Source organism: Halichoeres trimaculatus, unplaced genomic scaffold (assembly GCF_033239565.1).
Source record: "Halichoeres trimaculatus isolate MK-OKI-2021-1 unplaced genomic scaffold, fHalTri1.1 fHalTri1_scaffold_23, whole genome shotgun sequence".
Classification (NCBI taxonomy): domain Eukaryota; kingdom Metazoa; phylum Chordata; class Actinopteri; order Labriformes; family Labridae; genus Halichoeres; species Halichoeres trimaculatus.
Window position 1 is genome coordinate 9,957,473 of NW_027437201.1, and position 60,948 is coordinate 10,018,420.

At 40.7% G+C, this 60,948-nt stretch overlaps 7 protein-coding genes across 7 annotated transcripts in view; 4 read left to right on the plus strand and 3 right to left on the minus strand.

The window, feature by feature from the left end:
- The window catches only part of mta3 (metastasis associated 1 family, member 3), a 40,696-nt gene extending 32,186 nt beyond the window's left edge, over window positions 1-8,510 (minus strand). The window contains exons 1-2 of the mRNA XM_074662982.1: window positions 8,215-8,510; window positions 3,091-3,158 (exon numbers count right to left, since the gene is read on the minus strand). Coding sequence (XP_074519083.1) covers window positions 3,091-3,158; window positions 8,215-8,242 — 96 coding nt within the window. The 5' untranslated portion in view covers window positions 8,243-8,510. The remainder of the gene's footprint in view (window positions 1-3,090; window positions 3,159-8,214) is intronic.
- A 1,800-nt stretch (window positions 8,511-10,310) lies between these two features.
- kcng3 (potassium voltage-gated channel, subfamily G, member 3) lies at window positions 10,311-14,028 on the plus strand. The gene is made up of 2 exons (XM_074662579.1): window positions 10,311-11,120; window positions 12,605-14,028. Exons 1-2 carry the CDS (start codon window positions 10,495-10,497, stop codon window positions 13,248-13,250), a joined length of 1,272 nt encoding a protein of 423 aa, XP_074518680.1. The 5' UTR covers window positions 10,311-10,494; the 3' UTR covers window positions 13,251-14,028.
- Window positions 14,029-20,574: 6,546 nt separating this feature from the next.
- On the plus strand, window positions 20,575-25,583 carry cox7a2l (cytochrome c oxidase subunit 7A2 like). Its single transcript, XM_074662580.1, has 3 exons — window positions 20,575-20,733; window positions 24,775-24,909; window positions 25,248-25,583. Exons 1-3 carry the CDS (start codon window positions 20,662-20,664, stop codon window positions 25,386-25,388), a joined length of 348 nt encoding a protein of 115 aa, XP_074518681.1. The 5' UTR covers window positions 20,575-20,661; the 3' UTR covers window positions 25,389-25,583.
- Window positions 25,584-35,918: 10,335 nt separating this feature from the next.
- On the minus strand, window positions 35,919-39,658 carry pigf (phosphatidylinositol glycan anchor biosynthesis, class F). Its single transcript, XM_074663970.1, has 5 exons — window positions 39,268-39,658; window positions 38,646-38,737; window positions 37,424-37,540; window positions 37,210-37,318; window positions 35,919-36,294 (listed from the first exon to the last, which is right to left on the minus strand). The coding sequence occupies exons 1-5, from the start codon at window positions 39,493-39,495 to the stop codon at window positions 36,181-36,183; spliced, it is 660 nt and encodes a 219-aa protein (XP_074520071.1). The 5' UTR covers window positions 39,496-39,658; the 3' UTR covers window positions 35,919-36,180.
- Window positions 39,659-40,312: 654 nt separating this feature from the next.
- Window positions 40,313-43,982, plus strand: cript (cysteine-rich PDZ-binding protein). Its single transcript, XM_074663971.1, has 5 exons — window positions 40,313-40,465; window positions 40,643-40,708; window positions 40,920-40,974; window positions 41,087-41,190; window positions 43,294-43,982. Exons 1-5 carry the CDS (start codon window positions 40,450-40,452, stop codon window positions 43,356-43,358), a joined length of 306 nt encoding a protein of 101 aa, XP_074520072.1. The 5' UTR covers window positions 40,313-40,449; the 3' UTR covers window positions 43,359-43,982.
- Window positions 43,983-46,019: 2,037 nt separating this feature from the next.
- gch2 (GTP cyclohydrolase 2) lies at window positions 46,020-49,967 on the minus strand. The gene is made up of 6 exons (XM_074663561.1): window positions 49,569-49,967; window positions 48,738-48,847; window positions 48,464-48,519; window positions 47,941-47,972; window positions 47,748-47,832; window positions 46,020-46,527 (listed from the first exon to the last, which is right to left on the minus strand). Exons 1-6 carry the CDS (start codon window positions 49,846-49,848, stop codon window positions 46,398-46,400), a joined length of 693 nt encoding a protein of 230 aa, XP_074519662.1. The 5' UTR covers window positions 49,849-49,967; the 3' UTR covers window positions 46,020-46,397.
- Window positions 49,968-52,386: 2,419 nt separating this feature from the next.
- msh2 (mutS homolog 2 (E. coli)) lies at window positions 52,387-60,524 on the plus strand. The gene is made up of 15 exons (XM_074662843.1): window positions 52,387-52,633; window positions 52,801-52,949; window positions 53,171-53,455; window positions 53,627-53,773; window positions 54,014-54,297; window positions 54,385-54,584; window positions 54,804-54,913; window positions 55,026-55,149; window positions 55,250-55,400; window positions 55,489-55,586; window positions 55,821-56,066; window positions 58,435-58,639; window positions 58,722-58,969; window positions 59,122-59,297; window positions 59,826-60,524. The coding sequence occupies exons 1-15, from the start codon at window positions 52,426-52,428 to the stop codon at window positions 60,000-60,002; spliced, it is 2,808 nt and encodes a 935-aa protein (XP_074518944.1). The 5' UTR covers window positions 52,387-52,425; the 3' UTR covers window positions 60,003-60,524.
- Window positions 60,525-60,948: the final 424 nt, after the last annotated feature.

The following is a 60,948-nucleotide window of genomic DNA, read 5'->3' on the forward strand; positions in this document are numbered from 1 at the left end:
TTTCCTTTGGTGGTTTGATATAAATTACTTAACATTCTTGCTCCTGGTGAATTTCCTGAATTTATCTTTCTGCTCCTCCCATCTTCGATCCAACCTCACTTAAAAATTCTTTAAGAGGGCTGCCAGAAGAAATTCTGCCTTTTTTTTACCTTTATAGGTTGCTCTCCCCTATGAGGCTAGTCCTCAACCTGGCTGCCCAGGTAAAAATTTGACCTGCAACCTTGTCCCTGAATGTCGATCCTTGCTGTCATCCTACATCCTGTTTCCTACTCTAACTAAAAAAGCAACGTTTCCTTATGGTAGAAAACGAAGATTTCTGATGATAATGTGTATAAACAACAAGGCCCAAATTAATTACACATATGCAATGGGCTTCATCAGAAAGCAAAAAAGCTTTTTACAGGAGCAGCATGACTGATTTAACTTTGCGGAGTTTCATCCCAAACAGCTCTCTTAAGTAGGGATGCACGATATTATCGGCACAATATCGGTATCGGTTGATAAAAACTTAAAAACATGTTTATCGGCAGATATGAAAATTTCTGCCGATATGCACAGCCGAAAAGGTGCTATTCAGTTAGGATTATTATTATTTTCCATCTGAAAAATAAGCTCCTTCAATAAAATGTAGCACTTCATTTATTTTCACTGCAGAGCTCTGTGTCTGTCACCAGGTTGTTACAGTAGCTCTAAAATAATCAAATGCAACTTGGTTATGTTTAAAAATGCATTGTACATTTAAAGTTCATGTGATCTAAATAAATTATTTTTCTGTATTTCAATACTGAATGTCTTGAGTTTAAAAAATAATACATTTCTTATTTATGGTAAAATCAAATGTTTTTTGTCTTGTTTTATGTGTGTTTCTTAAACAAATAAGACCGTCACAATAAGAGTAACATATAAATTCCAGAACAGGAAAGACTTAGCTTTCTTTACAGTGAAAAAAACAAACAAACCTGTGGTTATCGGTATCAGTATCGGTATCGGCCAAAAGGGGTTCCGATATATCGGCATATCGGATATCGGCAAAAATCAAATATCGTGCATCCCTAGTTTTAAGCCCTGTTTCCACCAAGTGGTCTGGTTTGGATCAGTATAGTTTGGTAAGGGATGGCTCGGTGAAGCCTGATCCTGCTGTGTTTCCCCGTGGTAGGCAGCAAGTAAGCAAGATGCCAATAGCCAAGTCAGCTACGTAATAGCGTGATGCCATAGCAGTGCGACACAGTGTACCCTACTAATAAATCCAAAAAAGAAGAAAAATGCACGGTAAGTGACGATTCTTCGACTTATCACCCATCTGCAGTATTTCTAGCTCCACCTTCTGGGGTCAGATAAGTATGTCTGGCTACTCAACGGAAGGGTACCAAAAAGTGGGACGGTACGGGTTGGTAATTTGGGGACCTGTCCCAGTTTTGGTCAGTGGAAACGCTACAAAAAGTGCGCCATACTGAGACAAACCAAATTGAACCTTTGGTGGACACAGAGCTTAAGAGTTTCTAGAAAGAAGAGAATAAAAAGGCCTGAAGCAGCCTCTACTCCAGTCTTGGGTGAAGCTAAGAAACACAGCAGAGAGCAGGTAAAGGAGCATAGGGAAAAGAACCAGTTCCACCATTGCACCTCCTTAGTACCATCAAACTGCATCCCAAAACGCCATGATAATGACGTCCCATTGCGTGATTGCAAATCGCATTACAGCATCCCAAACACAGCAGGAGCACCATGTAAGAACACACACACACACACACACACACACAGATATGCACAAATACACAATGCCACCTTCTTCCTCAGAAGGAGGATCAGAGCCACAAGCTATTTACCCCCCTGTGCGTGACTGCTGTAAATGAGGCGTAACAGGGGCGCCTTGAAATGGCAGGATGTGAGTGTGAGCTGGTGAGACTTCTCATAGGTAGCCTAACCTGTCCCACAAAGCCTCGTCTCCAGTCACATGGATATGCTCGATGCTAATGCTACTCGCGTTAGCTCTACCTCTGACACCTGGACATTGAGTGTTGGTTCTGTCGATGTGTTGAGCCACACGGTCATCCATACGTCTGTATCTTTCTTTTTACATTAGCACATTGGATATCAGCAAAAATCTTCAGAGCTTCATCTCAGCATTTTAACAGCATAAACTAAAAGATTTCAGGACTTTGTTCTCATGAATGCGTATTTTCTCGTAGTAGTTCCTGTAACCAAACAACCTGTAGAGTAGGCCCCCTGCTGCTCCATTACTCCAGCACACACATTCCTCGTGTACATCAGTGCAGCGTTTTGCTCTTTGGTGTAAAAGGAGATTAAATCTGAAAAGCTGTTGGAACATCAGAACACTCGTCTGGCTGGAGAGATGGATTTCGTTTTAAAAAACGACCTTTCAAATGAACACTTAGAGCCTCAGCCTCTTCATGCTAGCCTTACTTGTTGCACAGATTGCTCTTTTTCATTGCATCATACTGTGGGTAGCTTGTGTTATTCCCCTCGCCTCCATTTAGCTCTTATTAAAAATACAATGTCTCCTACCTGAAGTTTTTAATACAAGGCCTCAAATGTGTTTTTGTCCTGGACTGATGCTGACCTGATCTGACATTGATCCGCCCACATCATCTGATAATAAAATGCATTTATCTGAGTGCTAATGGAAACCAGGGAGAGCTCCTCTCCTTGTATTTAAACATGTTGGTTTCTGTCTGTTCTGAGGTGAACGCGCTCAGGGATGATTTAAAACAGGTGACTCCAACGCTGTTCAAATATTGGCAGAAAACACATGAGACCAGGTCCAGGTTTTCAGAGCTGGTATTAAGTGATCTCTAGTCATAAGCTATCTGAGCTCCTGAAAAGTCCATTACAATAATGAATCCCGCCCACACACACACACACACACTCACACACACACTTAAAGGTGTGTCCAACGGCAGTTTGGTGGAGACAAGGGAACACCTGTCACGTTTCATCAAATTACAAACACATCCAGTCCCAAGCATCAGTGCAGAGAGAGGCGAGTGGGGGGAGGAGCAGAGAGGAATCCAAGCTATTTGACCTGAGGCGTAAAAAAGGTATAAACACACAAAGTGACAAACAGCTCGGTACCTTGTTGAGTTCTTCTATCCGGCGGATCAGGTAAGGGTTACTGGAGGAGTTCTCGAAAAATACATAATCTGCAAACAGAAACACAGAGTGTATCAGATCAGAGTGACGTTTTACAGGAATAACAAAAATCACCACAAAATAGCTGTACTCAACCACAACCATCTTTGTTAATGTTTTCTTTCACTTGAAGGTCCCCCCTGAACTCTCTGGCACTGCAGAAGTCTGTGTGCCTTTCTACAATCCCCCAAGTGCCGCACAGGTGCTTTCTTGTGCTATTTGTACGATTCAATTTAATTTTGATTCTTTAGGTTGCCATTCAATCTGATACTGATTTAATTCAATATAGATTTCATTATTTTGATGTCGATTCAGTGAGGAATAGAAATACACAAATAACAAGAGTTTCCATTCATAATTTGTAAACATTTATTTTCATGCCCAAGTTACCTTGTGTGGTATGTCACCTCACATTTTTGAATAATAAAACAACCCAAACATAGTAGTGAAGCAAAGTGGAGCAACAGATGCACATTTTGTTGTAAGACAGTCAGCAGATACAGTAGATTCAGCAGCACAAGCACAACAAGGTAGTCTATGATGATCGTAACTAAGGAACTGTTGTCGTGCTGTATGCGCTCGCGCAAAGTGGAGTGTGACGTCAGCGTTTCCACTGAAAACGCCGGCTTACTGTTTACACGGCAACGGTGTCGGCAGCGTTTCAGGAATATCCCACTCTGGAGGCAGTTTACAAAAGTTTGTGTTTTAGGTCGCCTGCAAAGCCGAAACGCAACAAAACTTTTGTGATTCACCCCAAAACCGTTGTTGTGTATACGGCCCTTGAATTGGGCGGGAAAATGTTGCGATGCATCAGTTAATCAGTATTTTTACCCACCCATGGTAACAATATTATATTTTGGAAGTTTTTTGTTGTATAACAGCAAAATGCAAATTAAACAAATCAAAGAGTACTTTTTTACGATGAGATACTAGTGAAACAAACTTGATTTCTCGTTATGATTAAAGGAATATTTTACTATTCTAAAACCTCGACTCTTCATTTTACTATCTGGCCATCAGTCCTGAAAGAGTGCTTAAGATTAGAGCTGAAATGATTCCTCGAATGATTCAAGGTACTCGATTACAAAATATACTTGAGTAATTTCCTCCGCCTCGAGGAATCGTTTAATTTTAAAAAAGATCAAAGAGTGGTTTTTCAAATAGAGCTGAGGCCATATTAAGAGAGTTTTCAGACCCATCAAGCCACCTCTTATACAAAATAGCAACTAGCAACAACAGCTTCTTTTCTGGAGTTTGGAGACTAATGGGTCATTCTACGAAACTGGTGCCATTTGGGTCTGCAACATTTGATGAGATGTACAAGGCACAAAAAATGTGTCAAAGTGTGTTTACAAATTTTGGAGCTACCAAAGCAAGTGCTGTTATTGACATGCTGTATCAGAAAATTATATTTCTTAAAGAGAAAAATTTTCATTTGAAAAATAACTGCCCTTTAACTAAACAAAAATGTATTTTATCCGATTACTCGATTAATCAATGGGATTTTCAGAAGAATACTCGAATACTAAAATATTCGATAGCTGCAGCCCTACTTAAGATGCTCCGAAATGGTGAGCTAGCCTGAAAAACATAAATTTAACATGGAAAAGCAAACCCAAATCACCATTTCCCTCTTTACGTTGAGCCTCAACAGAATACACAGACACATCTGGTGATTGAGTTAAGGTGATGAGAGATTAGCTTAAAAACTGTAAAAATAGATTAATAATGAGGTAATAATCTAACCAGGTGGGGTTTTCTTGATAGCTGGGCGTTGTGTTTATTTTGCTTGCATGTCACATCAATGAAAGGACAAATATAGTAGATTCTGCTCACCCAAATAACTATTCATCTCATTTCTTGTCGATAAGTTGTTCTGACAAGATTAATAAGTGACTACACATTCTTTTAGCAACTTTGTTTTTTCCCTTCAAAATCTGAACAGAGCAGAAACTAAACAATGTTAAGTGTAAGTTTTGGATGGGGGGGGTGTTAAAATTAGTACTTAACTGTAATCAGTCTATTCATTCCCACCTTCTTTGAGATTTGTGTGTGTGTGTGTGTGTGTGTGTGTGTATGTTTATATTTACATTCAACCACATTCCCATTCCCTACTAACAGCAACATAAAAGCAAAAAAGGGAAGAGATAAATTAATTTGTTCCTCATAGCTCAGTGAACCCAACACTATGAGCATTTATGTCTGTTATGAAAGTCCCAACAATCAGCAATTGTAACGTCAAGAGGATGAGGTTCAGAAATGTTACTGCAGAGCATGAACTGGGACGTTATAAAGGTTTACTGTAACAGATGAGCACAGTTATGTGTGTGCTGCTTTCTATTTAAAGTCTGCCATGCAGTCAGCTTGGTTTTGTCAGATAAATAAATAGGACAGGGATATTTGTAATCCATAGTTTTCAGCTGGTCGTCAGCAAAATCAGCATTAACACTGATTCACCCACACTGAGGATCCAGAAAGAAGTCTGGTTCACCACAGCCTGGGAAGAAGATACAGTAGCTGAATACTCCTGGTCATGACTGATGTGATTGACAGCTGCCTCAAATCGTGTAATAACCATGTGCTATAAACAGCTATGGAAAAAGGTTAATTTGTAAAAGTCAAACGCACCAAACCAGGTTATAATTAAGTTTCTTTCTGCTCAAGGATTCAAGATATGTTTATCCTGCAGGGTGTAAAGACATCCACTCCAAAATTACAAGGTTTCACCCAGCAGTTTGAGAATAGTCAGAAACCCTAAGCTGACATGTACGATTCATACATTTAATGAACCAAATTTTTCTGGTTCTTTCAAAACCACACCATGACCAGACCACAACATGCCATGCTGCCAGTTCCCACACTAATGAGACAAGTTAGGAACGTTTTCTTCTACTTTTTTTTGCTTTTCATCTTCGTGGATATAAGTCATGATTCTGTAATGTGAACTCCAGGTAGGGCTGGACGATTTCAAGAAAAGATTGCATTGCGTTTTTTCTGGCAGATATTGTGATTTCAATTCGATTCACAATTTTCTTCAAATCAAGCTTTGGGATATTCACATGTAGGGCTGAACGATTTTAGGAAAAGATCTAATTTTTCGGGCAGATATTGCAATTCACGATTTTTTAATCATCAATAGCGATGATAAATAATCTGTTTTCATCAACTTCTACTCCTAAACAGAGGCTTTGTGTTGTTGACCTGCTCACCAGCACTTTTATCATATAGATTGTCAACAAATTTATAAAACAGAATGTGTATAATACTTGACACAACAGATCCTGAGTCAGTCAGGAGCGCTGCAAAAAACTGCTGCTTTGGCGATCTCAAAATTGCATTGTCTAAAATTGCGATTTCGATCTGAAAATGATAAATTGTTTAGCCCTCACTCCAGGTATGGAGAACTGAAATCATCATATCTCTTGGAGAACATGTATGGCTGTTTAAGGCTTCTATACAAAATGTGTTATTTGACATTAATTTAGGAAAATCTTGCAAATTTTATTAAAGCGCTATAAAGACAATCCTAAAAAGCTAGTCTTTACTTTTGTTACAAAGCACTTTTATTTGAACCATGAAATAGAGAAAGCTTTGTAAACTCAACTCGTACCCTTGTTTATTACCAGCCTATATAACTGCTACAGTGCTTGAAGATATTGGTTGCATTAGTGAGTCGTGGTTACTTCCTGCCAGTGCTCATATACCAACTCCTACCTCACCAAACAAAGCGAACATAACCTGGCTCCTCATTTTATTGATAGACTCTCAAATTTGGGTTGGAATTAACATTATGTCAAGCAGTTTAACCTGTGTTTTGACCCATGCTCTATCACTCTCCTGTTTAGCTTTCTTATGCTCTGACGTCCTTTTTCTCTTTGTCGTTTTAGCTCCAGTGTCACTACAAAATTAATCCTAGAAATCTCTTTCTTCTTGAAAATCAACTGATCAAACTTCTCACTGCAAAACTTTGCTGGATAGGGCATTGTTGTCACAGGGCCGTCCACAAATACTGAGAAATAGCTTCCAGAAGTAACACACTTTGACAGCTACAATCTCCTTTTAAATCGTGGATTTTGAGCAGGGAAATGTATAAAACGAGACTTTTTAAAGTCCTCTCAGGACTTTTATGGTCTGAGTGGTAGAAGCTGGAGTTTACAGAGAGTACTTGAAGGCAGCAGGAAAACTATAGTTGAGGTGACCATATGGACACCAGAGTGAAATACACCACAACAAAACTGATAGCTTTTACAAAAATATCACTAGGTAAAAGATTTTGTTTCTTGTTACTGTGGCTAGTCGAGCATTTGTGCAGTTTAAGCTCATTTGAGGTCTGGTCTCGCTGTAGATCTGAAGTGTGTGTTAATAGAGGTGTTAATCCAACCTGACGCAACGACGCCATGAATCGAGACTATTATTTGGTGTGAATTCCATCAGACTGCTAACAACTTAGCCAGCCAGAAGAGGCAATCGGCTTATAAGTGACATTTGAGGTGAATTTTAGTAAACAAAATGACAACAGCAGGCGTCTAGGGTAATCAGATGTGCCGAGAGGAGCGCTACAGCTGCAATAATGCTAATGAGTGAGGCCATTTCTGTTGCTAACGTTAGCTAAATAAGGACTCGTACTAATGGCTGCATGCCAGAAGAGGCAAATACAAAGGCAGCCTCAGACTGCCCGTGGTAACGTTTTAGCTTCCTTTAAACACATGTCTAGCCGAGAAGTCATGCAGCGTGTCAGTTTCCAGTCTCCCAGGACTCAGTTAGCGAAAACAAAAGCCCAACAAAGGTGAAGACGAAAGAAAAATGTTTACATTGTGAGCTAGCTATTTAGCAAGCTGGCGGCTAGCTGCTGTGGCCACGACAGACGCGAGGCCTGACCCATTTTGAATCCCTAAATACTTAAAAATTATCACCTCCCTGCTCCAACTTGATGCACCTCAGCCAGTGTAGCACAATCGTATCAATATATAAGATGCAAACAAACTACAATAACGCTTCACAAACCTCCTGGGATGCAAAAGCAGAGGGGTTTCAGTTTGATAAAAAGATCCACACTGACATACATACCTCCGACCCGGTACATATTGGCCGCCATTTCTGCCCTCCCGGAGTGTAAACCATAAACTAAGAGGAATAGAATAAATTAATAAAAACAATAAAACTCAGTCTCCTCAGAGGTAAAAGGTGCGATAAATTACAGTCGTCGAGACTCCGGCTGCGGGATATTTTTTGCTAATCAACCCCCCCTCCTCCTCGGATCCACTGTTCCCTTTACAATACAGTGAACTCACGGCAGCCAAAAGAAGTCGGATCAACCCGAAAAACCACTGCTGACGTCGAGCGGCCGAGCACGCGCAGACAGGCGCGCGCAAGTACGCACACGCTCAGATGCGAACACCGTTACCTGGAAAACACCAGGAAATAAGTTTATTTGAGTAAAACAATAAAATAGTCATGCATACGAATACTGCTGAATATATCACGTTTATTTGTACTCTGTGGATCCAAGCTGTACCATCTTTTCCGGGCAGGTTTACTATGAACGATTAAGTCAGAAAACAGAACGAGGAAGGGATATCGCTTCATGTTTTACAATTAAAAACGTGCCAATGGCAAGGTATGAGTACTTGCAAACTAAATTTACTTCATAAGTATATTCAGGTTTTCTGTTGTTAATGATGTTGTATTTGTTTGTTTGTTTTTTAGACAGTTTTTCTAATTCCAACCAAAACAAAAACCTGCCAGTGGCGTATATGGACTTTTTAAAGGGCAGGGGCTTTAAGATGAAAAGGGCACATTCAGTGCCTTCTTGATATTGGAGAGGGCACTTACTTCCACTGTTTTCAGGGGCACTTTAGCACATGGTTTTTGTTTTTTGTATGCCACCCAAGAGGGTAGTTTATCATGTTTTAACCAGCCAGGAAGACACTGAAGTGCACATCTTGGCTCACAAGAGAGCACTTTAGCAAGTGTTTTTGTTCACAACCAGGCACTAAAGTGTGTATTTATGGTCACTAAAGGGCACTGTGTGTTTTTTGCTCACAAACAGGCACTTTTACAAGGTTTTTGCCTGAAAAGTGGGCAAAGTTGGTACCATAGACTGTATAATAACTGAATGTTGTTGATATTTAAAGCAAACTGGCTGGCGCGGCCATGTTTGAAGTGAGGCGGGCCTTGAGTCTCCTGTCAGTCACGTGAGCTGAGATGTGTTCCTGATTGAGCAAACTCCAAAATCCTGATATTTTCTAAATTGTGTGCTGAAAAGTGAAATTAACGATTCAGTCAGAAGATTTTTTTTTGTACCAGGCTATAAATATGTCTATTTATGCGGTGAAAACGTCTTTTTGTATATGACTTCTGGTACTTTGGGGGCCAACCTTAAGCTAACAACCGAGAAACAGCAGATAGTAGCACTTCTGCATGGTGTCATATTTTTAAATCAAAGGTTGCCACTTGGTTGGCACACATTTAGGCTCACAAGGCACGTAACACACATTTTGGCACCCTTGAGGGCACTCTAGCGTGTGTTCTGTCCACCGAGAGCGCGCTTTAGACAAAGTTTTTCATTAATTGGGCACACTTCTGAAACCAGCATATGTTACATACCTCAATTCCTTAAATTTATTCTTAGTTTTTATGAAGAAATTGTGTTTTATGTACAGTGTGACTTAACTTTTTAAACAAGTTGACACAAAATTATTATTTCAACATGTGTTTAATCATCTGGGACAGCAGATTAGGTTTATCTGGACAAATCGTTACTGAGGATCTCTGCCTGGACTCCTATCATTACAAAATAATGTGTTAAACTGAGTGTTTCTTGCCCTGCTTTCAACACTTCTCTGTACCCCTTCACTTAGACAAATTGGACAACAAAACACAAAACTAAACCAAAATTATTAATTGACAGTGATTTTATTCATCGTTGTTGATCATTTTAATTGTTCTTTCCTTCTTTTGGGGGAAGTAATGAACTGTATATTTTCTCTATACTGTTTTCCGGAGGCATCACTTCAGGGGGCAAATGTGCGTAAATTCTTTTGATGAGTTTTTGTCTCCCCGTTCATGTCTCCGTGCGCGCACCCATGTGACATCATTGATGGGATTGGCTCCCCTGACTGGGGTGGAGAGCCTCCTCTACAGGCTACAGAGGGAGAAGAAGCAGAGTAAGGGACAGAGGGGATAGTTTCCACCAGCCACGGAGCTCAGCGCAGGAACACCTAAACCCAGAAAGAACCACGCCCCGGGGGACACGGGAGACTGTGGTACCCGAGCTCTCCAAACTTCTGATATGGAAGGGGGAGTGGACGGAGAAGAGGAGTTTTAAGTTTGGTTACAGGTGTCAAGATGAAGTTCGGGGAGAGCATCTGCGTGCTCAATGTAGGGGGGACCCGGTACGCTTTCACCCGTGAAGTGATCAGGGATTTCCCTCTCCGGCGCGTCAGCCGACTTCATGCATGCGCAACCGAGAAAGAGGTTCTTGAGCTGTGCGACGATTACGACCGGGACCGGAATGAGTTTTTCTTCGACCGTCACGCGCAGGCTTTTGTATTCATCATGCTGTACGTGCGCTCCGGGAAACTCCGCTTTGTGCCCGGAGTGTGTGAGCTGTCTTTCTACACAGAGATGCTCTACTGGGGACTGGAGAGTGCGCACTTGGACTCCTGCTGCCAGAAACGCCTGGATGACAGGATGTCCGAGATAGGAATGGACTCTTTGTCTGAGGGAGACATCCAGGTGTCAGGGGACGAGCCCCAGGGCCAGACAGAGCCGGTGCAACGGACTGAGCTCACAGGGCGCGCGAAATGGCTCGAGATGATGCGCAAAGCATTCGAGGAGCCAAACTCTTCTTTTGTTGCGCAGCTTTTGGCTTCGGTGTCCGTGATTTTTGTGATCGTTTCTATGATCATGCTGTGCGCAAGCACTCTGCCGGACTGGGATACAGCCAAGAAAACTACTGTGGAAGAGCACAGGTAGGAGAAAGTCACGGTCCAGTCGAGTTTAAAGGAATACAATTGACTGTTCTTTGAAAATACAGCGCGTAAAACCAGAAGTGCCTTCGGAATATGAGCTCCACCATCATGTTGAGGAACCGTTTCTGTCATGATCAGCGCTGTATGAATAATTAATACATACATACGCACAGGAGAAAGCCTGCATGTGTTCGAGGCAACGGTCAAACTCATTCTCACAATCCATTTATCACCCAGAAGGTTCATGAGAGGCAGAGGCATGAACCCAATCACAGCCTTTGACTCCTGAAAGATGTTATCACCTTTTTTCTCTAACTTTGAAAGCGTCAGAAAGCAACAGTTATTCAAAAATACTTTCAAATCACTAAAACAGAAGACGTGTGCAGCTGTCGGTACTTTGTCCTCTTTTGCCTTTGTGCCTTTTTGTCAAAAAATAAAGAAAAGGACAATGAGAAAGTTAAAGGCAGCGCTGAACATTAGGATCCTCTCATGTGAGACAACACAAAGAAAGCCAATCAATAACTAATCAATATTATCTACTGAAGTGAATGTTAATTATTAATCAGGCTTTGCTCTGTCACCCCAGACCCTTCCCCTTACTCGTCTTTATTAATATGAATGTCTTTTTTTGGCACTGCTGGTGATTGCCCTGCAGGCTGGAAGGACAAACACAGCAGATAATGGCCAGGTTCATTATATTCCTGTGGGCAATAAGCTGAAAGGGGAAGGTTTACTGATGGGTAGTATATCAGTGTAAGCAAACACAAGTAATTTAGCTACTCAGAGGGATCACCTTTTATGAGTTAGTGTTTGGAGAGATATTCCAGCTCTATTTTTTAACAATGTGGAGAAAAGGTGAAAAGTCCACCTCTTCTTTCAGTTTTTTTTTTATTCTCCAGGGTGCCTGCAGGCGGCCCCTCTCTATATAAGGCCAGATTATGTTCACTCAGGCTGGATCAACATAGTTCTGGATCTGTTGCAATGGTTGGGTAATAAGCTGGAAGTCGAGCTGATGGTCAGGGTCAAAAGGATTCCAATCTGATTTAATGACAGTGGATGATACAGTTCAGAAAGCAGCTCTGTAATTTGGTTTGGCCTAATTGTGCTGATGTGTTCCCCTCGCTGGTATTTGAGTGACCTGAGTGCTTCTATTCAAAATACAAGCATCTCTCTCAGTTGCCTCTGCTGTGCTAATCAAGGGGTAATCCTGGGTTTGTTTGTGTCACAGTCTCGCTGTGGAGCATTTGGATCCATCCCTCTGTGCAGTTTTTCACTGTTTTATTTTACTCCACGTCTCTGTTGATACATATTTATCTCCTGGATAGGGCCAGAAGTCGTCCCTATTTAAAACAGTTTATTTCATAGCAGCCCTGCTTTGCTTCCTCCCCCCTCACATGTCCTGATTGTCAAACAGCTCTTTATTCATATCTCTCCTCAGCCATTTCCTGTTTACAGCCTCTTCCTCTCGTTTTTCTCCTCTGTAGGATAGTGGAAGCCGTGTGCATCGGCTGGTTCACAGCAGAGTGCATCGTGCGCTTTCTGGTGGCCAGAGACAAGTGGGACTTCCTCCGCCGGCCGCTGAACATCATTGATGTCATCGCCATCACCCCTTACTATGTCACCATGGCGCTGGCCCGGGCTGGGATGCCTGGCGCGGGTCTCGGGGTCGCTGGGGTGATCCTCCGGGTGTTGAGGATGATGCGTGTGTTTTGGCTCATGAAGCTGGCCAGGCACTTCCTCGGCCTGCAGACACTGGGGCTGACACTGACACGCTGTTACCGGGAGATGGTGATGCTGATGGTGTTTGTGTGCGTTGCCATGGCGATATACAGTGCCCTGGCTCAGCTGCTGGAGCACGGCTTGGACTTGGGAGCACAGAATCAGGATTATGCCAGCATCCCAGCAGCTGCCTGGTGGGTCATCATCTCTATGACGACAGTGGGGTACGGGGATGTGTACCCAGTGACTATTGGAGGGCGGGTGCTCGGGGGGATGTGTGTGGTGAGCGGGATTGTCCTCCTGGCGCTGCCCATCACTTTTATCTACCACAGTTTTGTACAGTGTTACCATGAACTTAAAATCCGCTCCGCCAGATACGCTCGAAGCCTTTCAACAGAGGTCCTGCAGTGAAACACCTTTTCTTCAATATCAACTGTGTCCATCAGGCAGGGCCGGGTCAGGACTTCTTGGACTGGGGTGGCCCGGACAGGGATTCGTGTGCAGGGGTAGCATGAAATACGTGTTCACACTACTGACTGTGTATAGAAATGGGTGACAGGTCTCCAACTCCTCCAATTAAACATAAATGAAGCTGCACACTGTTTAGCACTGGTGATGTCTTGAGCCTGTTAATGCACATCATAGGCTGGTGGAGCTGGGTGTTGACACCCCGCCCCCTCTGCTCAGCACACACACAACGCACACATAAAACACTAAGAGCCCTGAGGGCGGTACAGATTTTTGTGTCAGTCTAAAGCAGATACTTGAGGTTAAAGGAGCTGAATGGCACTTTCTCTCTTTGTGTTTCTTCTCCTTGTTTCTCCTCTGCTCCGCCGATCTGGTACACACAGTGTAGCAGGAGACAAATGTGTTAACAGCTGTCAACTTTGGCGTTAGATCCTTTTATTATAGCATCAAACACACAATCAAAACTCAGCGTCCCAAAAGAAAACTGAGACATAAAACAGCTTGATACAAATAAATGATTATGATAGAAAGCATTTCTAACAAACTATTTTTATTTCTTGGTATTCAATCTGTATTTAATTCATACAAAATTGGATTAAGTTGTAGTTAGTAAAGTGTATTTTAAAGGTGAATCTGCACGGTCTAAATGCTGGTGTTGCTAGCTCTTCTTGTGGTAGCCACAGTCAGAAAAAAGTAAGTTGGAGTTTTTTTCTTCCATTCATCATTCATCATCTACACCATTTTGTCCAGTTCAGGGCTGAGAGTGGCTGTCTTAGGGCGGAGAGGGATACACCCTGGACTGGTCACCAGTGAATCACAGGGTTGACACTTGAGCCCTGTTTCCACCAAGTGGTTCAGTTTGTCTCAGTGCAGCATGCATTTTGTTGTGTTTCCATTGACTAATCCCAGGACAGGTCGCCAAATTGTCAACCTGTACAGTCCAACTTTTTGGTACCATTCTGTTGGAGTGCCGATATACTGATCCGACCCAAAAGGTGGAGCTACAACACTGCAGTCTTATGATTGGTCTAAGGATCGTTGCTTCCCATGCAACAGCAGCTGCCGTATTCCTCCTCGTGGCACACAAACAAAAAAAAAACAATGAAACAAAGTTTGATTGATTGTTGTAACAAAGAGCCACATGCTAATCAAAAAGAAGACAATGGTTGGATCTCTCCCATGGCTGCTCTTTGTGTACTGTGTCATGTTTTTCTTCTCTGTTGGATTTAGTAGTGAAGTACACTGTGTCATACTGCTATGACATCACTCTACCACCAAACTGTACTGATCCAAACCGAACCGCTAAGTGGAAACCTGTCACTCATGTAGTCACATCTAGAGGCAATACAACAAGAGGGAGGGGAGTTCTGATGTAAGCACTACAGCCAGCCACCAGGGGGCGCCTGATACATTTTGGTTTCACTTTTTCGGATGCTGTCATTTTTATACACAGTCTGTAGTGCACACGCACACAAATAAACAGTATTCACTCACCCATTCTATCTCACCCCTGACTAATCACACTGCAGGATTTTGAGGTGGTCTTCATTTTTCCAGAAGGGCTCATGCCACCCTTCTGCTCTCTTCTGGACACACCCCTGTCATCAGTGAGAAAGTCAATTACTACCTGCTGATCCCTCTTGAAATAATCTGCCTTGTTCCCTGCCTGAGCTGCACCTGATTTTGTTTTTCCTGTCTTTGTTCAAGACAATCTCCGATCATCGCCTGCAGTCAGTATTCTCGACACACTTGTGCAAGGAAATTAAAGACAAACGTACATTACTATTCAATGAAAACACACAGGCGCAGTAAATCACATTGTGACAGTGTTTACACTGTACTCCCATGGTTACAACAATGCCTACCTTGTTTGTATTTGTGTGTGTGTGTGAGTGTGTTTATGTGTTTGTGTGTGTGTTTGTCTAGCCATGAGCCTTTCGCTTTGTCTAGGCTTTGCACCCAGATGGTCCAAGTTACACAAGATTGATGTGTGACCTAGATGCATTCTGTTAAACCTGTGAAACACAGAGAAGGAGGGAACATGTAAGTGCAAAGTGAGGATGGAGAAAGGGCACGAAGAGGGCTTAGTGTGTGTGTGTGTGTGTGTGTGTATTTGTGTGTGTGTGTGTGTGTGTGTGTGTGTGTGTGTGTGTGTGTGTGTGTGTGTGTGTGTGTGTGTGTGTGTGTGTGTGTGGTGGGGGGGGGGGGGGTTAAGGTGAGGATAATGAAAAATGAAAAGAGGGAACAGGTCAGTGAGCAGGAAAAGGTGGCAGGCAAACAAAAGATGCACAGATATGACAGAGCAGACAGAAACAAGACAGTAATGACAGCAAGGCTAAGTGCAAAGAATGAATAGATGGAGTGTGTGTCGCTGTCTCCGTTTGTAAGCGAATGTAAGCTATTTTGTATTTCTGCGTCTCCAAGGCAACCTCATCCCCCAGCGTGTCAATCATAATGAAGGTTGATTTATGTGTTCACCAACATCGTCCACGTTCATGCACACCTTTTTTCCCCGGCATGCTGCATCTTTATTTCCTGGAATTATCATGAAAGTAACAGCACATGGTGGATTGAAATTAGAAAAAAAGGCAGGAAAAAGAAAAGGAGAGGGTATCACAGATGATGGTTCTGACATCCATGATTCAGACATGTTTGCACAGTCTGAGGTTTGCCAAGATGATATGATTTATTGAGGAGACACATGATCCAAGCAAACAAGTCCACACCTCTCCCACACACCAGTCTTTCTCTGCGTCTCATCTCCTCTTCCTCCTGTTGCCTCTTTTTACACACACACACACGCACACACACGCGCACAGAACAAGCTCCTGCTCCTCTGTTGCAAAGGAAATTAAACAATTAATCAGTCTGATCATTATCCGACTGCCCTTAAATTGATAGTTTGTTATTACCTCGTGAACCATGCTGCCTCGTATGACTTTTTAAATGTGTTGTAAAACATATCTTAATATTCTTGTTGTTGTTGTTGTTGTGTTATCTGTGTGCTTTTAAGTGGTGTAACAGGCAGCAAAGTGAAAGATAATCAATATTTCACCACCAACCCCCCCAGCACATAATTTTAAACTCATACAGCGTAGCTAATAGTCGAGTGAGTTTTGGCCAGGCCTGATTGAAACCATCGATCAAAACTTTTTCATCAGTGGAAATGGTCTTGTAATTAATGTAATAAATGTGCGTGCTTTTATAATAAAATGGCTCTGAGTAAAATGTCACTGAATGCATGGTGCTTGCTACAAATCAAAATTCTTTAAAATGGAGATTTTATGAGTAAATTTTACAGAACAATGTATGTTTCTTGATCATGGTTATCATATTTGAAACCCATTAAGGATTTAAAGGCGCTATAAGGGACTTTCATGGTGTATTGATTGCAGTGACGCTCTTTGATTAAAGTTGGAGTTTGGACCAAGATGACTAAATTTTCCATGAGCACCATGTGGTAAAGATAAGGCCTTTACGAAAGCACACTTTTTTTTTTTTTTTTTGTTGAAGCAAGTGAAACTCCTCATAGTGCCTTTAATGTGCCATTGAATTTACAAATTAACCAACAAGCAACGTGCCTAAATAGTCATTTCTAAAATAAGGATTGTACAGTTTTTTTTTTCTAATCTCAGATTATTATCAAATATATGTTATTAATTGACCGTGTAAAGCATAAATCATGAAAGCCTGTTTCAAGTTAGTTTTTTTTTTTTTTTTCCCTAAGCGTGTTTATTCTTCTTAGGGCATGAAGAAAAAAAAGTTGTCAATTTTTTTTCCCCAAATACAAAGCTTGATTTGTTTTAATACAGTTACAATGCCTTAGATAATTATTTATTTTTATGCTTTGTATAACAACATATTTTTACACATCTTAACTTAGTAATGGAAACATACTTAGTGATGCATGCTGTTCTCTTCAGAGGACACATAGTTAATCGTATTTTACCACCCACTTAAAACAGAACCTCGATAAATACTATTACTTACATGTTACTCTATATCATCACATTTTTTTATCTCTAGGGCTCTTTTGGAATAAAGGATTGACAGGATGTGCCAGCAGGGGTCCACAGGTCCACAGGTGTGGATGTCCCGTGGTCATCTTGGAGTCAGACAAAATTGACTTGCAGTTACTCCTAATGACCACTAAATTAAGCCATTGACTGTATTAATGGACATATTCTCCCCAAGGTTACCCGGCTGTTTCAGAAACAGATTTTTAAAGCAAATTAGCTGGGACAGCCATATTGGAAGTGACGTTGGCTTTGGGCGCCCACCAGTCACATGACCCTCAACTGTGCCACTGATTGGGCGAACTTGTGATCCTAATATCTTCTTAACTGCTTAGTACATTTAAAAAAAACCACCCCCCGTACAGTGTGCTGATAGTGAAAGTAACAATTCAGATTGGAGTTGTTTTTTTGTACCAGGCTGTAAATATTTTTATTTTGGCTTGGTGTATATGTGACTTCCGGTACTTAGGGGCATCAAAAGTCCCAAAGAGATCTTTTAAAAAACAGGGCCCCATTCAATCTTTTGAGAGGTGTGAAGTCAGAAATAAATGAAATTCTAAGAAGGAATTATTAAAAGACTGATTAAAAGTCAGGAATAATTGGACCCCGGAGTAAATCACCTTTGAGAAATGACAAAATCTTAACCAGCAGGCTTAAATTTGTCGTTCTCCTCCATGTGACCCCGGGAAGAGATAAATGGCTGTAATACTTTTGGCAGATGTCCTTTGATAACTGATGTGGTGACAGACTGTTTACACCCCCCAGGCTTGCTGCGGGCAAAGGAACAAGACATCCTGTTTGAGAAGCACCTGAGCCTGCTGGCAACGGCTTCAAGTGCTCTCGTCATGATGCTACAATTCAGTTTATGCCTTCACACTATTCAGTTAGAATTATGAGACTCTGAAAGCAGCTGCTGCTTTCCTCTCAGGGTTTAAAACTTCCAATTACATCAGTCAATGAACTTTAAAGGGTTATGTGTCAAGTCGCCCTAATTAACTCATTTAGTGCAAAGGAATTAAAGGAAATATGAACATGAAGTTATTTTTCTCCTGGAGTAAGTGAAGTGCTTCTTGGCTTATTTTCTAAGCCTTGTGGGAGAAGATAAGTAAAATAATTCTCATGCTCTACATAGATTGTGTTTAGGGAGGCTGTTGACATGGCGTTCAGGCTTAGATATTTTTTTTTTAAAAGAAGTGGATTCTGAATATAAATCATGCATAAATAAGATCAGTACTATTACCAGCATGCTGCAGTTCCACCTACACTGGTGCCTCTATCTTTCATATATCATGGACATGTTCTGTATTCAAAGTCTGGTGGAAATATATTCAGCATGTTCTTCTGGGATGCCATAGCTAATGGTTATCCCTCCTCAAGGTGTCGTGGGCCTAACTTAACTCAACACCAGTGCCAGACGGTGCTCAACTGATTACCCTTGTGATATCCTGGCTCTTGCTGTCCATTTGTCTTCAGACTTTAGTTTTAGGACTTGAGGCACTGGGCACAAGGTGACTCATAAGCAGGGTGACCATATATTCTCTTTTACATGGACATGTCCTCCTTTTTTATCACAAAATGATGTCTGGGGGGATTTTATGAATTACCTAAAATGTCAGAGTTGTGCTCAGCTTGTTCTACAGACCATTTATATTCATAGTAAAGCGCTGCACGGGGCCACTGGCTTTGTTCTGATGTACCTACCTGTCAAGATGTTGAGCATGCATGTCGCATGCATCATGACGTGAAAGACCCAATCCACTCCTTCACTTTCTTTAATTTTGAACTGTTATTCATAATTTTACATTAATCCAAATAAAATAAGAATGGACAATTGCTCTTTTTCCTTTTGTTTACAAAAAGTGCTAAACAAAACCTCTATTTTTCTTTTTGTTTGAAGTCCCTATGAGGAGTTTCTACATCTTAAAAAAGTCTGCCTTCTAGACATATGCTTGATGGTAATCCCCTTAAAATGAGATCATCGTCACTAACATAGGTTGTTTTTTAACTAGGCGGGACTGGATTGATTTGCAGCACGTCAAAGTCTCCCTGACACCACACTGGCCCACAAAGTTTAGTAGTGAGAAGATAAATCTAAGAATTTCTGTGCTGAAAACTGTTTCTTGGGTTAATTTTTTAGTGTATCGGAGCATCACTGTCAGACAGAAAAAATAAAGAAGAGCACAAGCTAAAGGCTAAACATGGACTAGTGGCTAAAACACAAGCTAAAGGCTAAAACATGGGGCTCAAGGCTAGGCTACACAGGGTAAGCTGTTTTTGATAATGTTCATTCCATCCCACAGTCAGCAGTTATTCTGCAGTGGTCTGTTCAAACTTTAGAGTCTATCAATAAAATGAAGAGTGAGGTTACGTTAGCTCTGCTTGGTAGATGACTGGTAGGACGTAGCTAACCAGGATTCACTAACAATAAACATCAAGCACATGTCCCAGTGCACCGGGCTGCCAGTCGCACTACATAAAACCAGTACTAAACTATGGTCAAAACTTACAACATATGCTTGTTGTCACTGTTTAAATAAAAATGCTACTTTGGATCCAGTGACAAGTTTTCTTGAACAAAGAAAAGAAGTAGTAAAAGCAGATCCAAGCTACATTCAAATCCAAAACAAACATATGCCTTGTTAAAAGTCATGTCTTCACAATAGACAAAAGATGTTGCTACAATCCAATTAAAACAGATTTTCCCCAAAGTTTCTTTCAGTAAGATTTTGAGACATTATTTATATTTTGCTTATATATATATATTTAAGCAATCAGCTGCCTCTCTTTTTCATTGTATTCAAGCATGTTGTGGGGCATTTCTGTTTAGATCAAAGAAAATCTTTTTTTTTACACCTTTGAGTATCTTTGGGTTATTTCTGCAGTATCTCCAAGAGGCTAGGTAGAGTGTCCTCTTTTTGAGTTTTCAGAACATGGTCACCTTCCTCATCAGTAGGCCTACAGGTGGTGTGGTAGTGGGTTCCTTCACTGTGTTTTGCTCAAAATATTATCTTTTGATTGTCTATACTACCTCTTAATGAAACCGTTGAAAAGGTAGTTTCGTGGCACTGCACTATTGGGGGACTGACATGTTGTATTATTATCTTTTTATATATATATATACCGGGGATACTCTTACCTTTTCTAAGTGTGGTCGAAACCTCATGGCACTGGCTCACATTCCCACAGTCTCCTCCTCCAGGGCTCCTCTGGAATTCTGAGCAGGCGGAGTCGAGGCAGCTGACTTCTGCGTCACTTTCCCGCGGCGGCAGCAGCAGGAAGCCCTTTCATCGGGTTGTTTTTGTAGTTACAGAAACCCCTCTCCGTCCTTCAGCTGTAAAATGTACTACAAGTTCAGCGGAATCACCCAGAAACTAACGGGGACTGCTCCTACAGCTGCCTACAGCCCTCAGGTAAGACTGGAAATCTGTGTGACAGTGAGAAACAGACTCTGTAACCGTCGGTGATGACCTTCATGTCTGTGTTGCTTAACAAGCCTCAGAGCTGACTCTTACCCGGGACTTCAGTTTACATGAGGACACTGAAATTAAACCCAGTTCAGTTGGCTGTTAAAAGAACACGTTTTCGCTTTTCCTAAAGTTTTCTCCCCTTTAAGAAAACAAAAGTCAAATTTCCGGGGTAATTACACGGTCATTAAACGTGACATATTTCTTCCATCTAAGTCAATTGAAGCAGAATCAGCATTCAAAGTATTATCATGGGGATATGTCTGACAGTTTTTTGTACTTCTATCATGGTATGTTACATTTTTTTTCTAATCCATAGATAGTTCCTTCATTGTTTATGCACTTAGTAGCTTGATTACTTACTCCATTACCTGGGGTTTATCCAAGGGGCAACACCTTGTTTATAAAGATAAAGCCTGTACAGATGTGCTGAAAGCCCCAGTTCATCGAGTGTCCACTTTAGGCTGGCTACAGTAATACCAGACACCACATACACACCAGGCCAAAAAATGATTTTTATATCATTAGAAAAAATTACAGCCCAGTTTATGAAATAAGTTGGGTCTGTTTAGCTCATTTCTCAATCAGCACACACTTTGGGGGCGCTGACCTGACCTAGCAACCCAGAAGATATTTAGATGCAGCTCACATGACTGACAAGTCTGGCATCCTGTAGCTGTGAGTAAGGAGGCTCAAAGCTCACCTCTTGTGTCAGGAATTTCAGTTGGTCAGCATACTCTATCAAAAACAGATAGTTGACATCACAGACTATGTCCATATATTATATGGTTCTATTATGATTCTGGCAACTGTCTTTATGTTAGTGCTTCATTTTGAGACTTGAATTGTTTTTCTTCTCAAGGGATGGTGCCAAGACGATTCATGTGCCGAGACTTTGTAAATTAACAAAAAGCTATTTTAAAAAGCTATGCAAGGATATAACACCTCTACTGTCACATTCGTGGTTGAATTAGATGATAATGTAGCATAAATACTTGTCAGGCGAGTGTGCATTCACATATTTTATGCTGGTCATCCCCGCCCCTCCCCCCTCCACTGAATATGTAAATCTGGCTCCGCTCCTGCTTATCACAGAACCTTTAGGTAACCTTTCTTCTCAAAGGTTATATCCTTTGTGTTGACGCTGCCATTGCTTGGCTCAACAGCCAATTTTGAAATTCAATGGCCCCTCGTATTATGTGCCAGATGTGACCTTTTATTATCAGTCGTCTGTCTGTTACACCGCAGCCTTCTTCTTGTCCTGTTATGGGGAGGCTAGCTGGCCTTTTATGCTCTCCTGTTTGTCAGTGAGGAAGTCACTTACCCAACATGCCCCTCATTGTATTCAGGCGAGGGTGTGGCAACCTGGTTATAAATAGTGGAGGTGGGACGACAGGCGAAGGGTATGACATTTAACCTGTATGAGGTAATCAAACAGCCACAGATTAAAGAGATATTTAGATGATATCAGTACAACTTTTGATGCTGTGCGCATGATCGTCGTGGCTTTGACTTCACCATTTTCACAAGATCTGCAACAGAGGGAGGGGTGTGTTTTCAAAAAATTCACCTTGGTTCTTTATCTGGTCCATCCGGAGAGGGACTGTAAGTCTGACAAAAAGGTTGAAAGTTTGAAACAATGTGAGGTTTTGAGTGTACACTTAAGTGTTCGGGAATCCCTGACAGATGAGGAAAAGGGGAAAACCAGAAGGGAATCCTCTCTGTGTTTCAGCTCTAATAATGCTGTGAACACTTTTAATAACGCCCTCTCCTAATGGAGGTAAAAATAATCTGCTGTCAGTGCCTCTGCATTTTCATGTGTCAGACTTAATGTCCCCGCTCCCACACGAGCTTCCTCCACACGCTCTAAAAAGGTAACGGCTCTCCCAGTAATTTTCAAACCCAAGGTGGGTGAGAAGCTGCTTTTTTTCTGAGCAAGAGAAAATCAGATGAGAACACATCATTAACACACCAGTGAACCTTTAGCTTTGTTTACGTACAGTTTAAAATGTGTGAGAAGTAAGCATTAGCATGGATTATTCTGCTTTATCAGTCCTTCATACAACAATAATTAGCTGTCAAAGCTCCAGCACGAGCTGCATTTGGAGATTAAGAAAGTGTAAACAGAAATACTGGTCTTAATGTGTATTACTTTGAGGGTAAGCATAATGTTTCAGAGGCAAACAAAAACAAAAGTGAGTCCAGCTGTTATGAGACTGTCCTCTGTTGCACTGAATACACACTGGAGAAGCTTTTCTATTATCTTCACAGGCACTTCAGTCCATTCACAAGTGGATGAATAACTTACATAAGTGCATGAATGGATGAAGGGCTTTTGTGCTCATTTGTGTTAATGCTGTAGCCTTGAGCCCTGTATGGAGCCCACTAACAGTACACAGCTCTGCTTAATAGGATTAGCTAATCATTTCTGTTGATTGCAACTGATAAAATAAAAAGAAATGGAAAAAAATCCTCACCAGCTTCACCAGCACTCACATTTACACAAGACATTATGGAAACTGTAGTTGAACAGTTTTACTGTGATTATCTCTAAGCAAGGTTATAATAGTTAACTAAAAGGAAACTAAAAAACGAAAACCAAAATTTAAAATACATTGCAGTTAACTCAAACTAATAAAAACTAAAAAAGAAAACAAAAACGTTAAGTAAACTAAAACTGTATCTTATGTTCTCAAAACTAACTGAAACTAACTAACATGATCGACAAAATTCCCTTAGTTTTAGTTTCTGACAATATTAGTAGCCTTTAGGATTTAAATTAATCTGACACATTTTCCCAACCAATTTTACGACAGTTTTTCGGCAGTTGTCAGTGCCGCACAGCACCATCATAGCGTCATATGGGGACGGGCTTGTTTACTGCACTGACTGGCTGTGCACTGTGCTGCAGTGAAACGTGGTGGAGCAATGAATCAGAGCATCTGTAATAGTTTAATTACATGTGAGTCTGACTTTAATTGTTTTTGAGTCTGTCTTTCTTGTTAGAGTCCAAGTTTCTGAATATTTAAGCTCATATTATATTGTTTTATATAGTTTTAGTTTATATTAATTTTATGTAATTTAGGTAAACATTTTATATAATATATGTTTATATTTTTTATATTAAGGATATATTATTTTTTTATGTTGAAGGCAGCAGCCAACAGTTCAGTATCAGCATTAACTGAGCAGTGAGCACTATGTTGGACTTGAAAATAAACAGTATTAAAGATTATTAACTCTGACCTTTTTGAATCCTGCACCTGGTCAATAAGGTACGAAAAAACTAAAACTAAACTGAAACTAAACTAAAACCAAACTAAAACTAAACCTTGTTGCAAAAATCAAAACTAAATAAAAACTAGAATGCCCGCTCTAAAACGAATTAAAACTAAACTGTAATGGAAAAAAATGTCAAAACTAACTAAAACTAAACTATAATGACAAATCCAAAACTATTATTACCTTGTCTCTAAGATAGTAAAGAGAAAAGGAATGAATGGGATCGAGAAGGTTATTGTAAACTCAGTTCATCCAAACTCTGACTCTCTGCTCAGCCTAAACAGATTCTTGGCTCAGCACTCTCTAATTTGGCCAAATACTATCAAGCTACTCACATCCAGAAAATTCAGCATTGGACATAATTTCCCATCGTGGTTCAACACGAAGAGCCAACATCACATTTTGTTTACACTTAGTGGTTTATGCTGTGTTTTATAGCAAACAGCTACAGAGCATACAGAGTAGCTGTTCAATCCTTCCAAATTTGGACATTCAAATTACACGATCTGTTCAAATTAAGTTCTAAGTTCATTACACAAATGAGTCAAAATGCTTCCAGTTTATATCACAGCGGTAACAGATGCAGAGGCTCACCAGCTGGTCCCTCAACACATGTTCTGGACTCGGTATATGTATATTTAGGTTTTTTGGGGAAGAAAAATCTTGCAGCATTGTGACCATTTTGTCCTTTTTTTTTCTAAACAGGGGCTGAGGCCAGGTGTGCCAGCAGAAGCCCCAAGCATGATTTTCGCCACACCTACAAAGGTGGTATCGGAGGCCGGGGCTTCAGTAGAGTACATGGGATCAAACAGGGTTCCTGACTTCCAGAGGATATTCCAGGTAAGAGGGAACAACGACAGGAAAAGGTTGATCCGACTGACCATTAATCATTCCCAGTGGATGTCAGGGATTCAGTTTTCTCCCCTTTCACCAGTTATTACTGAATATTTTGAAAGTGTTTACTGATAATAAGTTTTACATTCATTATTAGGGAAGAATTAAAAATCAGTAAGGCAGTGTGTTTGAAAATCAGCATGCCACCCATTAAGTACACTGATTTCTCCAAAGCAGTGAGCTTAATCCACTCTGCTCTCTTACATCACTTGTATTGCATTTTCTCACATGTCTGTTTTTTTGTCTCACACCAACCCTCCCCTGATTCCCTGATCCTCTCTCAGACATCAGACGGTATCCCCATCCATTTAAAGCGCGGAGTCCCCGACAGATTACTGTACCGCACCACCATGGCTCTCACCCTTGGAGGCGCTCTGTACTGTTTGGTGGCTCTTTACATCGCAGCCCAGCCCAGCAATAAGTGACCAACACAAACCAGGGATCTTTCTGTGACACGTCTACCCAACATTCCCGGTCTGCATTATCTCACCACCTCTTGGGACTCTAAACCACTGTCAGAACATCACACCACCATCAACAACAATCATGTCTGTCTTCTTTGTTAGAAAATGTCTAAGTTAATAAATTTTAAGGGGAAACAAAGTAAATGATCGTTTTCATGTTTGTCTTTTTTTCTCTGTGTGAATAACTTCTTAGAAAAACGTCACGTTAGCAGATGCAGAGGCTGCATGTATGAAACTGTTTATGGAACGAGAGCTGCATCATGTCTATTTGCTCTTACATATGCAGAAATAGAAGCGGAGATGTACGGATCTTTTTTTTTCTTTCTTGCAACAGGCATGTTGTGGCGTGTGTGAGCATGTGAGAGTGAGCAGGCATGATGGAGACACCTCATCTGGAACACAGCCATGGCTGCTGCTCACTTGGCTTGAGTACTGTCTCATACAGTATTTATATGTGTGGGCTTAGTGTGATGTCAGATGCCACTCGCCTCGGAGTTTGGAGATGGTTTCAGACGGACATGCTGGCAGTCCCACATCAAGCTGCTCAAACATTCATGATAACCCGGATTCTGGGTTTTTTTCTTGGCCTTGATGGATACACAGTGTGTATTTTGCTTTAGGAAATTTAATCTCTATTGATATTTTCAAAGAGAAGGAGCGCAGTGCAACACAGTCACAGGAGTCATTTGAATTTTTTGTATTAGATCTTATATGAAACATATTTTCAAGGCTTGAATCTTGTTTTAATTGATTTTTATGGGGAAAAAAAACCTTATATTAAATCTTCCTAAAAAACAATACCTTACCATAAACATACTCCTCGTCAAAAATGAAGCCAGAGAGTTCAAATTGCAGTATAAGTGTTAATTTTGATTTATCACATTTTTGACGACAACCTTCCAGGGTTCTAAATTGTGAGTCCAATAACTACAATATAATTATTAATAAAAAACAAACAATGAAAGCAAATATCATGATAATAACTATAAAAATAAAAATAATAATAATAGAGAAGCAGCGGCAGTGGAGGGTCCGTCTCTCTGCGCTGAGGGACCGAGACATACAGAAAATCATCTGTCCCTGCTGCTGTTAGGCTTCATAACTCTCGAGCCAATGGGAGACAAGCTGACAGACATCTGACTTTCTTTTTTTATGTCAATTTTTAAGATCTCATCTGCCAGACACCTGAATTTCCCTTCAGGGTTTAAAAAAGTCTATTCTTTTCTATTCTATTCTATTCTATTCTATTCTATTCTATTCTATTCTATTCTATTTACAAGACTGACGCTGCACCTCCATACTCAGCTTCACATAAACTTAAAGTACTTCAGTGATATTTTAGTTCTCTTTGACATAAGCTAAGCCACATGAAAGTAAAGTCTAGAAGAGCCATTTAAAGGGCAGCCGTGTTGTTATTTTCCATCAGATGACAACGGAAAACAAGAAGACACTGTAGGAGCTCAACAGTTTGAATACAATGTTGGTTAATCAAAACCCTAAGTGTCGTCCAAGTGCAAGTTTTTTAGCTGAAGCTTATAAGAAATATCTTTTCAAGTGCTTAGCCTTTCTGTTTTTTTATTGTACTCCCCTCTTGATTTATTTTATCCGTGAGTTCCTTTGTATGATAATATTTCAATTTAATGTTTTTACAATAAGACTTGAAACTGCTGGTTTCCCATTCATCATCCAAAGATGTCTCCCCACACTGATTGAAAAAGCTTTATTCTGTTTTGTTTTTCTACAAGTTGCTTTGTAATCATTTATGCATAGTTGCTTCTTATCAGGGTATAGTCCATCATCTTTTTCAACCTGTCTAAAGGAATAACCAGGTGATATGTTCCAATACATTTTAAAAGTAGTATAAAGGGTTAAACAAAATGCAGAGCAATATTAAACCTTGATGGTTCCAGTGTCTCATCTGCACATTAAGACACACAGATCCTTTACTCCCGTGTTGAAACTTGTACTCTGTGTTCCTCGGCTGCTCTGTGTTTGTATTGATTGCGCAGTAAAGAGGCTCAGAGGGTCTCGTGATGGTCTGCAGCTGAACACTCAGGGCTGGTCTCTGCTAATTTACCTGATTGGTGCAGTCCTTACGGAGGGCTCTCCCACTTTAAATCATTTAGCACAGAGCTGGTACACGTTGCATGGTACAGAGGGGCAGAGCAGTCATTAGGATAAGGATTTGTTTGTTGTTTTCTTCTTGGGGATGTACACAACATGGATTCAAAGATCAACAATTTGAAGCTTACAGTATCCCTCTTATTATTGGTTTGAACAGAATATTTCTAACCTTATAAATCTCCTAAAGTTTATTCAAATTTCAAAAAGTTATTTTCTTATTCAACGGATTCCCATGTGCCATGCTGATTTATTGAAATACTTCCTTTTCATTTGTAATGTGTCAACTTTGGACCCCCTTTAATGCAGCATCAAAACTGATCCTCCTGAGGAAATTATGATTGCTGTTTTTTTCTTCTTCTCCAGCTTGAAATTAAACACAAATAGTGTTATCCTTTAAAGAGAACACAAATATTAAAAAGGGTATAGGTGAGTAGACTACTTGGAAGCTTGTTCCAGCTGAAGAACATCATGATTTTCATTTTCTTGTGCTGAGAAATTCTCTGTTTGGCATCTCCCTCAACCCAGGCTCAGTTTCTGACTTTCTGGAGAAAAACCAACTCATTATTTATTCAAATAATCTCTCCAAGATCAGAACCCACCAATCAACCTCCACATTCAGACCCTGAGCCTCCGCTGACTTCATGCTGGAAAAATGAGCTGTGTTCACTTTCAGAGGCTTTAACCTTGACCTATTTATTGCTTTTTCTGTGACAATCACTAGCAGCCAATTGAGCTGTACTTTTCTCGAACACGTTGTGAGTAAACGCCATTGACTGTTACCATGGAAACACATGGCTCAGGGACAAAGTGGCAACTTGCACAGCTAATTACCTGTTCTTTATTTTCACGGATCTGTCAGGTAGGCATCATACAGGAAAAAAAAAACATACATCAAGGTTAAAGACAGTGTTGGTGACTCTGCTTATCTGGGTTAAACTATGTTTTTTGAGAAGCAGCAAGTTTGTCAAGAGTATACCCAAAAAAAAAAAAAAAAACAGAATTAGAGGTGGGAAATTTTTTAACAAGCTGCCCCCTGCCTGTTCTCAGTTTTACAATCCTCAGACTCCAGCTGTAGAAACCAGATTGATTGACCTCATATTTCGATTGTTTTCAGAGCTCCTACCTGCCCTAACCGAGGAATACTCCACCGTCTCTTTTATTCCACCCATCCGTCTCCCCCGTCCCTCCTGCGTCATGACAGCCCACTTGTAGCGTCCCTCAGTAACAATTGATTCCTTTGTTTTTGCTCTCATACTTGACAGAAGAGACACAAGAGATCTGCAATAACATGTTTAGATCCCAACAACACAGTCCTCCAACTGTTAATGAAGTGTGCACCGTGGGGAGGCAGAAAACAGGATACGGCGGTAAAAAGAGGAATTAACACAGGAAGCAAGCAAGGTGTGAAGAGAGAGCAGATTAAAGTGAGAAAATCTCTGTTAGATGGGGGATGTATTGGAGGGATTGGAGGTAAAAGGGAAACTGAGCTGCTCCTCACGGGTTCCACTTCCACTGAAGTACAAGATTGTTACACGAGAAAGATAATGAACTGCAGTTTATAGACTGCAGTCAAGTTGTGTCAGAGTCATCAGGGGGGATTTGTAGCTTAGCTGCAGCTCCACAGGAACAAAAACCCTGCATGGCTCAGGGTCAAAGACTGTATAATATCTAGATGTAGACTCTGTGATGTCACCTGTTTGTTTCCAATACAGAGTTTTGAAGCCTGTTGGCAGCTGTACTGATGATGGTGAACTCAACCAGAGCTCCTAGTTTTGAAAGTAAAAACAAATTTTAAAAAGTAGAAAATTATGGCATTGATTCATAACAGTGTGATCAATAACTCCTGTCTCTGTTGGGGCCGGACTCAACAAAGACACAGACACAGAGAATCAGCAAAAAAATGTTGTGAACAGTGTAAACAACATATTCTACTCTAGTATAATACTGTGGTACATGTGTATTTGTGATACAAACTGCCCTCTGCAGTTTGGGAATGGACCCCACATGGAGTGTTAACTATAAAAGCTACAAGTGTTCTCTCATGCTGGTTCCATGTGTCTCAACTCTGTGCATCACATTTGTGTGGAAAGCATAATACAGCCTAGACAGAAGCTAAAGGCTAATGCCGCAGCCACACCGGACGCGGCGTCATGCCTGTAACCCGCCGCGTGAACGCCTGAGTCTGGATGTTGGACTATTTTGACAAGCTGAGGGGCTGACACGCGTCACTGTGTAGGCAGAGTACGACAGAAAGCCCAAAAGAGCATCTGAAAACAATGAGCTGTGGTTTCAAAAGCATGACAGGAGAGTGCGTGAAAGTCTTGGAGATCACAATCAAGGCCTGCTGCCTCTCCCTGGTAATCCACCTCCACTGGCCCTGCCTGGCTGTTCCCTGCAACTTCATCCTCTACCCCCCCAAACCCCCGACCCCCCACCCCCCGAACCCCGACCCTTTTTCCCAGAGGTCTCCCTGGGGATAATGAAGGGGTCGAGGAAAGAGAGGACCGCAGAGAACTTCCATCTTTTCCCTGACTCTGCCCCTGCCCTGCTCCTTCCTCCTCTCTATCATGCTCTTACAACTTTTACGACAAAACTCCACTGAGGAAAACACAGTCTGACTCAGTGATGACCCGTGCAAGCAATTCCAGCTGGAAATGAATGTTTACAGAACTTACCTTCAAAACCTGTCTCTTCAGCGACTTTCACCCAAGCCTGCTCCTTTTTTATAATATAATGACACACTGCACAGATTATTTTCTCCTCCATCAGGTGGCGGTTCCCCTCCAACATCATCAAATTAATGACATCGTGGGGGAATGTCATGATTGGCTGCCGCGGCACAGCCTCACACGAATTTGCGTCAAAAGTTCAATATTTTCAACTCAAGTGTAGAGGCATCTGATGCCCAAATGCGCCGACGCTCCAAAGGTATTAAACCCGCCATCTGAGGTGAATCGGGGTCCAAACTCGTCTTTGCATTGACTTTGTATGTAATCTCGACGCAAATATGCGTCCGGTGTGGCCGAACCATTAAACACGAGCTAAAGGCTAAAACACAAGCTAGAGGCTAAAACGCTGGCTCGCTATTTCGTGATAATGTTTCGGCACTTGCAGGACATAAGGGAGTTCAGTAACATTATACATTACAGACACTTCTCAGAGCACCGTACTATGATTAATACCAAACATATAGCCGGCCTCTAAATTACAGTACAAACGTACAAATTTTTCTTTTTGACACGTTTCTGATGTTTTATTGCTTGTGCTCCTGGCCTCTTGACCAGCTCACTCTTGTAAAAGAGAGAAAGAGATCCTGAACTTAATGGGCTTTACCTGGTTAAATAAGGGTTAATTAATTAAACAACAGTTCAGGTACTTAAAAAAAAAAAGATTAAAACAGCACTTTGTAACTGTAGACAAGTACCTTAGCTCGTCGTCGTGTTGTATCCACTAATAAGTTGTCTTGAACAATGAAAAGTAAAGTTAAAAAGAATTTTTACTTTCCATTCGTTTCTAAAACAAACACACCTCTTGTTGAGAGTCACGTCTTCATCAAAGTGTGCGTGCAACTCCAAAGGTGTCTTCAAACAGATTGAACTCCCTTTAAAGGGTTTGAAATTAAATAGACTTCATATCCCTTGCATTTCAAAAGAAGGTTACAGGTTTAAATGGAATGAAAGTCAAAGGGTTAAAATGAAGGAAAACCACTATGAGAGCTTGTTATGTAAGTTTAAAGAGTCAAAGAATTGATTTGCTTGTGGAAACATGACACACTCGCAACTCTGGGTCTTATGTTGTCCCAGCAACAATAGCATCACTGGGTGTTGTGATTTTGGACGTATTGAAGTAACTCGCTCTGCTTTTTCTGGTTTGATCTCCAGCTCCTAGAGAGAGTAATGATGTTGTTTTCATCTTGTTTCATGTACAACATGTACGAGCTTTGTCAATCTGTCACACGACCATGAGCTGTTAGCATAATCTGTATTCATCAGAACGTCTTGGCTTCAAAGCGTCTCTGCTGCAGCAAATTATTATGAGCAGCCAGACGAGACATTACATTTGGAAGATTTAAAAGAAACTAAAAAGTAGGGTTTAACTGAAGAGCAGTTTTAGGGGTTGGGATAAATTTGATTCTCCCTGCAGCATTAATCTATACGTGCTTCACGACGTTTTGATTCAGTGCTACCCTAAAAAGATATTTTACAGGTTTAACTTTGAACAGTCCTCAGCAGACAGCAGAGATGCATCTTAATTCCAATCTTCTGGTTCCTCCCTGCAGAATGAAACAAAGCAGAAACAAACAGCTCCGCAAACACAACAACCAGCTGGAAGAAAGGAAAGAAAAAAGGCTGGAGTGAAGGAAGGGGAGGGGAGGGGAGTGACAGATTACCTCTCCTCACAATGCCCTGCCACAATAGCAGAGCCCGAGAACAAATAATGAATAAATAAAGTTCTCTGGGATTGAATGAAGAGAGCAATTTGTAAAGCTGTAGCTTTTGTGTGTATATGCGTGTGTGTGAGTGTGTGTGTGTGTGAACGAACGGCCCTCTGCTTGTCTCACACGTGAAACGACAAACCCAATTGAGCGAACACACAATGCACCATTCTCCTCATAGTACACCGATTTCACATCAAAGAGCGACTCAAAGGGATATGAAGAGACAAGTGATGTGACATGCCCCATGTGGTGACATGTATGAATCATCTCACCTAAAAATATGAATTCATTCACACTACAAGGAGACCAGAGGTGAGACTACTTGCTCTCACAGGGCCGGATTCATCACTTCTATGGCTCTCTACATGTGATGGCGAAATGGAAGAAAAAAGCTCAGAGAACAAGTGTGATGGAAGTATGATAGGAAGGTCATTTTAGATCTTATCAGAGACTAGGCGTCAGGGATTGGGGTGTGAAAAAGAAGCCCTGATTGGTGTTGTATAAGTGCATGCACGCTTCTTGATATGGCTTTCTTCTCTCTTCCTGTATGGTTAGTGAAAAAGTGCTCTTCCTCTTTTTTCCTTTCTTCCCTAAACGTGATATGAGAAAGGTCTGTTTAAATGGGCTGCAGCGCCACCTTCTGGCCCGGAGTCTCACGCACACTGTCGTGAAGATGTGACTTAACAAGGTGTTTGTTTTGGAATTGAATGGAGATCGGATTGAAACAAATTTTCTTTGTTCAAGACAATTTTTTTACTGGATACAACAGCCAGTGTGGTGTTGTCATAAGCCCCAATTCCCCCAAACATTCTGGTTCAGACCATTACGGTTTGGTACTGGTTGGCTTGGGTTAAGCTTGGTCCTGTTTGTGTTTCCACAGCCAACTGTGCCCTCTCAAGGTAGGCGGCGTGTAAGCTGGATGCCGACAGCCCCATCAGTAACATAATAGCCTGAAGCCACAGCAGTGCAACACAGTGTACCCTGCTAATAAATCCAACGAAGAAGAAAAACGCGACACGGTAAACCATCCCTGTGATTAGCATGTAGCTCTTTGTTACAAAGAACAATCAAGCTTTGTTTCAAAGAAGACTGAGTGTCGCCAGGACAAATGCAGTCGCCGTCATGCAGTAAGTGGCAACTCTTTTGACCAATGAATAGTCTGCAGTGTTGTAGCTCCACCTTCCGGGATCAGATCGGTTCAGTCTGGCACCCTTATGGAAGGGTCCCAAAAAGTGGGAGAGCTAGTCTTGGTTATTTGGGGGTCTGTCCCAGGAACAGTCAGTGGCAAGGCCATAAAATGCGTGCTGTGCCGAGACGAACTGAACTGAACCGCTTGGTGGAAACGGGGCGAAAGAGACCTAAGCCCTATTTCCACTAAACAGTCGGATCATTACAGTTTGGAACGGGTTGGATTGGTAAAGCCTGATCCTGTTTGTGTTTCCACAGCCATCTGTGCCCTTCTTGGTACGTGGCGTGTAAACTGGATGCCAATAGCCATGTCAGTTACGAAATTGCATGATACCATCGCACACATCCAGAGATTTGTTTGTGATTGGCACGTGGCTCTTTAGCTGCGTTTCCACCAACCAGTTCGGGTCGGTTCAGTACGGTTTGGGACAGTTTGGAACAGTTAAGCCTGATCCCGTTTGCGTTTTCACAGCAAACTGTGCCCTCTCGTGGTAGGCGGCGTGTAAGCTGGATGCCGGAAGCCGCAGCTGTTAAACAATAGCGCAACGCCATAGCAGCTTACCTCGGGACTAAATCCAACAAAGAAGAAACCACGACACAGTAAACAAAGAGCACGGATGGAAGACATGCAGCATTTCGTCCTCTCTGTGATTTTCATGTAACTCTCTGTTACAAAGTGCAATCAAGCTTTGTTTAAGAGAAGACTGTGTGCTGTCAGGAGAAATGCAGCTGCTGTCGAGGGTAAGTGACGATTCTTTTGACCAATCAACCGTCTGCAATGTGTTGCTCCACCTTCCGAGAGCTAATCAGTTCAGTCTGGCACCCATGACGAACCAAACCGGTCTGCTTGGTGAAAACGCGGCTTTTGTAAACTCCTTGAAACACCACTAAAAGTGTGTCATACTGAGACGAACCAAACTGAACCGCTTGGTGGAAACAGGGGTTTAGATGTGCCGTAGATCAATCTTGTCCTGCTCAACCTGATCAGGAAGCTAAGAAGTAGCAATTCGAAATAACCTATACTGGCAGTGATAATCTCTTTTTAAAGTGTGGATTATGATCAGCCATATATCTAGAAGGCAGACTTTTTCAGGATCACTCAGAAACTCCTCACAGCAGCTTTTAAGCTGTATTCTGTCTGCAGCTCTTCCCTGGCAACGACCTTATGTAAGAGCTCCAACATGAGGAGGCTCTGTGCTCAAACTGTCCACCACTCTCACTAAAACATTAAATCATACTCTTAACAAGGCCTGAAAAGTTGTTTTCTTTGACACCTCATAACTCAACTCGCTTTGCATTCAGATGTCTAGACTGTTTGAGGCGACATTAATCATTTACCTTTAATTTCAACCCTGCAATGCAGAAAATGTAAGTTTCATCATGGTTGCTGGCTGAGAAGAGGGGGGAGTCTAGGGACGTGGGCGGCTGAAAAGGAGGAAAATTAATGTCCCTAAAATGAAAGAGAATCAATACGGTCGCCTGAGGATGTGAAAAGGTGGAATGAGAACGAGAGCAGGAGGGGGAGGAGGTAGTTGAAATAGAGTTGGAGGAAGATTAATGGGAGTTTAAAAAGGAACAGAATCCATCAGCAGTCAGCTTCAGGTGCATAACGGCGTCAGTGGTGGAGTAGAAGTTCACTTTGCACTTTGTCTTAAACTTTTCTGTTTGGCTCCTTCAGTGAACGACCGCCCAGTCATGATACTGATTAGTTTTTACTAGTTTGCTAATGAGAGCATGGCATGAGCTCTCCTCTGTGATCACAGCCTGTGAGCTTTCACACAGAGGCACACACTCACGCAAGACAGAAATAAAGTGGAGATTATGCAACAGCACCACCTACAGGTTTGAACATTTTTATATTCGATCATGTGAGTTTTTACATCTTGTTTTCTTGAGTCTTACCCCCTCCCGTTTTCAAACACACGAAGAGTCCAAAATGACACGTCTGTGCTTTTGTGCTTTCATTTTAAGGCACAGTGAAGCATTACCGCCATAAAACAGCAGATTTTTGGGTACTTTACTGCCTCATAAGAACATTTAAAGTCACCCCTCTTTAAATAATTGAGAACATGAGCTGTGAAATCCACCATTAGCAAACTCTCGTATGATTATCCTCTTCGTAATGAATCACAACATGTGGGAATCAAAGTCAAAGGTCAGTTGCTGAAGAGGCTGCATGTTCAGGAGCCTTCAGGGAGATCAGGGTGTAGTTAAAGCTCTGAGCTATATTTTATCCTCCCTGTTGGAGGAGAATAAAAGTGTTTATAACAACTTTTTATGTCTCTTTTATTTGCCTCACTCACAAGAAAGATTTCCAGGCAGGCTGATGGAAGAGGAAATAGTCACAGATGAATAAAACAGAAATAAGAGCAGCCCTGGTCCTGGTGCTGCCTTCCAGAGCTGAAGGATAAACTACAAGCTTGACATCATCTCAGTAAGGGTTGCAAGAAACACGCTGCAGTGAGCCTGTTATTGTTAAACATAGGCAATGCTTTCTTTTAATTATCATTATTAGTCAGGATATGTGCTGTTGAGTATTGATTAAAGCTGTACAGAGAATGTTTTGCAGCTGATTGGAAAAAAACTGAAATTTAAAGCTTTTGCCCAATTTTGTCTACAATTTCTACTTCCATCCATGATAACATCTTTTATCTCAGCTTCTTCCAGCTTGAAGTCCTTATTACTGCCATTAATCACATTAACTTCGTCTTCGCTTTGCTGATACTAATCCTGTGCTGGCAAGTGTTCCCCCCAAACCTTAGGCCTCCAAAAAAGTGCACACAGAGGAAGAAGTAATGCTTTATTCATGTCAAAAGTCTTGAGGAACATATTCAGCCTTCATATGTAAAAAATGATATTGCTCATAAGGTCAGTCTTATAAAAAATCATCTTCCCTACAGGTAGCAGACGGAGAGAGTTCCCAATAAATAGCCAGAACATGTCAAAGGAAAACAGCAGGGTCACAGGAAACATCCTCACGGTCACACTCAGGATCCCTCTCGGTCATTTACACTTGTATGTGAGCTGTTTGCGATGATAGTGAATCCACGCAGGAGCCGCGACAAGCCCAGTCAGGAAACCAATCATAGCACCCAGACTGCAGGAGACAGGCCATACCTACAGAGAGAGACAGCTGAGGCTGCTTGCTCACAGGTTCGGATGGTCATGGAACACGTAAACATGGCACAGGCAGCACAGGACAATGTGAACTGATCCCCAAACACATGTGAGAGAAACTTCCACAGAAATACAAGAAGTAAAGTTAAGTTTGATTTACCACTGCAGACCATGAATTTGCATTTTTTCCTCCAGCCTTTTGGCAGAGAGCTGCCTTTGCAGTTACTCCTTTTGCCTTCTAAAAATCTGATTCATTTAGAGGTTACTGTGTTGAATACTAATATGCTGAATGTACCGCTTTTAAATAATAAATAGGAGAAACTGGCTGCTCTAAAAACTGCAGATCAAGATGGTAATGGGGAAAATACTGGAGAAAAATACTCCTCTCATTGTTAAATGTTCTCTTTCACTTACAGAAACTCAATATTCAGAACGTGCTTGAACTTTTCTTGCTGCTTTTGCATATTTTAATCGTTGAAATCCCCCTTTAAGACCTAAAGAGGAGTGATTTTTCACTTTCTTTGAGATTTATCCTCCTAGCTCCATTATGGTCCCTGCCCACAGGCTGACCCAGAGTTATAAATGTCTACCAAACAAAACAATCTGCACTCTCACAAACAGCTTATGTTACTGATACCCCAGCCTCAAGCAAGAGCTTCAAGTTTGAACAGAGAAGGTCTTAAATTTTATGTCAAGTGATTAAAGAGTATTAATGCAGTTAGAATGTCTTTAGGTTGTGAATGTAAAATCTAACAAGTTTTGTGCAGGCAAACTTAATTTCTTTTCAGGTAATCATGAGATTTGATCTATTGTCATGGTGGCTTATTCTGAATGAATTTAAGGTCTAAAACAATGCCTTACAGAAAAAAGGAGACTCTTTACTAGCTCAGAAAGGGATCTTTAAAGTGTGCTCACCTGCCACGGCCTGTCCCAGTCAAGAGGAATTGGAAATGCTCCAATCCAGGCTCCTACCAACGTGCATGCCACAGTGATCTGCAGACAGGTGTCCCATACTGACATCGCTCTGGAGAGAACACAGTTATAGATTTTAATATAAGGGACATGATGTGAAAAAAGAAATAAAAGGAAAGAAAGAAAAAAAAATTGGGAGAGCGGATTTTAGAGTTACCCATGTCGACTAAACACTCTGATCCAGGCCTGGACGTTGGGGCCGAGGACACAGAGACACCTCAGTGTGGTCAGAGAGGTTAACAGCACAGCGAGGGAGAAGGTCTCCAGGGCTGATCTGAAACATAAAACAAGACATCGAAGAGTTGGTCTGTGCAAGGTTATAATAGTTTTGTATTTCTCATTACAGTTTAGTTTTAATTAGTTTTAGAGCAGGCATTCTAGTTTTTATTTAGTTTTGATTTTTGCAACAAGGCTTAGTTTTAGTTCAGTTTTAGTTTAGTTTCTGTTTAGTTTTAGTTTGTTCATACCTCATTAACCAAGTGCAGGATTCAAAAAGGTCAGAGTAAATTTTCTGTAACAGTTTATTTTCAAGTCCAACATAGTGCTCACTGCTCAGTCAATGCTGATACTGAACTGTTGGCTGCGGCCTTAAACACAAGAAAATGATACAAACTTAATACAAAAAATAGAAACATAAATAATGTAAAACAATATAATATGAGCTTTAATAATTAGAAACTTGAAGTCAGACTCACATGCAATGAAACTATTACAGATGCTCTGATTCATTGCTCCCCTATGTTTCGTCCCAGCACAGCACACAGCCAGTCCTTGCAGTAAACAAGCTTGTCCCTATACGCCGCTATGATGGTGCAGTACGGCGCTGACAACTGCCGAAAACTATCGTAAAATTGGTTGGGAAAATGTGTCGGATTAATTTAAATCCTAAAGGCTATTAACATTGTCAGAAACTATAACTAAGGACATTTTGTCTTTAATTTTAGTTAGTTAGAGTTAGTTTTATGAACGCAAGATACAGTTTCAGTTTACTTACCGTTTTTGTTTTCTTTTCTAGTTTTTAATAGTTTTAGTTAACTGCAATGTATTCCAAATTTTAGTTTTCGTTTTTAGTTTCGTTTTAGTTAACTATTATAATCTTGGGTCTGTGTCGGGTCAATCACAGGATTTTACAGAGTTAGTCTGACACTAATGCTTAAAAATCACAAAGTCTGACGAAAGAGGAGTTTTAAAGTGGTAGAATCAATAAAGCATACAGAACAACCTCGGAGTGCACATTATTAACATTTTTTCCACATATTTTCCCTGTATATTACATACAAAGCCACTCTACCTACTGCTGTTGTTGGGAAGCTATTTTTATCCACTAAATCTTCATGTAGACCCACAGGTGAAGAACATGAGAATCAGCATGTACTCACTCAATTAGTGGAGCTCCATAAAGGACCACCACAGAGTGGAAGAACAAGCAGGACAGAAAGAAGTACACACAGGAACGAAGCAATCTTGACAGCTGCATGAAGAAACAGAAGTGAATGGAGGTAAATTTAATTAGACATGGACAAAATGCTTACTGGAAAATGAGTTTGGGCTTTAGTCTTCTATCTTCATGTAAAAAAAAAAACGGCTAGTTGCTTTTTGCTTGTTTATATAATAAACAGAAATTCAAATTTCAATTTGGGCAGATTTACTCGAAGAGTAATCAGTATTTTAGCAACTGACATTTAATCAGTCAATTTAGCATTCTGAATTAAATTATTGATTTACTTTATAAAGGTTACAAAAAAATAACAGTTAGTTGACCTAATTCGTAGCACTGTTCAAATAGAGTCATTTGAATTCAGACATTTGTATTTGAATATTTTGGTGAGTCTTTGGGAAGTACATTAATCCATTAACGCTTCCGCCCCCATCACATCAAACTGCTAATGACTTCGATAGCGCAAACTCCAAAAGCACACAGCATCTGCTCCATGCAGCTATTAATCCATTGGGAAAGGTTGAATTTTTGCCATTTCCCTGAATTACTAATTCATCCATCACCTTATATCCCACTGTGTGCTTCTTTGTGGGCGGTGTGATCCCGAGCAGCCAGAAGACGGCGACACTGACCGCCACAACCGCCCCTGACACCGAGTAGATCCACAGCAGGTGAGTCCCGTACACCGAGAAGCCAGGCACGAACACCGCAGGTAGGACAGTCGCCATGAACACCGTGGCGGCGATGATGCAGTGAGTGGACGCCATGGCTCTGATTTCATGGTCCCACATTGTGAAAAGTGTATCCCGCTACAACAGGAGGCTAATAAAAACAAAAAATTAATAAAAGGCTTTAAAGTTTTAATTTAGCAGCACATGAAAGGAGAAGGTTCATCCTTGAATGTTTCTTGACCTCTCTTCCGTAAACATGAAGTGAAAAACACTTCCGCCTGGATTTCACAATAAAGGTCAACTGTATCCTGTATTTTGTTCTTTTTTTTCACTGATCCCTACAGATATGAAAAAAAAAAAAACAATTTAAAATATATCTATATTTACATAATTTCGTTTTGACACACTACATTCTACAACTACATTCAGGAGAACTGAGGAATGTCAGTCATTCACATATTCTGGGCATGTTTATAAATTAAAGCATTTTAAGGATTATAAAGATTCTTGGAGATATTCAATACTGTAATTTAGCTGAAACATACGGATTTTTTTTTCCAACTCTTTCTTTAAAATCCTGATACTTGCATGAGTGATGGCCATCACATGTAGTTGGCTGAAATGCGACCCTGCTTTATCCATGTTGGGCATGGTTTAAGAAATATTTTCTTTATTTTTATTACAACTTCCACTAGTAAGTATTAAGCTGATCTTAAAAGAGTAAAATGAAATAGATAAAATAGTAATAAAATAGAAATTCTAAGAATCGACGGTAAAATAGGACTTCAAAATATATATTACAGTTGACCGGAAGTTTAATTTTGTAGCAATCTCTACTGACGTAAAGGTAGTCCTTCCAATCCAGAAGCGTCACTGGGACATGATGTGACAGACGATTATATCAACCAATCATATGAAGGATCTCATCGGTTTAGCCAATCAAATTGTACGCGTTGAGGAAAACAGGAAATAGCGAACGGAAGTTTACCAACACGTACGACACAGCTAACATTTAGCAAACGTTTAATTATCCGAATAACATTTGAAAATCTTGTTTTAAAACACAGAGGAAAGATGGTTTGTGAAAAATGTAAGTATCACACCGCTGGGGTGTTATGTAACTTCAAATGGTAACAGTCGTTTGAGTTTTCGATAAGGTATTGGGATCTTTGGGCTAACGTTACGTGATTGCTAACTGTTCCTATTGCTGCTTCTAAGTCAACTTTGAGGTTTTGTTTTATATCCTTTTTTTAAATTATTATTTAAGGCGAGAAGAAACTCGGTAAAGTCATCACACCTGATACCTGGAAGGATGGGGCTCGTAACACAACAGGTAAAGAGACACACTCTATGAAATACTTGATATTACTATTAGACCGAGATTTATTTTGTGATCTGTTGAAATAAAGATGACTAAAGGTGTTTCTTCTTAAATGTCAGACAATAGTCTCGATCTTTATTCAACATTTAAACTACATTTGATGTGTAAAGCACTGTGCTGCTGAAGTTATGATGCTATGTGACATCTGTTCCTCTTTTTCCAGAGGGTGGTGGACGTAAACTCAACGAAAACAAGCTCTTGACTTCAAAGAAAGCCAGGTAAGAAGGCTGCTGCTGCTCAGCTTAAAATCGGTGTGTTATGTGCTGGCACTCCTAATATAAAAGCTTGAGAGCATTTTAACTTCTGGATCTGTCCTCTGGCTATTTTCAGGTTTGACCCCTACAGCAAGACCGGCTTTGCTATCTGCAGGATCTGCAAGAGCTCAGTTCATCAGTCAGGATCACACTACTGTCAGGGCTGTGCATACAAGAAAGGTATAAACTCTATACCATGAATTTTTGATCCAGCTTTGTTTTAACATAACAGCAAGAAAATACACTTTTTTGTAGCAGTTCTAAGTATTTTGTCCTAACATAGCCAAACTTTTAGACTTTGTAAGAATGATTTCAACTTAACTCTTAGCCTAAAATATCTATACATCTCTTTTTTTATTTGGTAGAAAGCCACCTTGTAGAAAATCAAACAGGGATGTGGATTAACTGGAAACTATTCTTTCTATGAGGAATTGTTATTGAAGTTCCAGGATCTGATTATGTTTTTTTTAGTCTTAAATAAACAGACATTTTCATATGAAGAGGCGACACTGGGTAAAAGGCATGCATACATCAGAGTCAATAGATAAAGCAGAGTGTATGCACTTTTAATCAAAGGTTAAATATCTCCTACACGTTTGTTTTTTTGAACATTTGTTTGATGGCACCCGCTAATCCCAATCAGCAGGCCTCTCAAAAAGAAAATCCTCATGAACCTTGAGCATTCAACTGCCACCAACCAGGTCAGATGAAAGGGCAGTGGGTACACATTAAAATGTAAAAAAACAAGTGAAGGGCAGGTTCAAATGCGGTACATGATGGCACCATTCCAGACTGTTCAACAAACACGACAGTGACTTCAGTGAACTCCAACAGTGTGTCCCTATATCACCGTCTGAGATGAGTCTTTAAATTTTAGAAAGACAAATAATTACTGCTTAAAACCTGTTTTTCATTTTATCAAACATTTAAACTTTCCTGCACAACAGAAGAACAGTGTTTTTAAATCAGAGATGACCCCAGACAGGTTGATGCCCTCATGTCTCACCCTGGAGGACATGAATGGCCCCAGGGCATGATTTAGGATAGCCACTCAAAGTCTGTTGACATTTTTGTTTCCATTAACCAGTATTTAAACACTGCCATAGTCCATACGGTGTTCTGTGTAATGTTTACTTTATGTCTGTCTTTAAATTTTCAGTCAATCTCTCAGTCATACAGTTCTTTCACCTTCTGTGGGTTGGCTGTTCTCTTTTTCTTTTCTCTCTTGTTCTCGTTGTTTCTTTCTTTGTTGGCCTCAGTGAACAGTCTGACATCAAATGAACCCGTCATCTTACTCCAGATTGATTCGATAGATGTAGTCTGCTGAAGCCTGCAATGCAAATGGTGTCCAACGGTTTACTCACGGAAACATCAGAGCGTTAAATGATTCTTTTATAATGTCCGAGCTTTCAACTAAGCTTTGCAATAAAAAGTAAATAGAGGAGCAGGGAATGGCGGCACTGATCGTTCATTCGAGGAACAGCTCCGGCTACACAGCTATTCAAAACAGCACCTGTAATTTTATAGTTGGTAAATTTTTTTTTTTTACCTGCTGGTTCCGATGCTCTGGATTTGAAGGAGGAGAGAAGATGGTCGTCTGGAGTAAGGCATGAGCATCGTCCTAACACAGTGTTTCCCTGTGCCTCTGCACTGTTTCAAATCATAGGTTATATTATGAATGAAGTCTGACTGGTCCTCGGGGATGTGATATTGCAACTCTCCCCAACCTGAAACGTAGGACTTGTAGGCGTTATCAGTTAGTATAGAGTCCTACGTTGCATAAAAAATTTGCATGTCTATTTTCATCCTCAACAGGGTCAAACAAGCCAGTTTTATAGCCTGGGGTCATATGAAACAGAGTCTGGGAATAGTTGTTCTATTAAACACATTAATATCTAAGCTGTTCATCAATACTTTTCCAAAGAGGGGCTGCTTGTTGCCCAGGGAGTTTTAACTTTTAGACTGCATTAGCCACTGACTTTTGGCTGCCTAAGAGATGGATGTCAGTAATGGATGGCGACGAAAAACGGAGCTAAAAGGAGAATTGATAACTGGAAGGTTTGTTTTATTCAACGAAGCCTTATTTAGAGAGCATTTTCAACATGAAAAAGCCATAAAAAATATCCAAAGAAAACTAGTGTAAAGAAAACATCCACATCTGTAGCAGGCATTAGATCCATCTTCAATAGGTCACACTAACTGGTGTGGCTATAAACAAGTTGCATAATTCCAGTCTTTCATATTTCCCTTTATATCTTTCTCCCACCTTTTTTGTGTCTCCAGGGATCTGTGCGATGTGTGGAAAGAAGGTTTTGGACACAAAGAACTACAAACAGACATCAGTGTGACCACACGGTGATGAGAAAGTAGTCCTATGAGGAAGCTGCAGGTGTGAGGATGAGACAGATATTTAGGTGTGTCATCTTTTCACCACACTGTGTTATTACGGACACATATAACTCTTTAACTATTACTCCTCCTGCTTTTAAGAGGCTTTAAAGGCTTTGCCTTCTTCTTCTTAAAGAATATCACACAATGCGATTGTTATTATTACAGTGGCCCTAAATGAGGAAGCACCAGTCATCACATGTTTCTCATGTCAAATAGCCAAGATGTTTTGTATATTTTAAATTCAGTTTGTTTTTGATTCTTTGTTATAGATAAAACTGTGTGTAATTTATCATGTTGGTTTTTGAATGAATTAAAGCATTGGAGATGAGGACGTTTGACAGGATTATTTCGTACATTTGCCTGCAGCTCTGAAGAAGCCACTTTTAGCCTCTTACGCACAACATCCTCACATTCATCCTGTACGCCTGTGATAACTGGTTTACCCTTACATAATTATATTTGGACACAGCATGCTCTCCTTCCACTGTTGTCAGAGGCTGAGGTTAGAGTTCACAGGATGTCTGACGGCAGGCATTTGATATTTAAAGGCCTTTCTTTGCCTCAGGCCTTCAACACATGTGCGCACTCACTCCTATGTCTTTTTATTGATTTATACTGTTAAATCACATAGAAAAACAGTCATTAATCTCCAGATAAGACAGGTCATATGTAGTGTGTACTGGATGAACGAAGTGTGTTAGTCTATTCTTGAAGTCCATCAAATAAATAATTAGATTAAATAATTTCCCCCCTGGGGATCAATAAAGTTGTATCTTATCTTAAAAATATATTCTTCTATAGAAAAGATCTGAAATTTTATCAAAAAGAAAAACACAAGGAGGTTCTGCTGCCATGTGACTTCAAGGCTGGTTTGTATAAGTTTCAGATCATTTGCTTTGATATATCGATGCTCTTTGACTCCTGTTCTCCATTACGGTGCATTTAGGGACGTCACTTTAACGTCCCTGTTTGTACCTATTACGCAACCAGCCATAAGGCCTTTGATGCTCAGGTGATGTGGATAAAGTCTGATACTGACGCAAAACTTCTTCATATATTTACTGAATGTATACAACACATATATAGTACACAAACGTACTATGGAACATACTGTTTTTTTATGGTCTAAAGTGACTCATTGCAGTGACGTTTTCTACACTCATATTTCATTAGAGGGTGAACCGGACCATCTGCAGTTAACTCCTCACCTTTCCCCTAGAGGTGGGATCTGTTTTCTATTTAGAATGGAATAAAACACATTAATTCACTTAAAGAAACTCAGTCATTGAATTAAATTTGCCAAATTTAACCAGAAAGACCAATTTTCATCAGGAAAACCTGACAGGCTCATGTAATAAAGATTTCACATATAGATCTATTGTCACAAACATACAAAAGCACATAACAAAAACACAGAAAGAAAATGCAAATACAAAAAAAGCAAACCCTGACTAAGGCCATTCTACTCACTATCGCAGATGAAATTTTATTTATTGGTTAAACAGCACTGTATTATAGATTTCAGGAAATCTCACGATTTGTTTATCCCTTTGTTTAAAATATCACCTGTTAATCTTTGCTTGTGTCTAACCACGCACGCTAATAAACTCCTTTTCATCTCTGAGCTGCTGTGATATCAAGGTCTGAACCTCTCTTTACAGACCTTGAATAAAACATACACAGCTTTATTGACTCTGAGATGTAAACATGGCATTTTTATCCAATTAGAGTTGTTGACCAAGTGGAAAATAGCTCACCTGCCTCTTATCTTTTGCACAAACAAATATGACAGCATCATCAGCATATGTGTACATAGTAACAGTGGCTGGAGCGTTTCAGATAGTTTATTAATATACAAAGTAAACAACAGTGGATCCACTGATGAACCTTGAGGTACTCCAACACAATTTTCCCTATTTATGAGGTTGTTGCAGTCATATTTTTCCCTCTGTGCAGTACAATTATAGTTACGGTAGATATTAAATTTGATAATTTTCTAAGTAGAAGGAAAATTCTGTCTTCAGATATATACTTGTTTTCAACGACCTGTATCAATTCCCTCAATCGGGTCAAATCTTTCACTCAGTTAACACCTGGGTCCATGCCAGAGTCCAAATAGATATTTTACCACTTTAAGTATGTTATAAAGACAGCGTATTGGCCAGGATCTAAAACATTGTAAACATCCAAATTCATATATAAAAGTTTGTTCTTTTTTCAAACTAAAATATCAAAAGTGGGCCTTACAAAGACAATTTTAGCATGTTGAATCTTAATTAGGCACTGTACTTAACCCTGTAACTTTTCTGAAAACAAGAGATATGTTGGTAGTAGAATCAACCTGAAAACCAGTCATTGAAGTAACACCACCTGCTATCTTTAATTGAATCAGAAAACAACCTTTAAAATGTTTGCACATTTTTATTCAGGCAAAGAATCCTTGACATACACTGATCATTGATAAATCCAATATTCCTTTACAATTTTAAATTTCTTATATCATTATTTCATTAACTTCTTAAAAATCCAACAGTTTACAAAGACATTATAAATGGAAATATAAATGAAACAGTTTGTTGAATTATTACAATGATTATATGCTGAATAATAAAGGGAGGAAAAGCACCAGTTAAATTCCCATCAAAAGTATTGTCAAGTTGCAATATTGCACTTAGTGTAACACTTTATTACAACAATATTGCTATGTAAGACTACCAAAGGCACCATGAATGTGAGTCATACTTCCTGTTGTGTTGACAGTGATTTGAAATGTTGGAGTTCTGCAGCAGGACTGAAATCTGTCAGCCTTCAGTGTATTGAGGTGAGCTTCAGAGTCGGCTCGGGCCGTGCATCAAACAGTAGCTTTGGTTTGACCTGCGTTTGGTTTGTGTGTTGTCTTAAATTGAAGTCAGATGCAGATCCACTGTTACTCTAGAGCTTTCTGTGTGCCACAGCCGTGCCACAGAGGCTCGGGAGTGAATGGTGTGTGACATCCTTTAGGGGGTCTGTGAAAGAGTCAGGAACTCCTCCCTGGTTTTGGGGTCCTCCAGGTAAATTCCCAGCATGGTGCTAGTCACTGTGCGGCTGTTCATCTTCTGGACACCACGCATGACCATGCACATGTGCCTGCAAACACAAATAGAGTTTTAATAATAATTAACATATAGTCCCAGAAGCTAGTTTCAAACCTCTTTGCTATGAATTCTGTTAGCTAATAAGCTAATCAGCTAAAAACTTAAAGCTCGATAACCCAACTGACTCTGTCCAAAAGTTACAAGTCCTGCCTCAAAAAATATCTCAACCAAGCTGGTGATAGCCTAAATCTAAGCTCACATTGGCTCAGATCAAATAATGAGTCTAATCATCAGCCTTTAGCAAGCTCCTCACCTCTGCTTGATGCTAGCTCCTTGAGACAACATTAGCTGCTTCGAGGATTAACACAAACGAACCGAAGTAGTAGTTTACTTCTGCATTAGGTGGTTAGGATGCTAACTTTTAACAATCATAAGGACTGTTTAGAATAAAATAGAATAAAAATCAGTGCTCTTGGTTTAATCTGTCGGCCAAGAGCTAACAAGGTTGTTCAAGTGAAAAGCTAACTGTCAGTCCTTTTAATGTGATAGTACGGTTTTATGGCGCTAACACTTCCATGATGAGGTTAAAAACAATGGAAATCCAAACCAAGTTATCAGACTTTCAATCTAACTTTGTATCACTCAATGTTCATGACTTTAAAGATTAGGCTTTACATATTTTAAACAACAAATTAGCTTCTTTTTTTTTTACTCTACACGTGATACAGGCTAAATTCCTTTCTTTGCATCAGTGTTTCCCTATTTTCCCTCATAAGTCTTGCTGCAGATGAGACCCTACATCTTTCTCTAGCTCCAATAATTCATGACGAGGACAACACAGTGAGCAGAAAATCATAATGAGAAAAATATTCCCAATGAATCAATGGATGTGACATAAGCAAAGTTATTAAATCAGTAAACTGACAAAAAATGTTTGTTGACATGAAATAATTTTTCATTTATTTTCAGTTAAGTCAGACTGTTTGCAGTGTATTATTTCTAATACTCATATTATGATAATGATACAATTGTGATTAATTGTGTCGCCTTAAACAGTTGGATCCCACTGGCAACAATCTCATTAAGTGTCAGTTTGACAATGGAGAGCTATTATAAGTTGTAAAATGAAAGAATATGAATATTTAAATAAATAAATATAATAATGATAATAAAATAATACTTTGAAAAAAAAAACTTAGTTTGTAGGGAAAAATTTGAGATTATGCTGTTTTTAATGCTAATAAGGATAATGAATGTGGTGTGTGTACTTACGCTGCTTCAATAACCACAGCTACACCCTTTGGTTGCAGCGCCTCTGATATTCCTACGGCGATTTGCTTGGTCAGACGCTCTTGAACTAAACAAAATAAATATAAGGATGTTTGTTAACCAGGTTGCAATCATATTACCACATTAACAATATGTGAAGATTGTTCCTATGTTCATATTTGTCTCAGTATCTCACCTTGAAGCCTCCTACTGAAGATTTCCACAATCCTGCAGAGTCAAACACAAGCATAGCACAACGGAGTGATCACAGAGCAGACACAACAATGATTAATCTTTTGATAAATAGAGACTGGCATCAGGCCTTGTACCCTGGCCCTCACTCAGTCTGTCCAGTGGTATGGACTCTTCATCTGTGAATCATTCACCCTACACAATTCTCTGAATCTGTAGAACAAGATTCAACCCAAAAACTTGATGACTCCTGCATGTTCAGAGATGGTGTGATACTTCAAGGAGAGGAAGATAAGGGTCAGAGGGGTCAGGTTGTGATAGTAAGCGCTGATTCCTACAGGTCTGAAGGGATTTTCTCAGCAGATAGAGTTCAGATTTGTTTCTGAGTGAGCTTGATGAGACGGGCTCTGGGCTTAGACTTAAGCCTCCAGGTCAATGTACTGACACAGCAGGAGAACTCCGCCACCTAACACTAACACCAGAAGCTGTGTTAGTGTTGTATGCTGTCTGTGTGTGTTCTGTCTTACCTTGCAAGCTTGCTCAGGCCCACCACTTTTTTGTTGGGGATATACCCGATGTGAACCTGGAAAGCGAGGAGGGCGGAGGTCACACAATCGCAGCTAACGATGGTAAACATTGACAATGCAACTCACACATGCAAAGTTTAGCTTAGTGAGCAGATCCACATCATCAACAACAACAACAGGGTTAAGTTGGTCACCTGTTTGTTTTTGAGGTCAAACTAATATTTGCTCCACGTGCATTAACTTAACATCCCTTTAGGGTGACACACAAACTCACCTTGCCAAAAAATGGCACCAGGTGATGCTCACACAAGGAAAACATGTCGATGTCCTTCACAATCACCATCTCATCGTGGTCTTCATCAAATATTGCGTTGTTTAGGATGTCTAAGAAGCACACACAAACTTTGATTGAAGCCAAATGAAAAATGTTAAAAAGTAATGCAAAATGTTCATCGAGTAGAGTGGATTTAACTAAATCCCAATATATGGTGCCATTAAAGATCAGTATAAACTCTCATTAAAAACACCAAAAACACAAACTTTCAGATATTTTTTTCAGTTTCAAAGTTTTAATTTTTCATTTGCAATTCTAGTTTCAGCACATCATTCAACTACCATGTAGTAGTCGAATAATGTACACATAGTTCTCCAATTGTGGTCATCCAATTTTTTTTTGGATCCTAGCAATAAGAAATATTACTGACCCAGAAGTCCTGCATTGTTTGTCTTTTTTGTGTATTGCCTGTTTTTCTTTTTGAGCAAAAATAATACAAACAACGTATACAGGTTTTAACGCCCTCAAGTGCAAACTTTACCACCAAGATGTGGCACTTTAAAACCCTTGAACTACATCTCTTTTAACCCTTTAACTTTATAAATGCAAAAGATATGACGTCTATTTCATTTTCAACCCTTTCACTCTTCATCCAAAAAATAGATTTTTTTTTTTTTTATTTCTGTGTTGTAATTCCAAGCTGTAGAGGCAACCCAATCAGGTTTTACTCTGTTCGACGTATTTTAAATGAGATGTAGACTCAAAAGCAGCAAGTTAAAGGGTTAATTTAGTCATTTGATTTAAGATTAGAGACCTAGTCTGTGGACTCACCCTCGATGGTCTCGTGGTAGCCCTTGGTGAGGAACTGCATGGCCTTGGCCGCGCGCAGCGGTGTGCGCAGCAGCCCCTGCCGGTCCGTGTTCTCCCCGAGGTCCCGCAGGATGCTGGTGTACGCGGCCTCCAGCGCCGGTAAGCGGGACTGGTCCTCAGCTTCTTTGCGGGACGTCTCGTGCTTGCAGAGCACGGCGGACTTCTTGGAGTCCATGATGAGGTCGCTGAAGCCTTTGTTGCAGTTGAACTCCTCCACGGGGTCGCTGCACAGGCCGTTCATGACGGAGCGCTTATTGGCTCTGTAAGAGGAGGAGGAGAGGAGGAGGAGGAGAGATGAGTGCTGAAGTTGAGTAAGCCGGCAGGTGGTCTGATAGCTTCGCCTCGCGCCTGCTGCGTTTTTAAAGCCCAAACCAGCTGCCGCGTGCGCACCAGCTTCTCATTCGTCAAGGTGCAGCCCACGTCAAACGTTTAGTTTCGTCAGCTGGGTTAAATGTCATCACTGACCCCCTCCACATCCACCACACTTCTTCCCCCACAAAGCAAGCGGCCTATCATACATCTGCATTTCCCGCATCTCATCAATTGGCGCGTGTCCTACTGTACGATCATCACCGTGTCCACTCACTCCTCTACCTCAGATCGAGTTTTGATGATAAAAGACACACAGAGGTCCCTCATACACACATCTTCAGCCTCATGACTCCACGTGGGGACATGAGTTTTGTGCAGTTTGACCTATCGAGATATGCTTATTTGGCAACTTTACAGCATAAATCCAACTTTATGCGCATGACACTTTATCCATACCGGACAAGACGACGAGCTGTGCATCAAACACTGCAGACTCATTACATTTCTTAGGTGGAATATTGTTCTGTCAAATCTAGATTGATCTCTATTATTTTATCAAATAGAAGTTTTATTTCTGTGTATCAGTTTTTTGAACTCATAAAAATGAACAGAGGTAAAACGGCAAAAATCTGTAATTAATAAAAACGCGGATTTAGAGTTGCCTACTTGGAATAAATTGTAAAGAAAACTTCTGCACGGCGACCTACTGTGATGAAATCTACTAGCAGCCTGTTGCAATAGAGCCCCATGTGTTGACAAACCTCATATTTAATGATGTTCCCATTTCCAGGTCGCATGCACAACTTTGCAATAATAGAAACCTTATGTTAATAATATCAACAAACATTTTGCTTATTCAGTTACACCCAGGTCATTAAGACCCTTCAATAAGTGAAGATCATATTTAATCAGGCCCCCATAAAATGCTTCACAATGATTAATAAATAAAGAAATTGCATCCATCTACTAAATGTGTATTTGAGTACAGTTTGCTGCAACAGTAATTATATATTCAACTGAGGGATTTTTGCTCTTCAAGCATTTATGGTTGACAAATCTTGGTTATCATTTCAACTCTCATCGTCGTGTGTAAATACAAAACTGTTACAGTGCACTCTTTTGAACCAACAGTGTTCCAGTACAGTATGTCCTTACTTACTTCTGAGTACAACCTGGAGAGCAAGACACATAAAAAGGTTGGGAATAAGAGGCTGTTAAGCTGAAATGTTACTAACAACACGTACTTTAGTCATAATGAGTGCACATCTATTTTACTCTGGCATGTGTATCCCTGTATATCATGGAAGCCCTCAGTAAAATAAATAGATAAATAAATAACCAGTTGAATTGTACAAATGAGAACTAACAATTTGCTATTTTTTATAATTCCATTTTTCAGTTTCCCTTTTTTTAACTGGCCTCCATACCTGTCTGAGAAACTAAAGGAGAATTGGAAAAAAGAGATACATCGTAAGCCAACACCTACAAATATTTAAATATCCGTAATAATAATAATAATAATAATAATAATAATAATAATAATAATAATAATAATAATAATAATAAAAATAATAATAATCATCATCATAACAACAACAACAACAACAACAACAACAACAACAACAACAACAACAACAACAATAATAATAATAATAATAATAATAATAATAATAATAATAATAATAATAGTGAAAATGTTATGAGTAGCCTGAAGTGGCTAGTGGGTGGGAACACATATTTTGAATTGTTTACAGAGAGTTCTTTGGTTTTATTATACACCTTATCTGTAACTGATTTACGGTATTGCAATTCTACCTTGATAAGGACAATGGAAAGTATTTCCCTGGTTAGAGAGTAGTCAAATTAAATGACTCTTTGTTAAATGCTGTTTGTTCTCCTTTTGTTGCAGTTATTTGTGAGGCAGCTTACAGAGATGTTAGTCTAACATGTTTGCCTGCAGTACAGCCCTCCATGGGAACCAGTACAGAGAACTGACCCAGGACTTTGCAGTTCGGTGCCAAAGGAATCACCTTCAGCTCAACCCAGAGAAGACCAAGAAGCTGGTGGTGGACCTTTGAAACAAGCCTGCTTTTCCCACACCAGAGAACATACAGGGGATATCTGGTAGTCAACATTAGCAATAAACAAGATTGGTCTGACAATTCAATCACCCTTTACAAGAAGGGACAGGGCAGACTGTTTCTGCTCAGGAGACTCAGATCTTTCAGTAGGATAGGGCTGTTCTGACTTAAATAATAATGATAACAACAACAATAATAATAATAATAATAATGATTACAATAATAATAATAATAATAATAATAATAATAATAATAATAATAATAATAATAATAATTATTATTATTATTATTATTATTATTATGTTTCTGATTCGCTCCAGCAATGTATTAAAAAAATAAAAACAAAAAACAAATTAACGTTGAGGAAGTAAAAACTAAGTGACGTATTTCCGGTTGAGGTCCCACCGCTGGCGGGAGATTCCAGCATGGCGGTGCAGCCGAAGCAGAGCCTGTCCATGGACAGTGCAGCAGAGCATGGCTTTTTAAACTTTGTGTCTTCCATGTCCGAGAAACCGGACACCACTTTCAGGGTTTTTGACCGGACCGACTACTACACTGTTCACGGGAAAGACGCTTTATTCGCTGCTAAGGAGGTTTTCAAGACCAATGGCGTCATCAAATATTTGGGCTCAGGTACTCTACTGTAGCTAGCTGCGCTGCTTATCACACTTTAGGTTATTTCTCAGAGGCTGATTCAGCTGCGTGTTGTTGGTACGCTCACGTTAAGGATAAATGCGTTAGCTTTAGCTCAGCGAGGAGCACAGACAAAGCCTCATGTCTCTTCTGTTGTTGATCTGCAGGGAGTCGGAAGCTGGAGAGTGTGGTCCTGAGCAAGCCGAACTTCGAGGCTTTTGTGAAAGACCTGCTGCTGGTCAGGCAGTACAGAGTGGAAGTGTACAAGAACCACAGCAAGAGCAGCAAAGAGCACGACTGGAGGATCGAATATAAGGTGACACTTGGATTAGGATTACTGTGTTTACGAGTCAAGAGCCAGTATTAAACCTGAAACACTGAATTTATTTTGTAAAATCAGCAAAAATTGATGTGAGACCAAAGGTAAGGATCATATATTTGAATCTGAGTATCATGAATATGCAAAGGCTGCATGATACTGACTTGACAGCAGATGAAAGAAACCCATAAAATAAAGATAACTATCCCCTTCCTCAGGCCTCTCCAGGAAACCTGACCCAGTTTGAGGAGATCCTGTTTGGAGGTGGAGGTGGTGCAGAAGGTTGCGCTGGAGTCGTAGCCGTACGTTTAGCAACAGGAGCTGACGGACAGCGCGTGGTTGGGGTGGGCTATGTGGATGCTGCACAGCGGACGATGGGTGTATGTGAGTTCCCGGACAATGAGATCTTCTCCAACCTGGAGTCCCTGCTCGTCCAGATCAGCCCTAAGGAGTGTCTGTTAGTGCAGGGCGAGGGAAACAATGACGGCAGTAAACTACGGGAGGTACGGGCCATAAAATCTACAGGTTTCATGTCTCATCAATTCCCTTGAGACAGTTCCCTGATACACTTCAGTGCATGTGAACTGTCAGACTGTTTGGCCCTGGCATTGGCTGTGGTAATGTGATCAAACATAGTGGTAAGATGTAGTTTTCAGTGTGATGTTTCTGTGCAGGTGGTGCAGCGGGGTGGGATGTTGCTCTCTGATAGGAAGAGAGCAGAGTTCAGCAGTAAGGACATGGTGCAGGATCTCAACCGGCTGCTGAGGGCAAAGAAAGGAGAGACGGTGGCGAGCAACACTCTGCCAGAGCTCGACAAACAGGTGAGGTAAACAGCAGGGGTAAAAAAGTTCTACCAAGAAATCTATGGAGGACTAAAAGTGCCAAAATTGTAAATATTAATTAATGAAAAAAAATACATTTCTTAATTACATATTTATTTATTTAACTATTTATTTAATTAATAATTTATTTATATATTTCAATTTTGCACTTTTAGTCCTCCATAGGAATCAGACATCTGGTATTTTATTTTTGTTTCCTACGTGTGGTTTGGTTCTTAGGTGGCGATGTCGTGTTTGGCTGCAGTTGTGCGCTTCCTGGAGCTCCTCTCTGATGAGTCCAACTTTAACTCGTTCAGTCTGACGACTCTGGATCTGGGTCAGTACATGAGGCTGGATAACGCTGCTGTGAGGGCGCTGAACCTCTTCCAGGGGTCACCTGACGACACCAGTGGGGCCCACTCATTGGCTGGTCTGTTGAATAAGTGTCGCACTCCTCAGGGACAGCGTCTGGTCAACCAGTGGATCAAACAACCACTAATGGACAAAACCAAAATCGAGGAGAGGTCAGAGATGAAAATAAACAGATTGTGATTGTGTTGTGTACAGTGGTTTATGTCCCTCTAATTTTGTACCTGTGTGTTTGTGTTTAGGTTGGACTTGGTGGAGAGCTTTGTGTGTGACTCAGAGCTCAGGCAGACCTGTCAGGAGGACTTGCTGCGTCGGTTTCCAGACCTGCACCGTATGGCAAAAAAGTTCCACCGTCACTCTGCAACTCTGCAGGACTGTTACCGCGTCCACCAGGCTGTGAGCCAAATCCCTGCTCTCATCACGGCGCTGGAGAGATACTCAGGTACACACACAGCCTCAAATCAAACCTTTTCAGCATTTTCCACCTAGAAATGAAAAAAAAAGACTCATTAAAGAATCTTCATATTTCCCTAAACTTATTTTTGCCCTGTTCAAGATCAGTTTCTTACATGGAATCATGTGCCCTAAAATACCCATCTACATTTCTTCTGTGTGTATGTGCATGTGTCTTTATGTTGTGTGTGTGTGTGTGTGTGTGTAGGAAGCTACCAGGTTCTGCTGGAGGCTGTGTTCCTCTCTCCTCTCAGAGATCTGCAGAGTGACTTTGTTAAATATCAGGAGATGATTGAGACCACGTTGGACATGAACCAGGTCTGTTTTTTTTCACAGTCTTATATGATGATTTTTAATGTTTGCCTCAAGTTTTGTTTTGCACAGTTTGTGCTCGAGCATCTTTTCCTTAATGCTTTATTTTTCTGTGCAGGTCGATCACCATGAGTTCCTGGTGAAGGCGTCGTTTGATCCTGTTTTGAGTGAGCTGCGAGAAAAGATGGACGAGCTGGAAGAGAGTATGCAGGGGGTGCTGAACAGTTCTGCCAAAGAGCTGGGTGATTACACACACACACACACTCACACACACACAGCCCTTCTTATGCCTTTCTCTGGCCAGCGTTTGTAACTCTGTGGACCTGTCTCTCTGGGTTTTAGGTCTTGAGGCCGGTAAGACGGTGAAGCTGGAGTCAAACGCCATGCTGGGATTTTACCTGAGAGTCACCTGTAAGGAGGAGAAGAGTCTGAGGAACAACAAGAAGTTCACCACGCTGGACGTTCAAAAGAACGGCGTGCGCTTCACCAACAGGTCTTCACCTACATGTCATACCCATCAGCGTCGATTTGTGCATTCGCAGTTCACTCACACTCACTCTTTTTGTTCCTGGTGTCTGCAGCAAGCTGAGCTCCTTCAACGAGGAATACATAAAGAATAGGCAGGAGTACGAGGAGGCGCAGAACGCCATCGTCAAAGAGATCATCAACATCGCCTCAGGTGAGGAGGTGATGTCTCATCACATGACGCAACACATAAAGTGTGCGTGACATTGATTCATGAGCTGGGTTAGGAGTTCCTCAAATTGATTTAAAGTCACATTTTCCTCAAAGGTTACAGCGCTCTGAAGTCTGAGCGAAGGAGGATGACTGTTGATCGTGGTCAGATGGCATTATTTATCAAAGGTCACGAGTTACTCCATCTGATCACTCCTCAAACTCTGTGAACCTCCAGGTTACGTGGATCCTCTGCAGACTCTGAGTGATGTGATAGCTCAGCTGGACGCTGTGGTGAGTTTCGCCGTAGCGTCCGTCACCGCTCCTGTGCCGTACGTTCGACCCCACCTGCTGTCGGACGGCTGCAGACGCATGGGGCTGAAGCAGGCGCGACATCCCTGCATGGAGACGGATGCAGACACTGCCTTCATACCTAACGACATCAGCTTCCTGCAGGGAGAGAAGAGCTTTTACATCATAACAGGTGTGAAATGATCCATACACGCTACTCATGTCAAAACTGGAAGAACATGTGGCACATTTTTGGATCTGATGCAGACACATAGGCACATAGGGTAGAATTTACCTGCAGGACGAAATGTTTCTGACTTTCCAAAACAAGCTCACTCTAAAGTAAGATTTCTAAAACCAGCTCCTCACTTCATCAAACATGATGTAAAGAAAGGTTATAGGGTGGAAAAGTCACTTGTCGTAGGAGAACAGAATCCTTCTGTGAGGTTTACGTGCGTAAAAATGTGGGAACGTTGAGCTACAGTCGCAGCAGTGAATGTGAAATAGTCTCATGATACGATGGTTGGGTCTTCTGTTATCTTCAGATTTTGTGGAAGGATCAGTTCTTCATCTGATAATTGATTGATCATAACTCATACAGAGCTGCAGCGTGTAATCAGGGTGAAAAGTGTTTCTAGAAGATTATCAAAGTAAAACCAGGGGTGAGCTTTCTAAAGGTGAATCAAGGGACACCCTATTAAAATAATGGGCTGAGTCATTTTTTTTGGACAAAAAAATGAGGTTTTGGCTTGAATCATCTCTTGATGATGCTGACCATCTCTGGTAAAATCACTAAAAACTTAAAAGCTAAAATGATCATGCTCTTTAGCCCCCCTATAGGACAATGGTCTATGTCAAGAGTGTGACTAAGGCTGTTTTGTTTCTAGCCTAAGTCAAAATTTGGATTATTTAGGATAAAGTGTGTCAATTTAACAAGCTTTTATGATGGCGGCTGCTTCAAGAAGAAACAGAAACTTAAGTGCAAAAGAAGCTGCAAACATGATTCTTAAATCAGTTTCTACTGGTGAGTGATTAGGTTCACCATCATAAAGGCTAGGGTATAATGCTGTGTTGTAATTTACTCTAAATTTCACAAGTTATAGTTTAACTACAAATTTAGCTACATCTAGCTAGCTATTCCTGGCTAACCAACCTATTTATGCAACCAAACATAAATGAACACAAGACAATAATAACCCTCAAAGTTTTAAAATTAAAGAAATGTTTTTGCTTTTTGGTTGGAGATGTAAGAGTATGCCGACTCAGCCAGTGGCGATTGCTCTCAGACTGCAAGGGAAGCTCAGCTTCCCCTAAAATGTCCCCAAAACAAATGATATGTACTGCTGTGTGTACATTTCATTAACAAAATATGCGCTAGAATTTCTTCATCTTTTGTTCCGAATCAGCTACCTATCACAAGTAACTGACTTTACCACCTTCTCATTCATCCCCGCAGCATCTCAGCGCTTTAACACAGTCAGACGCTGAGCGTCTTCTGACTTCAGCGGGGAAGCGTAGAGTGGGTTGTTCCACTGTGGAAACTGGACGGTCATTGGATAAACGCTGGGCTTTGTCCCGCCCATTGGACGCTCAGCGTCTCTGGGGGTCTATGAGGCAGTGGGCTGGCCTGGACGCTGGGCTTCTGCATGATGATTGGATGATCTGTCTGAGGCCGAATCCCTTTTTAAATGACGGTGAAATGAGTCAGTCAGCGATCTTGAAGTATAACCCTCCACCGGAGCATCTTCTCAGTTTTACAGCCAGTTGTTCTGGACTGATCCGGAGGCTTTATCGATCCCCAGCGAGTTTACCTTTGTTAAAAATGACGAGTGTTGTGTTTAAAGATTCTCTCTCTTTCCACCAATAAGCAGCTACAGCTACAGCTGCGGAGCTTCCCCCCCTGTCACTCACACTTACAGCCTGTCGTAGTCTCAGGTAGCAGCTCCAGCTGCTAACAAGCTGGAACATAGGGTAGAATTTACGTTTAAATAAACAAATTTATGATGTAGGTCAGAAAAAAATTAGCTTCCCCTCCTTGACCGACCAGCAGCCGTCACTGGACTCAGTGTAGGATTGACCTGACATTTGTTCAGATCAGGCTGGAGTTATTTATGTTGAGTTTGCTTTATGAAATTAAAGGAAAGCTAAGGGTGGGGTTTCAAAAAGTTGTCAAAACTGGGTGTTGGAAATTGGTCAAGTTCAATAAAAAACAGCAAAGAAGACCTGGAGAAGAGAGGAAAGGGACTGCCTCCTGAACAATTTGATTCACCTGGCATTTGCACTATGGGATGAAAGGGCGGTTTAACCCAGGTTTTAAGTTTCCTAAGTCACACTGGAAAGTTGTGAAAATTGAAATTGAAGGCTTTTTTGGTTGAAATGATTAATAAATATCATATGCTCTGTATTTGATAATGTTTTTGTTTTTTCCCCAAAACTTGACAAAATGACTTATGCCATTGTTCTAATAGGGTGACAATATTTCTACCTTTGGCTGTAATTTAAACTTTCTTGTATTTGTATTTGTATTTTACTTAACATCATGATCCACATCTGGTCTGCAGGACCAAACATGGGCGGCAAGTCCACATTCATCCGCCAGGTAGGTGTGATCGCTCTGATGGCTCAGATCGGCTGCTTCGTGCCCTGCGAGGAGGCAGAGCTCAGCGTCATCGACAGCATCCTGGCTCGAGTGGGAGCAGGAGACAGCCAGGTGAAGGGAGTGTCCACTTTCATGTCCGAGATGTTGGAGACAGCCGCCATTCTGCGGTAAGACCTCGCTTGTCCCTTTTTTATTGTAGTTGTTGCTGCTTTTTTTAATGGATTAATCAAACATTTTCTGCCCCTGCAGCTCAGCCACGGAGAACTCGCTGATCATAATCGATGAGCTTGGCAGGGGAACGTCTACGTACGACGGCTTTGGTCTGGCCTGGGCCATCAGCGAACACATCGCCTCCAAAATCAGCTGCTTCTGCCTGTTCGCCACTCACTTCCACGAGCTGACGGCGCTCGCAGCTCTGCAGCCGTCTGTCCACAACCTGCACGTCACGGCGCTGACGACGCACAACACGCTGACCATGCTGTACAGAGTCCGACCAGGTAAACGCGCACACACACACACACACACACACACACACACACACACACACACACACACACACACACACACACACACACACACACAGGTGAGATCCACCCAAATATTCGTGGAGCTGTTCAGTCTGACTGACCTTTGCCCTCTCTTCCCTCAGGTGTGTGTGATCAGAGTTTTGGAATCCATGTCGCAGAGTTGGCCTGCTTCCCACCGTCTGTCGTTGCGTTGGCGAAGGAGAAAGCCGAGGAGCTGGAGGAGTTCCAGGAACCAGCTGCAGAGAAGTCAGAGAAGGAGGAAGAGCCCGAGGCCAAGAGACGACGCTCAGAGAAACAAGTAGGCATCAGTCTCTGGATGAGTCCGATTTAGGGCCGTGCGGAACCGCCTGACATGAAATAAAGTGCAACAGGAGAAGATAACAATCAAAAAGTTCTGCATTTAATGCATCTAATATGAGAATCATCACTTTTGATATGCTCCAGGGATTTCAGATTTATGACAGACAGAAACAGTTTGAATAAAATCACAAGACCTGATTTTACAGCGCTTCACTTAGTCTACATTTTGTGTTACAACCTCAATCCTTCAAATTCTACACATAGCACCCCGGAATGACACACTGAGAACATTTTGTTAATTATTTGGAAATTTATTTAGAAAATTAAAAGAACATAAACGGGTGCTCTGTATGCTACTGTACCTAAAAATGCATTATTACCATCAGCTTATGCCCTGATAGATAAAATAAGAAACATTAACTCTGAGTTTACATTTTCTCCCCAGAGTCTATGAACTAACTTCTGCTTTTAATACACCTGGTTAAATTAAAACCTTGTGTTAAAATTCTCCCTTTTTTTCCTAAAGGTGGGTGAAAACCTCATCCAAGACTTCCTGGAAAAGGTGAAGTCACTTCCTGCTGCCACCATGAGCGACGAGGAGGTCAAGTCTGTGCTCAGGAGGATGAAGAAGGAGCTTGTTGCTAAAAATAACTCTTACATCACAGAGATTCTCTCTCGCTGCGCTCCTGTAAAAACGGCCTGATCTTTACACTTTTCTGTGTTCACTGACCGTAGAAACCACACTAAAGCTCTTATACTGTTCTTTCCTTCTCTGTTCAGTTTGTAAAGTTTGTCCATGTTACTGTAGCTCCAAAGTTTGTCTGTAGTGTTCTTCAGTTTTTCTGCAAATGTGCAAGGAATAAAACTGGTTAACATCATGAATTTAACAGTTACAGCATAGGGCGTGAGATTATGTTAGAGCTGATCCCTTCATGAAACTATTTTCAGTTTCAATGTGAAGGTCGACCTCTGTTTTTTTTCTTTCTTACATTGCATTCTTTGAATCCTTAGAAAAATCCTGTCCTTTTGTAGAGTTACTCTTGATACAAAATCTTTCCAGTCTTAAGTAAAGTTAAATGTGTGAGGCTGCTTTATGACCTCATATCACATATGTGGGTTTGATCAAAAATGACGTTACCTTTTTGTCCTGCTGGTTTTGAAAAACGATCCTTTGGTACAAAGCCAGTGCAAAAGAACTGATCTGTAACAATTTGTGTGATGAAAACCTTTTTTGAACAATAAAAATAAAGTTACTTTAAAGTTACTTTTAGGAGCTTCTTGAGTTTTGTATCATAGAAATACTTTGCTGCAAGACTTTGATAACACTAAAGCAAACTTTTATGCAAATACTACAGGTGTGTTTCACATAATCTTGAAAGATTTCACCCTTTGGGTTCAGTGTTTATTGCGTCCCTTTTTAACTCAAAATTTTTTTGAAAAGCGGTGTAGCCCTCTGATTTTTTTTAACTCAAATTTCAGAAAAAAAAACAATGCAACCCAACGTTTCTTCCTCATAATTTTGTCGAAAAACAAAAAGTTTGCTTTTTCTTCTCCCAAATCTTACAAAACCAAGACGATTGGTGTAGCCTTTGTATTTGATCCAGAATACATTTTTTATTACACTGGCTTGGATTATTTTAATACGGGAT

Excerpts from the sequence above, each read along its gene's own strand:
- pigf (XM_074663970.1), bottom strand. The coding sequence starts at position 39,495 with ATGTGGGACCATGAAATCAGAGCCATGGCGTCCACTCACTGCATCATC. Across the intron at positions 37,541-38,645 it reads TATGGAGCTCCACTAATTGA|ATCAGCCCTGGAGACCTTCT; the intron begins GTGAGTACATGC and ends TTTATGTTTCAG. Across the intron at positions 36,295-37,209 it reads ACTGGGACAGGCCGTGGCAG|GTATGGCCTGTCTCCTGCAG; the intron begins GTGAGCACACTT and ends CTCTCTCTGTAG.
- cox7a2l (XM_074662580.1), top strand. The coding sequence starts at position 20,662 with ATGTACTACAAGTTCAGCGGAATCACCCAGAAACTAACGGGGACTGCT. Across the intron at positions 20,734-24,774 it reads CAGCTGCCTACAGCCCTCAG|GGGCTGAGGCCAGGTGTGCC; the intron begins GTAAGACTGGAA and ends TTTTCTAAACAG. Across the intron at positions 24,910-25,247 it reads ACTTCCAGAGGATATTCCAG|ACATCAGACGGTATCCCCAT; the intron begins GTAAGAGGGAAC and ends ATCCTCTCTCAG.
- kcng3 (XM_074662579.1), top strand. The coding sequence starts at position 10,495 with ATGAAGTTCGGGGAGAGCATCTGCGTGCTCAATGTAGGGGGGACCCGG. Across the intron at positions 11,121-12,604 it reads ACTACTGTGGAAGAGCACAG|GATAGTGGAAGCCGTGTGCA; the intron begins GTAGGAGAAAGT and ends TCTCCTCTGTAG.
- gch2 (XM_074663561.1), bottom strand. The coding sequence starts at position 49,848 with ATGAACGGCCTGTGCAGCGACCCCGTGGAGGAGTTCAACTGCAACAAA. Across the intron at positions 48,848-49,568 it reads CTACCACGAGACCATCGAGG|ACATCCTAAACAACGCAATA; the intron begins GTGAGTCCACAG and ends TGTGCTTCTTAG. Across the intron at positions 46,528-47,747 it reads GCTGTGGTTATTGAAGCAGC|GCACATGTGCATGGTCATGC; the intron begins GTAAGTACACAC and ends TTGTGTTTGCAG.
- msh2 (XM_074662843.1), top strand. The coding sequence starts at position 52,426 with ATGGCGGTGCAGCCGAAGCAGAGCCTGTCCATGGACAGTGCAGCAGAG. Across the intron at positions 56,067-58,434 it reads GAGCTTTTACATCATAACAG|GACCAAACATGGGCGGCAAG; the intron begins GTGTGAAATGAT and ends TCTGGTCTGCAG. Across the intron at positions 58,640-58,721 it reads GAGACAGCCGCCATTCTGCG|CTCAGCCACGGAGAACTCGC; the intron begins GTAAGACCTCGC and ends CTGCCCCTGCAG.
- cript (XM_074663971.1), top strand. Across the intron at positions 40,709-40,919 it reads TGGGGCTCGTAACACAACAG|AGGGTGGTGGACGTAAACTC; the intron begins GTAAAGAGACAC and ends CTCTTTTTCCAG. Across the intron at positions 40,975-41,086 it reads TTGACTTCAAAGAAAGCCAG|GTTTGACCCCTACAGCAAGA; the intron begins GTAAGAAGGCTG and ends GGCTATTTTCAG.